The sequence below is a fragment of the Onychostruthus taczanowskii genome, unplaced genomic scaffold (assembly GCF_017590055.1).
Source record: "Onychostruthus taczanowskii isolate IOZ18803 unplaced genomic scaffold, ASM1759005v1 scaffold5, whole genome shotgun sequence".
In the NCBI taxonomy this organism is placed as follows: domain Eukaryota; kingdom Metazoa; phylum Chordata; class Aves; order Passeriformes; family Passeridae; genus Onychostruthus; species Onychostruthus taczanowskii.
In genome coordinates, this window is record NW_024502568.1 from 2811327 (window position 1) to 2883415 (window position 72089).

Sequence of the window (72089 nt, forward strand, 5' to 3'; positions counted from 1 at the left end):
GGGTGCATCTTGTTCACCTTAAAAACAGTTTTTCCTGTAGCTCATCCTAGATTTTGGACTACTTAATGCCCTGAATTGTTTGCTGTGTAGTTCTGAGGACAAATAAAAATATGTGCCATGTAAATTTTCCAGGAAGTACAGGTAGCCCATCCTTTCCCATTCCTTTAAATCACATATCTGCAGTATTGAAGTCTCTCTCAATAGACTGATACCATGTTTCTGCCTGTCTGGCCTACTAATCATCCCCTTTGGACTGCTGGCTTTTTTATTTTCCACAAGTAAAACCTGCTATCTCAAATCTGAGCATGGAAGAGCACTCCAGTCCATGTGCCTGTAGATCTTTTTAACTTAGTCTTATGCTTGATGACACAAAAATATATTTGCATTTATGCTGACCGAAGGTGGAGTTCCCTCTTGCAGGTCACTGTGTTTTGCTGCTGTGGGAATTTCCAGAAAGAAAGAGATAACAATAAGGAAAGGCTGTGTGTGGACGTGGAGTCTGAACCACTCCAGCAATAAGAACCTGAGGGCTGAAACCATCTGTGCTCTGGTGGGAAGGATATATCAGTGCAACACTCCATCCATACCTGACAGCACTGCACGCTGCACCAAGGGACAGAAATAAAAGCACTTTCCCAGCCTCCTTTCTCCTCTTCCCCTGTGCACACCTATAGCCTTGGCCACAGCAACCCTTCCAGATTGGGAGACAAGGTGATTAGTAATCTCTTTGAGAAGAAAGCAGTTTGAAAAGAATGATTAGAAACTCAGCATCGTTTCCCACAGCTGAAGGGCCCCCTGCATTGGTTCTGTTCCCTTTAAAGCCTGGAATGCTTATGCTGGTTAGTTTGGGAGACAGTATGGGACTTTTTTCAGTAAACAACTTCAAATTTCCCTAAATTAGAAACACATTTAAATTTTGGAAAACAATTGTTTGGCAGTTGCTTTTACAAGAAAACCATGCTGCAAACACAGCTCCAGACTGCTACAAAGACCTTTCAGGTTGGATTGCACTGAGCAATGCAGGACCAGTGTCAATATTTGAGGATGCAAATCCAGGGCTTTGACGTGGTTTACATGTAAATGTGATGCTTGGTTCACACTCCAGTCAGTCCATCCCCCAGGGAAATCTGTGAATAGTTCCAGTGGGGGTTTCATGCTTTCAGAGAGTCCAAGGCAGATGATTTTTTCAGATACAGATCCATTACTAGTTCAAAAAGGGTTGCATGGATTTGGGCAGGTAATAGAGGAAGCTTAATACTTGTGCATGGAAGGAAGAATAAGTGAAGTGACTGCTGAAGCCACTAAGATAAAACCACATCAGAGTTATTAATTCCTTCTAATGATATTGAGAGGCAACAGATGTCAATTAAGTGATGTCATCACAAATTGCTTCAAAATTAATTTAGAGATAGCATTACCCAAAGAGATGCTACTTTTTCATATAATCCAGATAACACACTAGATCAGCCAAGTCACTAAGTCCATTATTGATACACATTGTTTTTCATAATAATAAATCACAAAAAAAAATCATAAGAAATCATAGTTATAGACCAGAACTGTGTAGGTTTTCTCCTGTGAAGTGCTTGCACTTGATCAACATGAGGGAGGACAAAGCCTTTTCCAGCACTGAATATTGACTGAGCGTGGCTCTAAGCATCCTATGCTCACTCCAAAGCACGTGAGGAGCCCACTTTACAGCAGCACTGAAAGCACTCCCAGCAAGTACAAACCTGTTCCTTTGCAAGGTTATGCCCTTTTCTCAAAATTGACAGACTGGGTATCATTTGAAACATTATCACCAAATTTCAAGAGAAGTGCAGGACTAAATTGCCAGTGAGAATTTGGGAACTCCTGCAATTCACAAGAACAGACAAAGAGTTCAATATTTAATGTGTGCCTAAGAGTTAAGATAGAGAAATGCATAAAATCTTCTTTCTCTGAGCTTTATTAAATTTTGAAGATATAAAGTAGATAATAGCAACACCAAAAACATTCATTTTACAGCTTCAAAGGTCTCTGCAAACATCCTCTATTTACTCACAAATGACCACAGTTCAGCTTTCAGCAGATTAGATAGGAAGCCTGTGTGGAACATCATGTCACATTATAAAGAGGAAGGAAGCTAGGAGAATTTTGGAACAGAAGAGAGAAAGTTTGGTTTGGTTTTCTTACATAAACCTTTACAAGCGAGTGTCATGCCCTTCCTTTTGTCTGGTAAAGATTTGTGGTAAAGACCATGGGGAAATGCAAATATAGGAAGTAACATCTATAAAATCCTGTTGTCAAATCTCACCACTATCAATACACAGAATTTACTGTTCTCTCACGCTCAGTGGCACAGTATATGCTGAGCTTTCAATGAAAACAGGAAAAAAACCAACCCTTATTTGCTTTATCTCCAGTATAGGTTTTGAGTGAATTGCAAAGGCCTGAAGTTATGTGTTTGTTTGGGTCTCCTGCTCATGAATTCTTCTCACATGCACAACTGAACTTAGACTAAAGTAAACTGCTACAGAAAGCACTTCCAAGTACACACAACACACAAATGGGTTCAATCCCTCAGAGTTTAGAACCTAAATTACCTTCAAAAGCATTGGAGAAATAGGGAACATGTATGCTAGGATTACGTCATGAGGATGACATACACATATTTCTAGTATGGGGTTCAAAAAAGCCATTCCAGACATGTATTAGTCAAATATTCATTTAACAACCTTTTTTTTTTTTTTTTGGAGTATTCCAAGTTCTTGCAATAATGAGCCTTTAAACTGAGGTTCCAGGTCTGATTGGCTACAGATTAAGTACTGATATAACCTGGGGGAAATTCCATAGTTGAGGAAACACATTCTTGGTGTGTGTCTGAAGTAATGCAAATGTTGAGGATGTGAGGAATAGGCAGGACCATTATGCAGCACATTGCCTCCTTCCTTGGCCAGTTTGATCATCCTCAGTAGCTGTCAGGCTCCACTGTCAGTGCCAAATCAAACAATCATCTCACCTGACTTAACAGCAAGCACAGTTTTGCCTGCAGCTGACTAGAATTCTTCTAGTACTATATAAAGTACTACATCAACTCTTAAACTTCATACAAAAAGCAGAATAATCTCCATGAGTTTAGTTACAACCTTTCCTGTGGGTTTTGCTCACACAAAGGTTTCCTACAGCAACATATGTAAGTACCAGTTAGCCTTACCCTTGCTTACTCAGAGAGCCAATAGTACATGAAACAGACTGCTACAGTGTACAGTTACAAAATATACTGTAAGGTATAATTCATTAAAACCACAGATTATCCTTGCCAGATGCTCAGAATTTGCCAAGCTGAATTAAGTGGGATTTCTAGAACAGAAAGGATAAGTTTGGGGCATCTCAAAATGCTAAACAGCTCCAAGAAATCAGAAAATGGACATCTCAAAATGGCTAAACACCACCAAGAAATCAGAAAATGGTTTTTTCCTCCTGCATTCGGCAGAAAAGAAAGAATACTTCCCTCTGTTTCAAGAACACACCAGAATACCTAAGATTACAACCATCACAAAGACTGAGGGTTCTTCCTCACAGCTTATTAGATTAATGACAGATTCCAGTATTATTTTAAACCTCAATTTTTGCTCTCAGTATGCATCATGTTCTTAACAAGGAAGAGGAGGGTTGCTCTTCTATGATATCCAGAGAGCAGAGAGAGTATTTGAGTAGTAAGATTGCAGCATTTTGTATTGTTTATGAAGACGTTTATGAACATTATTTCCTGTCATCAAAAAGACACAGTGTCTCAAATGTCTTCACTTTGCTGGAAGTACTAAGGGTTCTCTTTTCCACTGGACAAACAGCCTCTGTAAGGTCACACGACCCTCTAGACATAACATAAGGACAAAGACATTTTTGGATGATGATGTTTAAGTGCTCTTTCCACACTTTCTACATTATTTGTGCTTTCTCTGTTTCCATCATCGTCCTGGGAAGTTTATTAGTAATACAGGATAGGATGATAACAAGCATTAAAATGTTTTGTAGGAGACATTAGACACCCGTGTGGATCTCTGCTGAATGAGACATCAAAGACTTGCTTATCTCTTCATGCCTAATTTTTTCAGTGTGACTTCTGTGATACATTTTGATCTTCTGTATGAAACTGTTCTAGCAATGCATAGCCATTTTGTCCTGTCTTAGGATCCTGAAAGGTTTGTTTCTATTCCCCTGAAATCTGCTTGAAAGAACTATCTACTTTGTAGAAACCCTGTTTATATTCCTTGACAGGATTTTGCATGCAAGTAACAATTGATATGGTTCTGAAGGACCAATGCTTCCATTTAAAGGGCTGCTTAGTAAAAGTTATTCAAGAGTCTCAGAAATAGAATAATAACATTTCACTGGCTTTTTAAACCGCATTCTTTAATATTACGTTTCTACAAAATTGAAAACTATTTTAAAATAACATATGACTCAGGAGTAAAAGTAAACTACTCACTTCTGAAATAATATTAAAAACCTCTGCAACTCTGAAATTAAAGTGGATGTCAGTCTCTTTTCCCAGTTAACAAGAGAAAAGACAAGAGAAAATGGCCTCAAGTTGGGGCAGGGCAGGTTTAGATTGGATATTAAGAAAAGTTTCTTCACTGAGGGTTGTCAAGCACAGGATAAGGCTGCCCAGGGAAGTGGCTGACTCACCATCCCTGGAGGTATTTAAAAGATGTTTAAATGTGGCACTCAGGGACAGGGTATAGTGGTGGACTTGGCAGTATTAGGGTAATGGTTGGACTCTATCTTAGAAGTCTTTTCCAACCTAAACTATTATATGATTTTATAATTCAAATAAATTACACCCATGCGCAAGGAACCATACCTGTTCCTAATCTAAACAGAGGAATTAATAAAATGAAACACAATATGATTTTAAAAGAATGAACATATTTATTCTCTATTAAAAAGAAACAGTACATCAAGGTAAAAAATATAAATATCAAAATCATTTAACAGTTAGCCAGCCACCATGACTTGGCAGCAATATTTTGCAAAATCATTGCATAACAATTTTTTCTGGCAGATTAAACTCCACAAAATCTATGATGTGTACCTTTTCTGTTTACATCATAAATCATCCTACAACAGTAAGATAATGTTCTGGCGTATGTATAAAATATCATACAGTAACATGATACATGCTTTATGAAAGCTGGAAAGAAGGAAAGGAGAGAGAATGTCTCTTAATGCTTCCCTTAAACCTTAGACTCAAATTTAAGCAACAGATATTCACTTTTCCATTTGCAGTCCCTTAACACAGGCAGTTCCAAGTACACACAAAAATACACAAATATATTAAGAGGATTTGTTATAAATAGCTATTGCTTTTGTAGGCAGCTTCAAATATACAATCTTCTGTATCTCTTTAAAAAAATAATGTCCCAGTTTAGTCTATAAAAAATAAGAGTTCATCCACAGGTAAATATTCTTAATTAGAATGTGACTCCGTGAATGTCCCAAAGAGTTTATCCCAGTGTGTGAAATAGGGAGCATAGTTTGATTTGAATTTCAGATGGTGGAGATCATGATGTGGTGCTCCTCCGTACAATCCAAAAGGCACAAGTCTGTGAGTTGACCATGGGAGGTCATATCCAGAATGGTCCTCCACTGACAAACCAATGTTTACAAGGAAGAAAATCATTTCTGTCAAAGGATGGCATCCCAGGAGCAGCGGGTTTATAGCAGCAAAAAATCCCAGTGAGAGCAACTCCCATACGCTGGAATACTGTGTAGTAAGGGCGAACGTCGACACGTGCTTGTGATGCACCTTGTGGAAGGTCTTGTAGAGCCAAGGCACCTTGTGATGAAGCAAATGCCACAGGAAGTACTCAAAATCAAACAGCAGCAGACAAACTGCGACTTGCAGCAGGACTTCAGGCAGCTCTGGAGCTTTCACTGGTAGATTCATGGGTCTCCAGTACCAGTGCAGAAACGTCACCGGGAAGATCAAAACAACATGGTGATATACACTTTGAATAATGCAAGGCACCATCATTCCAAGACTTGGATAGTTCTGTGGCTGGATTTTGTATTTTCTCAAGTCTGGTAGTCTAATGCTTAAAAAGTCCAGTGCAATATATGGAAGACAGAAAGCCATGTATGCTGTAAAAGAAAACAGCACTGGAAAAAACGGTGACTTGATCAATGGCTCCTTTGCGGTGACAAAGTCCCAGAGAGGCTGCAGGCACAACCTGTCCCGCTGTCCCTCCATCGGGGGGCTGAGCAGTACCCGCTGCGGCAGGCTGCAGTTCATGCTGGTTGCAGTCTGAGGCAGCTGGAAATCCTGCAGGCTTTTATGCAGCCTGCTGAAGCAGTGACTCCACCCCCGAAATTCTCACATAGCAGTGTGTATACTTAAAGGGAAAGCTCCCTTTCCTGTCATACAGAATGCAATATAATGCATTACAATCTCAGAACAGAAATAGCTGGCCAAGGTTATCAGCAGAGCTCTACCAGAGACTTGCACAGTAGGAAAAAGAAGCAGAAGTGCAGAACTCTAGTGCTGGAATTCAGAGAAAGAGTTGGAACATCTTCCATTCCACTTACTGCAGACACTTCAAAAGTTGCTGTTTCTTATGAAGTTTGAAATGTGCCATCCTTTGTTATCCTTTTGTCTTTATAGATAAGGCAATAAAAAATACCATTGATTTTTTTTTTTTTTAATGTGACTGCTACCTAAATTCCAGGTCAGACCTGTGGCTATCTGGTGGGTAATGGCTGTGTGCAAACACACATTTCCGTAATGATCCCTTGGTTATAAAAGGGCCTTAGTTAAAAACTTAAGGAGACCTACAATACACTTCTAGTGTGGATGTGGTGGCTGTGACTTATCTCTAACATGATATTTGAGGTCACGTTCTCCTTTATGTACCTATATCTACCTGACATGGAAAAATTCATCTGACCTGACTAGATGCAAAATTGAGCCAACCACTTTTGAAGAACATAAGATCCCCAAGTTGCAGAGAAGAATAGAGGGTAAAGTCTCATTATACCTCCACACAGATGCTTAGTGACCAGTATTATCACATTATTACAATATTCACTCCATATCTCAATGGCTCTATTAGCAAGTTGATATGAAAATCCTCCTTTACCCATGTATCAAACTAACATGTGCACTTAAAAGATCCACCCGTTAGTCCCATGTCCTTTAAAGGATCTTCCTCTGGCCACAGGCAAGCACACCACAGGCAGAAGCCAGCAGGCTTGACTCCAACATTCCTAATTTGCTAAAAGCTTTTAGAGGTAATTGATGGAAGTTTTGATTTAACCACTAAGACATCACTTCTTTTGTGCTTTTAGAAAAAGAAAAACAAAGCTTTGAACATTTAGGGAAACAAAGCTTGCCATAAGCTTCCTATGAACTCACCTCTTTTGTCAGTAAAGCATTTATTCTAATATTGGGAATGAGGTCAACTTCCTGGATGACTTTATTAGCTTGTTCAGATGATTTTACTTCTTTGCTAATCAGAAAATAAATCTGATGGGGCAAATGTGAGACTGTATTTCCTTGCTCTTGAATAATTAGGTATTATTAATTAGCAGCGACCTTTTCTGAATACGCATTAAGTTTGCTTTTGGTTTCAACTGTTTTCAATAGATTCTGTTCCCTCCTTAGGCTCCAAGAATTTTACTTAAGTAGTAACATTATCTGTGCTATTATTCAGGCAATCAGTAGGTCCTTGTTGGAGACAGGTTTCTACCTGTTCCACATATATTTTGGAATTCAGATTCCATGCTGTTATGAGATTATTTGTTGAATTAATTTATTTAAACCATTATCTGTTGTGAATTAAAACCTGGTGCAAGACATTAATCTAACAGGTGAGGATCTATATCCAAATGCTTGTGGCTGCATTTTATCCTAACCTGTACTTCACAATAAGGCATTTATAACACGATCACCAGCTGGGTCAAAGAATATTAATGTGATTTCTGTTGATTTATACAGTCACAATCAGAAATTAAGCATCCCAGATGGGATAAGTGATCCTCTCTTATATTATCATTGTGCAGGGAATCAATTTATTTTATAAAGTATTCCAAATCTCACTGAAGGGAGATTGACATAAATTGCTCAGCCGCCTTGAAGACACTCCGACTAATCCCTACAGATTCGTGAAGTCCCAATAAGTTTTAGAGCCATTGCTGCCCACAAGTTATATTTTAAAGAATAGGCATTTTGCCTGCAGATTAGGTCATAGAAAAATATTCTTAAGTCCCTTAAGGAAAAATAACGGAATCCTGCAGCGCTGTTTCTGGGATATCCTGCAACACGAAGCCCAAGCTAGGCGCAACGAGCAGCACTTACCTGCGCGGCTGGCGCCGCCCCAGCCCGCTCGGCCGGGCTGCCCGCGGGAGAGCCAGAGCCCAGCCCCGCAGAGGGCAGACCCTCATCCTCCAGGATCCGGGTCCGAGCCGCCTGGCCCAGCCACCCCATAGCATTTATCGCGTATCTCCGCTCTGCTAGCGGAGTTTCCTTGTCAGCACAAGGTATGACACAAAAAAAGACAAAGTACACACAAACCCCTTCTGTACCTTACTCAGCGACACAACCCCAGCTTTTTTCACTTAGTTTACAACGCTGCCAAACTTTCCCATGTGTTGCAAGAATCTCTCAAAAACTCACTCCTGCTACAGAGTTTAGGTTGAAGGGCACATAGTTTGGAATGAGGCCCCACAAAGGGTCTTAAATAGATTCCACATGAGCGCTAGACGCAAGCACCTACCCCAGGCTGCACTGTTAGGTACGGGCTACAACGTAAACAGCACAGCCCTGCAGCGGGTAGCAGGAAAATGAGGGAAAGTTAGCGGGAGAGAAAACTAGAATCGACATACTGAAACTAATGCAGCATTAGAGGGGAAAATTCTTTTTCCATCCTCCTCTTCTCCCCCTCTGTATGGTAGTATTATTGTTGTACCAGAGATAAGGCAACATCCCAGAACACGCAGAGCCCTCTGCCGGGAAAAGCGTGCTGGGCAAGAGGGCTGGGACCAGCACCAGGGAGGCAGGGCAGGCACCAGGAGCAGCGGCACTGCCTGCTCTCGTTTTCAAGGAAGCTGTTACCATGCTGGCACAGCGCGGGGCTCACGCCCGGACTCACCTGCCCGCCGAACCAGTGCGGGCCGTCCCGCCCGCGACCCCGCCCGGTCCCGCCCTGTCCCGCCCGGTTCCGCCCTGTCCCGCCCGGTTCCGCCCTGTCCCGCCCGGTTCCGCCCACGGCCCCGCCCTGTCCCGCCCGCGGCCCCGCCCGGTCCCGCCCTGTCCCGCCCGGTCCCGCCCGGTTCCGCCCACGGCCCCGCCCGGTCCCGTCTCCCCGCGAGCGGCAGCGCCGCCCGGCGCCCATCCTTGGCCCCGCCGCCGGCTGGAGGATAAGGGAGCCGGGAAACGCTCCTCGGATCCAGGCTCCAGGGATAACCAACTACACACTGCTGTGCAGCTGCACGGAAAGTTGGTAGGCACGGGTCTGTCACAGGCTTTATAGGTGTAATGGGTTTGGAGGGAAGGAGGGCGCTTAGACTCCATCTTAGAGGTCTTTTCCAATCGCAAATGATTTTATGAATCTAACCTATAGTTCCCTTCTGTTTAGTTAATCTGCACATTAAAATGCAGGATCTGGATACAAATAAGTGAAATAAAACTCTCCTCGCATTCCTGGTAAGCAGCTTGAACCCTGAGCCCACAGGGATGCTGAGAATTTCAGGATGAACACCCATTCCTCTTCAGTTTTGATTAAAAACTTTAGCCTAAACACAAAATAGATTTCATAACAGAACCAACACATTTTCTTCTTCAAATTTTTAATCTCCACCTTCCCAGCCAAGCTTCACTGAAAACTTCTCCAGCCAGTATCAAACATAATCAAAGGTCACTCTTATATTAGTTTCCAACAATGGCTGATGATGGAAAACTGACGGTGAAGTAAATTGCTAATTCTCAAGCTTTACCTTAACAGAATCCTTTTTCAAAATAATAACCACTAGGAAAATATCCTACAATCCTTTCATTCAGGATTCTTAACTCAGGAATGAGAAATTGATTTGTATTCTCAGCAGCTTACAGACATAATTTCCAGAAGAGTCGGAATGCAATGCAGACACTTCCACTCAGAAAATAAGAATTAGGCAATCCTGTTGCAGATGTGGCTAGTGTCCCACCAACCTTGATAGTTTTTTATTTCATTGATGATTTCAATTATTTTGGTCATACAAAGTTTTATGAAAATAGGCTGACAGGAAGAAAGGCAAGCTCCTGATAGGCAGTGCTGCAGCATGAGTTTGTATTTTATAACACAACAGAGGGAGAAGACATTATAAATGCTTTCATTACAAGAAAATTTTAGACCAGGAGCCGTTTTAGTAAATATCCAAAAACCTATCCAGCCATCAATGTTTCTCTCTCACATCTTACAGAGTAAAGCCATTTGTAACTTTCAATGATATAAAGGCACTTCTGTTTCATTTGGAGGGGTTTTGTGGGGCTTTGGGGTTTTTGTTTGTTTGTTTGTTGGTATGGCACATTCACTAGAAATAATTTCTAGAAAAAATTGTTCCCGAGCTGACAAAACTGTTTCTCTTGCAGGGCCTGAGTAGGAGGTCTGTTTTACCACCTCTTCCTATGCTGAGGCACTTCTGTACTGCTTGAGTTGATGTATAAACTTTTACCAGTGCTATCACTAGCCATGGAATCACTAACCAGCGTAAAAATGCTCTGTGTGGAGCTAGTGCATCATTCAGTACACTGCACTAACAAACACACACTCCACCATCCTCAGGCCTTCTGCATGAAATGAACACTGTAAATATACTTGCAGATGACTGCAAAAAAATCCTTGTCAAGCTCCAAGCACAACATGAGGACAGAACCTTGTCTTTCTGTCCGTGTTATCCCTGATACGCCGCACTGTTGTATATCTCTCGTCAAAGTCATGGACCATGGATTCTCTTCAGCTGCACACAGGTCTGTGAGTCTGAGATCCATCAGCTGGGACTATTTTCTTCTGCCTTTCTAGAAGTTGCTAAATGCTGAGACCAAGCCAGCAGAAAGTGTCCCATGCCCTCTGTTAAGCCAGTGCACTTTTATACTGTCCAAAGCTGATGTTCAGCCAACCTTCAACAGCACATACATAAATACATACCTGTGACACAGAGGTCCATAGAACAGGCACTCAGTATTTAAGATCTGCTTAGAAAAATGTACTATTCATCACTGAACTCTTAATTCCTCACAGGTGATTCTAAATAGACCAAGCTTCTCACTCGTCTCCTCTGTGTTCAGGATGTCTTATTTTGCACAATTCTTTCCACTGGCACCTCTCCAAGTTTCTGTCACACAGGACCTGCAACTTCAGGGAGTCAGGAAGAACTAAAGCACCTCACCATTTCCATAACTATCCTTACTCCACTGAAGCAGAGAAGCTCCATAAGGGATTTTGTGTAAAGCTTCCAGTATTCTGCCTTTATTTCCAGGCACACAGGGTGTTCATCAGCTGACAATGGTGGCAACACGTAGGATTTAACACTCTCTACTGTCTCGACTGCACAACTACAGTATTCAGAATGTACAGAAACGTATAGCCTGAGCACATTTATCATTGAAGGTGACAAAGGTCAAAAGCTGGTTCATGTGTACTGTGGCAAAGATTAGCTCCCTGCCTTACTATGTGATTAAATGCCATTTATGAGATTACCAGACAGTCTGTTAAGCAATCCAATTACCCAGGGTTTAAGACTGTGATACAAGAAGCTTTCCACCACGTCAGTGGTTTAAAAGAAGCCTCACCTGAAGGCTTAGAAAATTACTCTGTCTTGTGAGTAATTATTTACAATTATTACCTTACTTAAAAGTCTCAGAGAAGTCCACCAAAATAGGAATGGACTTTTAAGCTTGGGAAAAGCTTCTTTCAGGGAAAAAGTAAAATGGAAGTTTACTTAGCTATTTTACTTTTTTCTATACTTGTTCTATGAATTAATGGTTGTGAAAAATAGACTTGGCTTTCTGAATTCTGTCCCAAAGACTCCCATGCATTCATGAAACAGGAAGCAAAACACCACACCACTCCAAACTCCAAGCAGGTCTCATGTTTATTGAAATAGCTCCAGCTTAATAAACATGATGCACATGGCTCTTGCCACACCACATACCCTCACAACTGTTAAATTAGCCACGCTGGATTCCTACAGAAGCTTCCCTTCAGCACAGCGAGTAAAGCACATCTGGCTGTGCTTTACAAAAGACTGAAGTCTCATAAACCAATGAACCAACCATTTCATCCCTAAACAACACCTGAGAATTCCCTGAGTCTGAATTAGGAATAATAAAAAAAAAACACCCAAAGAAACAAGTCCTAATTTACAACCTGTGTCTATTTCTGCAATTTTTTTTATTTTTTTATTTTTTTTTTTTACAAAATAAGTTTGCCTCAATTTAAAATGCATTATTTCCTATGACGTGTAGAAAGGCTCTTTATCCTGTTGGGATTACTGAAGAAATCTGAGTTGAATCCAACTATGGCACAGAAACTATCATCTGGACTGAGGCAACTGACTCTGGAGATTGTTCATTTGGCACAGAACTTTGATGCATCTCAGCGAAACCAAAGTCCTCTGCACAGTCAATGGAAAGAGCTCCAAAGTCAGCGCCCTGAGGCAGATGTGAAGCCTCTTCCTCATTAAATGGGTCTTAGCCCCAGTTTGAAGTAGACAAATTGAGCTGTTGCAATGCTGTCAGGCTTCTCCAGGCTGTTATTTAGTTCCTGAACACAATGGTGGGGAGCACTGTGTAAGTGGTTAAGAAGTAAACAGATCTCCAACGCAGCAGATGATTAAGGGGAAAAGTCCACAGAAATCAAGTCACTCAAGCTGTAGAATTAATGCTTTGGCTCTTCTCTCACCAGCAGTAGACTGGGGGAGCTTGTTTTCTAGTTAGTGGTCAGTGCAAAACACAAGCAGGTTACATCACTCTCCTTGAAAGCCAGAGCCTATTGACAAAGTTAACTGAAAGTGGTTTTGTTTGAACATTACTCTTGTTCCAGGAATCTGCCAGAGCAAATTGCGACCTATATCCACAGCTGGTATGTGAAACACTACAGGCTTCAGGGACACCATCAAAGCAAGAAAATGCAGCAATGAATCAGTTCCAAAACTGGAGATTTTAACTGACAGTGGTTTCTCTGGCTTCACCACAGTTCTTCTGGGCAATATTGAAAAGGGAAGTAATCTGATTTTATGTGACTGACTAAAGTAATACCACAGCAAAAAGTTACTAAGTGCTCTGTAAAGTGCCAGCACCAAATAGGTCACTGCAGTACAAGAAGTACTTCTCAAAGGTACTTAGAAATGGCCACATACTGAGAAAGGGCTGTGTTTTACGCACAGTGAAACACTTGTTTTAAGTGTCAAACACCTGAGGTGCTGAATGGACTAACTTGCCTAATTTGTCTTTCAGACAGGTGACTAAATTTATGTGCACATGACATACTCTTTTTGTGCTACTGCTGTGTTTTGAGTACCATGCCACTGTGTGCAAAATAAGCAAAATACTGTGAAGAGAGAGAAATAATACTGAGAAAAAGCAACCAAATATTAATCCAATTTAGGAGCCATTGCTGGCATTTTAAAAATGCAACATCCTAAGCAATGTAGCATTATTGCCTGAAAAGTGTATTTTCCAAAAACTGACAAATTCCTGGTGAACCAATACCCCTATCAGTTTGGAGATAACTTCCTAATCATTTTAATTATTTCATTATACATGCGGTAAGGTGCATCAAGGCCCCAGATGAAATCCAGATGTTCCCACTCTGGAATGTTTTTGTGGTAAACCAAATTAGAGATTTGAGTGAGCAGCATAGCAGCATCCTTTGGGTCTGCCAGCCAGTCTTGTCCACCAGTCCACACTGCAGTTGGTACAGTCATCTCTTTTATTTTGTAGAAAGGGGGAGTAGACTGAGGAGAGGGAAAATGAAAACAAAGCATTAGAAAAAAAAATCTTCAGTATGATCCTACACTGCCATCATAACATACTAACAACTGCAAGAATATGTCAGATACTAATTTTCTCTATTGGACAGCTAGAGATGGAGTCCTGGTTCAACCAAAAATGTAACTGCAAGAGTCCTGCAATATTATAGCATGTGAAGCAGTAAAGATGTGGTTTAAGGAGTTTACAAAGACAGCAGGGTAGCAGGACCTCAGAGAATGCAAAAGTGCATTCCATTCAAGATATTTCAACTCTAATCTAAGGCCCAAAGTGACTGCTACTCTCAAAGCATGACACTGAAGTATTTTGCAGTCACTAAGAGACAAGGGGCAAAATATTTTTGGCATTGTACACAGCAATTTAGAAACAAAAATTCATGGAGACTAAACAGACTAAAGATAAACAAAACACATGAACTGACAGCCTATGCCTTATGATGAGAAGTGCAGGGGGATCTCATGATCTAGACTGGCAGGACTTCCCCTCAAGGAAGTGTGTGCCACCACAGCTTCATAACCAAATGTGAGCCCCACACTGACTTAGGAGTACCTCTGAGCTCTACAGTCCCAGCTGGTTTCTATTTTTGTTGTTTTGGAAAAAGCAGATCTCCATTCTGGTTACTGGATAACACCAACAGCTCTTTAGCATGCAGCATAAATACAGCACCCAGAGAAGTGCCCAAGGACTGTTTTCTGTGACACTCTAGAATTATAAATGTAGGAGATGTGTACCTGGTTATAGTGAGCCATATTTGCAGCTTTGCTTCCCCAGTCATAAGCTTTGAGTTCCCCAGTCCTCACAGCCTAGAAATAAAAAAAAAAAAAACACATACAAAGAACTCCAACACTACTACCAGAAGAGCTAAAAAGTGTAATCATCTGGAGAACAGACAACCTACACAAGAAACAGTGGAATGCCAAATATTAACAAGAACAAATGTCACTGCTTTTCCCAGTGTCACAGGAATGGAAAACATTAACATTCAATACCATTAGACTTTGTCCCTTAAGATTTCACACTCTCTCATGGCAATGGTAGAAAAGATTAAGGAAAACAGCTTAATGTGTGCAAAGCCAGGATATGGAAGCTCCATGTTTACTTCTGAAATATTTACCTTGATATCTAAATGTGTATAAATAAAGCAGGGAGCTTTCTTAGCAAGCCTATTCTGCATAATTTACCATCTACTATTTTTTCAGAAACAGAAGTTTATATAACAGGGATCTGTAAAAAAAAGAATCTTCACAAGTTTCTGAGCCAACCTTTGAACAGCTGTGTACACTGCCTCTGATGAGGTGACCAAATCCAGCTATGAGATCACAAGTAGTACTGACCACCGATTCCATGGAAAATGTCTCACCTGTCAGCCTGCTGACCAAGCTTCAGGCACAACAGCATCACAGGCATGAAACTGTGCATTGAGACGAACATCAAAATATGCTAACAAAATATCAAATGAAGCCAAACAGAATAGAACAGAAAATCTGCTTTTCCCTGGCTAAAAATATAACCTGTAATCAAAACAGCATTTACTAAAAGGGAAACACATACTCCTTACAGCATCTCTCTGAGGGGAGTTATTCTGCTGTATATTTTTGTTGGTTTAAGTATTTCCAGTTCCAGTATTTTCAAAGAAATAGGGAAGAAGGATGAACCACCATAAATCCTTATCATGAAAGCAGCTGCAGTGAACAAGTGCCATTCTAACTTCTGACAGTTCCAAATTTCACTTGGGCTAGGCTGCAAATATATTTTGGCATTTTATTTCACTTAAATATCAGACACATCAATATTCTACAAACAAACCAGAGTCGTGGGCACTTTAGATTCTAGAAACCCTACCTGGCTCCAGTGGATCATGTTTTGTACAGATGTTCCTGCAGGGCAGTGTGTTGAATACACATCCACTCGGCTCTGCAACAAAATCATTAACATGGTTTACTCCTCGCTTCCTGAACAACTAACAAACTATTCCATTCCACTTAAAACTGTTATAAACAAAAGTTAACTGGAGTCATACATACAGATGAGATAAGAAGATAAAACATTTGGGGGATTAATTGCATTGAACAACAGAACTCTCAAGCTGAATTTTAAACTTAATAATGGTATTCCTTAAGCATTTTTAGTATATTCAGTCAATACTGCGTTAGAGTTCACAAGAACTTCATTATTAAAGAAAGTCACTAGAACACACCATATTCAAATTTCTCTCATTAAAACCACATAGAAGGAAGAACAGGTTTCCACAAAGGTCATCAAGTATTCTATGGGTGCAAACATGGGTAGCAAGCCACTTCAGCAAGAAATTCTGAGGGAGGAATTGCTTCTTTCCAAACATGTCCTACAAAATAATAAACACATAAGACAAACATGTAATTGCACAGAATGACCTATTTTCAGTTTTTATACTACAACACTCTTGAGGTAATTATTTGCATTTGCACTGGTGACAGGTGTGTCATATGAAAATCATTGATCTCCTTATCAGCATGTCATGGTTAGTGCTTCTGCTACAAATGGTGCAGTACATTAACCCCACAAAGAGTGCATGGAAACTGGGAAAATTTTGCAAGAATTTCAAACCTAACCTCAAATTCAAATAAATTTTAAATTCAATAATTTACCGTTATATTGTACAGCTTTTTGTCATCAGATTGTTTCAGGGTAAAGTATGTTAAGCTCTGCCTGCTGATTTTAAATGACTTTGTACTTGCAACTTCCTCTCTTCAAACCATGAGAGAAAAACAAGTTGCATGAGATGTGGTGACCTCTTCCTCTTGATGGGTATTTTTAAATTGTTCAAGGATTTTAAAATGTCCCACTGAATACTTCCTTAAAAGTGACACAGTTCTTTACAGATGTGACTGACCCAGGGGTTTGTCACTGTCAGGTTCTCCCTGCACTCCAGTTTTTGGCAAGTCACCATGAGAATCAAGTTCCTCAACACAACATGAACATCTGCACAAGGCACTGATCAGCTGCTAGTCTCATTAGACAAAGTCCATTATGCAAAGAACAGGAGATCACAATGATTAGTGTTGCTTTTATGTTAACTGCCTTTAGAGCAAGGAACTAGTATTACAGACAGACTTTAAATCAGTACAAGCTAGATCAGAAGGGGGTTTATGTCACAGAACAAACAGCTCTTGTGTGGGAATCTCCATGGGTGGTAGAAAGAAAAGTGATGGTTAAAAATGACACACAGCAGGGTGTTCACAATGTCTGACTTCAGGCACTTACTGCAGCCTGCCTCATTGCCCTTGATGTTAGAAGAAGAGGTAAACTCATCCAGAGGATGATTCACAGCATCTAAATAAAGCTGTTGCTCTTAATCACCCTCTGAAGGATCCTCTTCCAATACTAAATGGCTGATTGTGAAACAAATCTGTTAAAGTTCATGGACAATTCATGAACTGTATTCTATATAAAGATATCATACAACTCTTCTAAAACAGAGTGACTAGTTAATCATATGATTTTCCTAGCTTAAATTCTAGAAACATGTAAATGGAAAAACAATTTTATGCCACCTATTAAGCTGTAATTGTAAAATACTACTTTAAACTGACACAAATTGTCTCACTAGACAGTAATAAAGCTACAGAAGACACTGTTGACTTCAATAGCATCATTATGGAAAAACTGACCCAGAATCCTTATCATATGTTACTCTCTAATCCACAGCAATTAACATTCTTTCCTATGCTATTTTCACATAGAAAGGGACATACCTCATTTGGCTTGAAACATTTACACTAAAATACAAACCTTGAGCAGCATGTCAGGAAACAATCCCAATTTTACCAGAGGGCTAGTGGCAAACTTGACTGTAGCTACTGGTGCCAAGGCAAAGAACATTTTGATTTTCTTAGCCAGATGTGGCAAAGTTGAAAAAGCAACAAAAGCTGTAAATAATATAAGAACAATTAACAAACGTCACTGACACAAGTTAGGTAAGAATTTTACATGGTAAAATTCTACAAAAATCTATGAGAAATTGTGCAAAAGTATTTTTAAGATTAATAGTTTAACTATATTGCAGTATCTAGGATTAGGTTAAATAATGCAAATCAACCTAGTTACTACAAAGCCCAAATTAAACACAGTAATTCAGAAGATTTGCTTTCTTCCAGAAAGCAATTTAATGCTTACTAACCCTTCTTCTACAAGAAGGTCTAAAGCACATGAGCCAGGCCTTATGTGCAGCAGAATATTCTGGAAATGGGAATCTTTATTCACTGTGTCTATGAGTCTAATTTTTTTATGCACAATTCATGGAATTTTTTTAATAGAAGCTGTACTGCCAGCTACCTGTGACTTCAATTTATCAGACCAACTTTCAAATAAACACAGAAAGATTACATCTTTTCATTTTCATGCTGACTAATATTACAGAAAGCCACTAAAAACCAAAAGCAGTAGTTCTCAAGTGCCCTAGTTTTTAATCACTAAACCACACATGTGGAACTTGATGCAATTTCAAACACAATATATTCTAATGAATGCATCTTTCCACATACCCATTGTGGTGCCCTGTGAATGGCCAACGTAAAATACTTGTTCCTGGCCAGTTTTCTTCAAAATAAAGTCCACGGAGGCTGGAATGTCATACTTAGCCATTTCATCAAAGCTACAAAGCAAAGACAAAAAGTTAGTTGTGTAAGAAACCAGTAAGGAACAGCTGCACAGAACTTTCCTGCACAGATCTGTTGTGTGGACACAAAGAAAAGCTTCTTTAGGATGAAACAGAACTCTGATGATCAAATTTTCCATTTTCTACTGACCACCTATGAGTTTCAGCACACCAAACTGACCTCAAAACTCCCCCTTACTATCCCTCATCTGGTTATATGTGTGACACCACATTTAACCACAAAGAAATATCCTGCCAGTTCACAATGTGACTGGATAGCAAAACAAGGATACCTGAAAACCCAGAATTCTTCCTGCTTCACTGTGAAGTGTGTGTGTTTCCTGGACCAGGTGTTCCCTCTGCTGTTTCCCAGCCATACATCATAGCCAGCATCTGCCAGCATAAAGCCAAGGCTGTTGTAATCCAAATTTGTGATCCAGTTGCTGGCATCTGCAAGCAAACCATGCTGCAGAAACACAGCAGGCCTTGGACCTGAAAAAGAAATAGTTTATGACAGATTCCTGTTTGTTAGGCATTGCATACACAAGAATAACTCAAGTGAGCTATTGAAAGTCTGTTTTAGATTTGCACTTGAGTATTTAATCTACTTGACTTAATCTACTAAGAACAGCAATTTGTATAATGGTCATAGTGCCATGACATCGTATGCTTTTTCACCAAAATCTATTTTTTATCATTAAGAGTTTTAAACTAGCAACTTCTTAGTTTCGTAACTTGAAGCTCAAAACAGACAAGTGTGCAATAAATAAACACGAGACAAGCAGGAGCTACAAGAAAAATATAGGTAGCCCTTACAACTGTTTCAAGACTCAGAAAAGTGGCTCAAAGACAGTGGCAGTTTTAATACTTCTGAACTTTGCTCTGCCCCTACATGTGGGGAAGGCATTCCCACATACGTGCTACTGAGGTCTTTGTTTTCCAGTCAAAGCAGTGCCAAACTACTGTGCTGAGCTGTGGAAATCTCTGCAACTGGTACTGGTATTATCTCTGTGCAACACCCTTCCATCACCAAAGCTCTGGAAGAACCTGACGAGCAGTTCAATAGCCAACAAAGGAATCTGTGTTCCAGAGGACTTTCTCCCCTTAATTTAACTAGTTATAAGAACCACAGTTAAGACCCAGGGAGAATTTAAGAAGACTCTCTTGCCTTCCCCATCCTGAAAAGGGACATGGCACCTCTATGTGGAATACAGATTTAAAAATTGAAAGTTCCTGCTTCTACCTGAAGAAAATCAGTTAACATCTAATCCCTTAGGAGAAAAAAGGCCTCCAAAAACTACAAAGACCTGTCTCTGGTTCTCACAGTAGCACAGGTGTTTTGGCTTTTACTTCTGCTCTGAAAACTGAAAATAGGTGACGTGACAACTAGCTCAATGCCTGAGATTACTCAGGAATTTACCTCCTCCAGTGACATACAGACTCACACAGTACTTCCTCCATTGATAATTTAGACTTGGATCTTTCAGCAGAAACAGGTAAATCATAACTCCTAGTCACCTATATCATCCATCACAGGTCATGTCCATAAATGTTTGCTGCAAGTTTCACATTCCAAGTTAACAATACTCCCCTTTTCTGGAAATCTTTATACTTGTGGCAAGGAACCTTTTGAATGCCTGCTTTTCCCACTTTCTTAAAAAAACCACATGGCATACTGTCCAGGCAAGCAGAGCAAGTCTCCAGCAGTGCCCAGCAGTGCCCAGTGACAGTACAGTGCAACATAACTATTTACTGCGCTAATACTTTGTTGTCTTATAAACAGGACTGTCAAGCCTCACACTGAATTTCTTTCCAGTAATGTTCCACTTCCCATTGGCACCTTCTTCCCTTTTACTAAACCCAGATCAACCAACTTCTGAATTTTTGAAGAACAGGCTCTCCTCAAGCTGCTATTGCTTGTTTCATAACATTGGAAGGGGAAAACTGTTTAACTGCCTTAATTCTTTAATTCTGTTCTCATAACCTCCAATATCTGCCAGTTCCTTTTTCACTTTACCAAGCAGTCACCAGATCTCCACATGAACTGCACAATCATATGACAAACTGACTTGCATAATAATAATGACTTTCTATCACCTATGATCCTAAAAACCCCAGAAGGCAAATAAAAAAGGTGGGTCCTTAAACTACCCTGCATAGAACATTTTGTCCTCTTCACTACTCAAGACCCAAGAAGCTGAAGACAGATTTATTTCCATGCCCTTCTTATCCATGCTATGCAGTTGTTTTAGGGTTTTTACAATTAAAAAAAAATCCTTGATGTTTTGCTTTTAGGTTCTCTGTACATTTCCCTTTTTTTTCCCCCTGAAGAATGGTGGGCTTTGTTCCAAAGCACCATGTGATACATAATTCCAAGGAATTCCATTCACATTTTGCAGGTATTGCAAAAGAAAAATACGGCATATATATGCTAAGTCAGCAGTAACACATCATTGGTATCTTTCTGAGGAAAGATACCAAGTCTATAAAAACTTAGGATCAACATGAACTTTGAAATCTTCATTCTCCCAGAAGCTCATACTTCCACAAATGCGGTCAGTAATCCTTGTTTTCTCAAATTAAAGCACTGCAAAACATGAACTTGGGGTCGAGGGCGTGGCAAGGGGTATGTGGAGAATTCCCAGAACTCAGGAAACTTCAGTTTACTTATGTCATCAATGAAGGATTCAACAAAACCACATGTACAAAGGCAGCCTTTTTCCTGTGGGCATCTCTGAAATTAAATACAAAGACACCTGACAGTTTTGAGGGGGCTCGTCCATGCACTGATCTTTACACACTCCTTGTGAAAGACAACAGACAGTGCAAACATCCTAACTCCTACAAATCCAACAGATAAGCTCAGGAAGGCTGTTGCTTGGCCTCTGACAGGGGAGAGGGTTTTTCCACAGGTCTCGTTCACACCCAAGGCTATAGGACAACCATAAATTTCTTTTGGGAGCTTCATGTTTTTACCTGTAATTCTAGGATTTTTTCAGTCCAAAGTATTCTGAGGCAATCCTTAGAACATATAACTTCTATGCAAATGGGCTGCTGTTATATGAATTTCTGTAGGAGCTTTTATAAGGGATAGTGGCAAGACTGATAACAAATTTAACCACTGCACAGACAATGTCAATTCCATACACAGTGTATGAGGACAGCAAGGCAAAACGTATGTGTCTCTCTTCTTCACATCTGTCTCATTTTTAAAGCATTCTATCATTCAGTCCTCACAAAAGCCTTTGCCCATATTGCTCCCTTGTAATGTTGAGATTACATTACCACTATTCTCTCTGTCCCCCACCTCCTCACCTGTACAACCCCTGCATCTCCTCCATGGTCTTAAACCACAGCAGTCCTTAATCTTCTTCTGGATAGTTACAGGAACAAAAGTTTTATCATGCACAGCATTTTCATTTTTTCTTTTCCCAAACAGACATAAATCTTACCTTCACTTCCTTCACGGCCTTTTCTTCCATAAGGTATTCTGTTAATGGAAAGAATATATCCATCTTCTGTTGTCACTTCATATTCCTCACTAGGGTAGCCTCTGAAGGTAATAATTTCGCTCTGAGGAGAGAAAAGAAACCATCTTGGAACCAGACTGTCAGGCTCCTCAGTCCACTAATACATGCAAAGTACCATGGGTTTCTTCTAAGCCTGGAATGTGGAATTAAAAGGTCTGGTAGTAATATGCCATCTGCCTATCAGGCAGATTTTCTTAGTAAGACATCCCAGTACAGACTCAGGAACTAGCCAGACTGAATCCTAGGAATCTGCAAGGATTCCCTACACTGTTCCAGCCACACGGGGCTTACAGCGAGAAAGAAAAGGAAGTGTTGAAAAGGAGACTATGGTAACAGGGCAAAACACCAAGAGCCAGATTTGTCGGACAAAAATTGAAACTGTCTGCTCTCAAGAAAACAAGTAACGTACAAGTGAAGACAGAAGAGAGTCGCTGGCACCACTGCAGCACACAGAAGGAGAAAAGGATATGCCATTTCTTACCTTTCTCCTCAAAACTTATACCCAGGGCAGAGCTTTTAAGTGACTTTGCTGTCAAAGCAAAAGGGAAAATAATACTAAAAATCCTCACACCTCTTAAATGCTCTGATTTCATTATTAGGTTTAATTTCTCGTCTCTTATGTCTTGGGCTTTATGTTATTTTACTTTGATGCAGCTCCACTAGGGCAATGAACTTGCTATGTCATTGGTTTTATACCAACCATGCCTTGAGAAAGTCTAAGAAATGTAGGACATGATCAGAGTTCTTCTCTTAGACTGTTGGGCAAGGAAGAGGGGAAGAATTTAATTAAGCATGCTATTTATTTTAAATACATCTTAAAAGTATTCACAGTGACATTAACATTCCAAAACTATTTTAAGGCTAAGTATTATTCCAATGCTATTAGCCTTAGACTAAATTATTATTTTCAGTCCTTTATACTGTATTTACACGATCCAAGCACTTCTATTCTTATACACCTTAAGCATTTCTATCTTGAAGCATCTTCTCATACACGTGAAAAACTGGCACAGTTTAGACAGGGCAGAGGAAAGAGCAACTAATACCGGCTATCAACAGGAAATATTTCAGGAGTCAGCTCCTGCAGCAGAAGAAGTTAAGAGAGTAAATCCCAAACGGGGAGAAAAGCAGTCGTGGGAAAGAACCCAGGAGCATGGTGCTCGAACTTCACCGTGCCCCACCAACATGCGCTTTTATAGCGGCTCCGAAAGACAGTGGCAAAGAGCCGCTAGCAAAAATCCATGGGTCTGCGTCAGAAGAAATGCGAGAGAAAGAACAATAAAGGCGACAGCGGACCAAGAGGACCTGGAAGGAGGAGCAGGGAAAGAGGACGTGTAACGCGTGGTGCGAGCGAACGCTGGCAGGTGTCCGCAGCCGCCGGGCTCCCCGCGCTGCCCAGCTCGCCCAGCCTCCCGCGCCGCACACAAGGCTCGGCTCTCCCCGCCGCGGCCGCGCCACTCACGATGTTCATGTTCGTTTCGGGGTCCACGTTCCTCCTCCCGGCGGCGAACGCGCCCGAGCCGCCGATGCTCTGCAGCAGGAGAGCGGCGAGCACCAGGCCCCGCATCCTAGTCCTACGAGAGGGAGCCGGGACACGGCGGCCAAGCAGAACGGCTGCGAGCGGGCCCGGTCGAGGCTTTTGTGCCACCGCTCGGTGACAGGGGCGGGAGCAGCGGCGCGGCCGGGCCGGGCCGGGCAGGGCCGGGCGTGCCCCGCGGGTCGCAGCGCGCAGGGAGCGGCGGGGGCGGCGCTGCCGGGCCGGGCCGCGCTCAGCCCACACGGCGCGGCCCTATCGCCGGTGCCGCGCCGCGGCCTTGGGCCCGGCGTGATTCAGCGTTTCCGCAGCAATACTGTGCGAATCCTCCCGCCCCCCGGGCTCCATTTCCAGAAACCTAGCAGCAGCCTCCGGAACGGCGCCCGTGAATTTGCTTCCCTGCCCTCCTCGTCTTCTGCATCTGCTCCGCCTCCGGAGCCCGCACAGTGCCGCCCTGCCAGGCTCTGTGCCGTGCTCCGCAGCGGGCTCCGGGCACAAAGCGGCGGCAGCAGCAGCGAGGAGGGCGGCGGCGCTCCCGTGTCCGGAGCGAGCATCCCCGGCGTGCCCCCGGGGCCGGACACCTGCGCCTGGGCACCGCCCGTCCTTCAAGGGCCCGACCGCCGCCGCTGCTGCTCGGACACACACACATCACCGTCCGTCACCTTCGAGCGTTGTCTAAACATACCCAGCCTCATAAAAACGGGCTTCATGCGTGCAGGGTTACCGTCACAGCTTCCTGCAAACCTGTGTCATCTGCATGCTCTGCGGCAACTGATTTGCAGGCACTGCATTGCACAGCTGTAATCTCCCAGAGAAGCGTGCCTGTGGTCAGGGGATGTGTGACCGGGCTTGCGAAAGCTTGGACCAAATTCAATCCTTTAAAATAAATATTCTGTTACTCTGCCCATTGAAGTAATATCCACAGAGTCGTACAGAAAGCTGATACTAAATACACAGTGATAGAGCAAGAGGATGTCCAGAACAGAAACGTTTCTGTTTATTTAGAAAGCATTAAGATTTTAATTGAAAAATCATAGAAGCTTTCATAGCATCCCTGTGTTTTGATATGTGGATATGTCACTAGATACAGAGATACTGTATGTTCCTTTGCATTCCTGGCTGTCATTTCTTAAAGCTGTTTGATTTAAAGAACTTGGGTGGGATAATTATTGCTCGGTGATTCACTTGAGGGGTTTTTTTGTCAAATTAATTACGGGTTACTCTTCCCTGCTAAGGGAAAACCCAAATTATAAAATGCCACAATTGCTGCTGTCAAACATAGTAATTATATGCTAACCTAGGCGAAATTGGAACCAGTGTAAAATAGGATATGTAAAGGGACCCTGTAATTTACTATGGTATAGTTAATTTACATTATTTTTAAAAAGGAAAACTGCATTTCAGGCAATTGTTTGGCTGACCTAATGCTTCCAGGGGGAATTCTTTGTCAGCATATATCCATTTCAGCTCCAAGGAAATATCCAGATTTGAATTTTCTTTCATAAAATGTGTAGATATGTTTGAAGACATTTCTTATTCTTCTGTATGTACAACCAAAGACTTTTTATTAAATATGAATGCATTTGTTGTTCCCAGCCCATTTCCGGACATGTTTTCCAAGAAGGTTCTGCATTTGCCGCTATGCAGTGCAGCTCTTCCTGAGAGCAGTCAGCCTAGCCACAGCTTGCTCTGAAGTGAAAGCAGCAGAGCTGTAGAAAGATTTCTGAATTTTCCTGTGCAGTGCCCAGCAAGCTACAGATGGTGCAGAAAGGCTTTGCATAAGTGTTCTCTTACTTATTCTAATTTAAGCACTTTTCTGCATGTACTTTATTTAATAGGCATTTGTGTCAAAGCATAGCATATAGATGCAACTAAATTAGTAAAAAATTAAGGAAACTAGGGCAAACTTCTGCACTTCAGAAGGAAGATGCCTGCATTTTCCCACATGTGCCAAGCAGTGTACCAGGGAAAACAGATGCCAAGGACAGAAGCAGAGGCAAGAAACCCATAGATACTTAGTACCATAATAAATCATTAGTCTACACATTTGGTTTTGGCATTGCAGCAACCTTTCAAACTTTTTTTCCCCTGTAACTACCTACAACCTTTATTTTCCATTAAATACATGGATTTGTGTAGATACCTTTATCTTTTTCCTTCTCAATCCACTGTGTCTTTTTATCACCTATCAAATATCTGGTTGCTAGAATCTTGAATGATACTCCGAGTAGTAGCTGTACTAACCTTTGTCTTGAGCTCTGAAACATCAGCTCCATCAGTCCCTCCACAGACTCGCACACAAACACACAAGCACACAAACAGACACTTAAATGAGACACAAGGGGGGTGGGTGTGGGTGTGTTACTAAGGCTCTCCATTTTTTTGTAGAAACCAGAAGTTCTAATATGTAAGACTGGTTTGTTGGGTTTTTTTAAAGGAGGGAAAGGGTGGAAAAGGGAAAGGAGAGAAAAGAAGGGAAGAAGAAATTTAGGGAAAGGAACAGTTATCATGTACTTATATCTCTGCCGTCATGCTGAGGGTTGTGGTTTCTTTTTCCTCTCACCACCAGATCTAGTTTGAGTAATTTTTACAAGTTTGGTAACACACTTTTAGACCTTCCTTTTTCTTCCCTGATCTGCAGCTTTAGGTTACATCTGAATTTACTATATATACTGCCATTTATTTATGTTATGATCTATTTCTTGGTTCTTTTTGTTACTCCCAAAGTCAAGTTTACAGAGCCAGGTCTGCATTTTAAATTTTTTTAAACTAAGCACCAATGAGTTGTTTGTTCATAGATGCTCCAGTCTCCAGGCCATTCCCATCTCTGTTGCTGTGTGTATAGCCTGTAGCAGGCATTGCTCTTGCCAGCATCAGGCTGTAAGCTTTGCAATGGCTTTGCATGGCCTGGGGACCATGCAGGTCTGCTCAGTTTGACCTTGCCCCAACCTGTCTTCAGCTTTGTTTTGCTTGGCACACCTGTGACAGCAGTTTCTCAAACTGACTGCCTCTGTCTAATGTGACTTGTGAAAGGATAGTAGTTGTTCTGGTTTTTTTAAGATTTTCTAAGCCTTCTGATGTTTACATTCTTGTAGCAAACTTTCTTACACACTTTCTGTAAATAACTTATTGTTTTGCATTCTTTTATGGAAGAGGAGAAATTTGATGGACTGTTGGTTTGTCCAGTGTCATTGGAGAAGTGGCACTTTCACCCTCCAGTCCACTATCACCTTTGGAAATCTGTAAATGTTAGAATCAGAAAATAACCTCCCCCTTTTTACCTTGAGAACAGCAGCATGTTCGCGTTGTGTTTTTTCATGTCTTATAGTAACAGAGAGTCATGGGTTTATGGAGAGAGCAGCAACAAACATTTCCTGTAGATGGGATACTCAGTACTCTTAGACGATGGCATAGTGCAGAAAAACACAGGCCTGTGACACAAAAACACAGCAGCAGAGACCTCGTGGTGTGGAGGCACAGGATGAAGGAGTGCAGGCAGGGGAGGTAAGGGTTTGTTAATATGTGTGTTACGTGGGTGACACAACATCAATAAAACAGAAGCCCACAGCATGGCACAGAATTGTGCAAAGTGTATCACCAGAGGCACGAGGGGCAAATGACCCTTGCCTAGCCTATGCAGGATAACCAGGTCAGCCCCCACTAGCCTGAAATATTCTCTTTATCATGGATGTCTCTGCCTTTGAACATAGTAAACGCTGGGAACATTAGGAGCTGCTGCCACATTCTCCACAACAAATAATAATACATGGCACAGAGCCAGGCACAAACAGCGCAGCTTAGTTACTCAGTTTCAGTTCCTCAGCTGCAGGCTGCTTTCGGAAAGTTTCACTTTCTTTTTCCAGTAGTTTCATCACAGAGCATGTGAGGGCTGGACCAAATAAATCGAAGGCACAACAGCAGTAGGCAGCACTCCTCTGGCTTTGGGGCTACCTGAAGACAAGCGAGCAGAGAAGGAAAACCATGAGGTAAGAAAGCAATCCAGTCTCTGAAAGATACTTTTTTTTCTCTATGCCACGGGAAAATAATGCTTATTATTTACATAGATGTAAGCAGTGAGGGACTTTGAGCATCTAAAAACAGAAAATATTTTACAGAATATTTAGAGAAGAACCAAAATAAAATAAGGATGTTCTTGAATGTTGTCATGTTACTGCTTCTCTAATGAGGTTAAGTCTCTGTGAGTAGAACAGAAAGTGAGAGAAATTTTGTGCATGCCATGTGGGGATGAAATCCAGGCTATAGCAGGTGCAGCTGGTGCCCAGCCAAAGAGGTATAATCTGTCTCTCTCAGACTTATGGTGGTGATTCCTCCTTGATTTGCCTCCTCATAATTCTGCAGTCTTTCCACTCAGTCCTTTTTTTACCCAAAAGATTTGATTGTGCAGTTGAGAAGCAGCACATGCTCTGCCCCACAGGCTCTTAGACCTGCTAGGATTTACAGGAGGGAGAGCAAGGAAGTGTTTCTGATAAAGATTTGACTGAAGCCTCAGTAATAGAATTGTGTGTCAATCCTTCTTTAATTAAGGGAAAGGACAGTGTGGACTAAAATGTCATCTCTGTGTTGTAAAAATGTCCCTTTGATTGTGTGACAAAGGCCAGTTTGTGCACCCACACAAGGACACAGGCAGGCAATGGCAGCAGGGGAAACCCAAATAACATTCTGCTCTGGTGGCTCCCAGACCCCATTTAGGAAGAAAAAGCTCTTGAATGATGGAGAGGGATTGTCCTGATTTCATCTGGTATAGAGTTCATTTCTTCTCAGCAGCTGGTACAGTGTTTTTGATTTCATTATGCCAGTTATAACACACTCACAATTTGTTTGTAGTTGTGCTTATCCTAGTCAAGGACTTTTTTGTGTCTCGTGCTTTGCCAGTGAGGAGGTGCACAAAAAAGCTGGAGAGAGCACTCCTGGGGCAGGTGAACTGAACTGGCCAAAGGAATATTCCACACTAGAGAACATCATGCCTAGTATATAAACTGAGGGAGCCACCTGGAAGGGGGCTGATTGTGGTGCAGAGACAGAGTCTGGCATCAGGCAGCAGGTAGTAAGCAATTGTGCTGTGCACCACTTGTTTTTCTTTGAGTTTTATTTTTTTCTTTTTTCCTTTTATCATAATTATTAATATTTACTATGACTATATTTAATTTTGTTTCAGTTATTAAAAATTATTAAATTCTGATCTTAACCTACAATTTTTACTTTTGATTCTTCTCCATGTTCCACCAGTGGGGGACAGGAGGACATAAGTGAGCAGCAGCATCATGCTTAGCTGCCAGCTGGGCTTAAACTACACCAGGGACACTGTATTAAGGACCAGTAGTATGTCACCAAGGTCTGCTTAATAAGGGTGTGTGAGTGTGTGTGTCTAGGGATGAGGCACCTGGGGAGAGAGAAAAGCTCCCTAACAGCCACTGGACATCCAGAGGCAGCATCTAAGGAGCCACAGGGTTAGTGGGTGAGTGTGTGGTTTGTACCAGCAAGTGGAATGGGGCTGTACATTCAAGTGTCAGCAACTGGAGAGGCTGGTGAGATCTGCGACCCAATTCCTGGATACATTACCCATATAATCAGTATAACCATTACATAAGAATGGTGCTATGATCTAACATACAAGGATTTAAAAATGCAGGAAATGCAAAATTAAATTTATAATACCAACCATAACATGTACAAAGGTTTAAGAAATTGATCAAATCACATTATTTATAACTTAAGGGAATTTTAAGTGATTACATCTTTTGGGTAGGCTTCAACAATTGTTCCCAGCACAGGAAATATGTTCCTGAGGCCCAAGGGTGTGCTAGCTTTACTACAGAGACCAGCCCTTCATGTTATCATCCATAGTAACATCTGTTTCTGTGTAAGAGGCACCATCATAGACTGGCAATAAGAATTACTAAAATCACTATTCAGCACTTTGGACCTAGGGCTCCCTACAGCTTTGGCTTGTTTAAAGTATTGTGGACTAAGGGCACCAAGTGAGGTATTGCCTGCCTTTAAAGTACATAATGCCTGGCTTAAAAACAAGAATAGCAAAAAGTAAATGGGGTATAAACAACTTTTTCTTTGATTTCTTCTAGTGCCATTTCCAAGGATTCCTTGAAGACTTCCCTGTTGCAGTTAGAATGTCATTTTACATGGACTTTGCTGAAGACGCATGTAAGTCTTGAGGCCCTAGAGGAAACAATACTTAATCATATCAAGTTTTTGGCAGAATATGAGATTAGAGATTATAATTTACTCTCCTATGTAAATCACCTAAAGAATTCAAATGAGGAAGCCCTGAGAAATCTCAGAAAAGCTGAAGAAGCTATTCAAAAACGTTATCCAGATGAAATTGCCAGGAGAAGTCTTGTTACCTGGGGGAACTATGCCTGGATCTATTACCACATGCAGAGATATGAAGAAGCTCAAACTTATGTAAGCAAAGTGCAAAACAGCTGCAAAAAGCTTTCAAGTACTGCTCATGGGCAGATTCAGCTTCCAGAGATCTACGCTGAGCAAGGATGGACATTATTACGGTTTGGGAGGAATTACTTTGAGAGGGCAAAGAATTGCTTTGAAAATGCTCTGCAGAGCGAGCCAAATAACTCAGATTTTAGTGCTGGCTATGCAACAGCAATGTATCGCTTGGAAGGTAACGCTCAGTGGTACGGTGGAGAGGTAAGGCCATGCCTGGAGGCCCTGAAGCGGGCAGTGGAACTGAATCCAAAGGACACCACCGTCATGGCATTGCTTGCTTTAGAACTTCAGCGATTAAATCGAGCTGATGAAGGAGAGAGGTACATTGAAGAAGGACTGCAGAAAACCCCTGACTTTCCTATTTTCCTGCGACATGCTGCTAATTTTTACAGAAAGAAAAAGAACGTGAACACGGCAATGGAGATTTTGAAGAAGGCCCTAGCACTGACACCAAAGTCTGCCACTCTGCATCACCAACTAGGACTCTGCTACAGATCCAAGGTACTTCAGTTGAAAAAGACAAGATACCCACCTCAAGAGGAAATGGAGAATCTCATCCAGCTTGCCATTTTTCATTTTAAAACAGCGATTGACAAAAAGCCAGTATTTTTTTCTGCCTATAGTGACCTAGCAGGCATATATGCAATAGGCAAGAGGTATGAAGAAGCAGAAGAGATATATCAGAAAGTGCTTCAGAGAAATGGTCTAGCCTGTGATGAAAAACAAGAAATCTACTTCAATTATGGTCATTTTCAGCAATTTCACATGAAGTCAGAATCAAAAGCCATAAAATATTACATAGAATGTCTGAAACTGGAAACAGATTCCTATCCAAGAAAAAGGTCCAGTGAAGCTGTGGAGACATTATTGAAACAGAAAATTGAGAGTGGTTTAGGCGATGCCACCGATATTGGTACACTTGGATTCGTTCATAAACTAAATGGTAAGAAACAAGAAGCAATTGAATGCTATGAGGAAGCCATTGCTTTGGATCCCAACAATGAAGAATATCTGAACGCATTAGCTGAGCTACGACTTTCCATCTCAAGCTAAAGCTCACAAAAATCCTATGTACCAAAAAGTCCCCCAAACCAAGGAGGTTTCAACAGACTTTCGAAACTTTTGTTGTTGTTTGTTTTTCTTTTGAAGATAGATATTATGACAAAATGGAACATAGGTGGCATCACTTTCCGCTCATAATGTAGAAACTGCAGACAACAATTGATTTGTTCATTCACTAACAGAGAGCATGCTTGGCTAACTATATATTTGTAGCTAATCTAGCTTAGTCTTCAATGCTAACACGGGTATAAATGTTGTATTCAAGTGATGGTCTGTAGAACACAGAACTTCCACGCCGAAATCAGATATTACTTTCTACTGAGAAAAAGATAAGGGAATCATATTGTAGTATTTTGTTTGTATACTTGAAGGGCATGCTTATACACAAATAAAATTTCTGAAGCTTAAGTATTTCAAAAATATCTTTCATAGAAGAAACTTTTTGTTGAAGGCTTGTTCAGTTTACTACCTTGTATGCTGTTTAATTATGAAAAATAAACGTTGTTTAGCTCGTCCACTGGAAAGCTTACAAAATGTCTATTATTGTTGTGAACTACTAGAGCCTGTTGAATCTATAAACTGTTGCTTCTGGGTATCTCTCTGATGACCAGCCTTCATGTTAGTATATTAAGTAAAGTGAAATAACCATTCCAAAAAGTAAGAAGGATAAAGTTTTGGTAGGATATGAAAGGCTGAGCAGACAGCCTCATTTATTTTCCCTGAGCTCTTAGCAAAGCTGGCTCCAGAAGCATTGCACCAAAGAATTAAACTGTGCACAAAACATCTGTCTAGTTTACCCAAAATACCCTATCAGGAACCACAACAGCAAACATCTGCAGAGGAAGGAAGGACATTCTTTTAGATGCCAAAGAGATGGCTACCACCATGCTTGTTAAAAAAGCCAGGGATAGCAAACACACACAAGAAATGACCTGAACTAGACATGGAGGGGAGTGCACAACCAGAGCAGAGCAGGGCAGGGGAGCACAAGGGGCATGTGGAAAAAGGGGTGGGTGCCTGAGGCAGCACACTTCAACAGGTCCCAGAGAGCAACCCACACTTTCGGAGCCTGGAGCACACTTGCATAAAAGCTAACAAAGGCAAAGGACAGGTCTTTTTTTTGGAGATCCAAAGGCTGCCCATTGTTTCCAAGAAGGTCCAGAGATAGAGACAGAAAAGGGTGGAGTGTACAGGATTAAATATGGGGAAAAAAGGGGTGGCTCTGAGGGATGAGGACCAATGGGAACAGGGAAAAGTGGTGCAGGGGAGGGGCAGCAAACTAGGAGAACCAATGGGATAATGGGCAGAACACTGCAGCAAACTGGGGCCAGTAGGATTGAGAAAGGGAAGAACAATTTAGGAGATATGCATATATGGTAAACAGGGGCTGAATGGGGGCGGAACAACTGGGAGAGCCAATGAAACTCAAACGATTAACATGTGCCTGCAGAGGCCCATGGGAGGCAGGCTTTTCTCAGCCTGACCTGGCGTTTCTCCTAGCTTGTTTCTGCTCCTCCTGCATGCTTGTGCTGTCATTTCAGTGGCAGGACTTTGAGCCTCGGCAGGTGCCCATAGGATCTACATGGTTGGAAGAAAATGCTGAAATGCCAGAAGCTGTACAACTAAATTTCAATATTGTTTGTAGTGTCCCGTTACAATTTCCCAGTGCTGTCCTTGTGTTTGATAGAGCATAGTACTCAGGGAAAACTAATGCTTTACTTCCAAAACACTTAGGAATCCTAGCCAGTAGTGTAGCATGAAGCAAACTGGCGACAGAGCCCATCAGGAAGGATGTGCACTTTAGTTTCTAGCCGTCCTGGAGTGTTCCTTCACCCACAGCAGCACCACCCCTGTTCAGTCAGGATGACAAGCTATGAAGGAGTGCAAAACACCAATGCCAGATCACAAAATACCAACAAACCTTTTTCTTCTCAGCTCTCCTTCAGAGAATCTTTCATAACACAAGCAAAAGCAATCAAGTGTATATAATTGCAAACACCCTCTTCCTAAGAAACAGGAGTAAAATCCCCCCTTGTTTCCCAGCCACCAGCCAGCTTCTCTCTTACATACAAAGGCAACCCTGCCTAGGGAGTGAGTGGTGAGGAGGGAGAGCAGGAAGGACTGGAAACAGTTCTGACAGACCACTCCTGAAAGCTGGCTGCAACAGCAGTGGGGGCAAAGTCAGGAACTGGTGACATGACATTGGTGTGCCCAGCTGTGGGGACAAAAGGGTCTGTTAGGTGATCCCACTGCCTTTGTGAATCTTGAGGGCTTCTAAGCTCACCATCAGTGCTATGTAAACTCCACTGAGGGCATGGAGGGTGGGCGGCAGCATGGAAGAATTTGAGGAAGAGGTGGTGCAAGCCATGATGACACATCCATTCTCCCCTCTACACTGCCACCAGGATATCTCCTAAAAAAAGGACCTTGAAGAAATAAGGATAAGATATAAATTATTTTTGAGGGAAAAAAAAATATGAGCCTGAATTTTTATGAAGTCATAGCAGCTCGATCTGCACAGTGAAGAAACTGTGAGACATAGTAATGGCAATAGTGTATTTGTTGTGCCTCACCTCCTTTGTACTCTGCAGGACTGCTCTGGACCACAGATGCCTGGGGATGCTCCCAGGTATCCATCCAGCCTTCTGGATTTTGCCTGTCTTGTAAATGAGGAAAAAACGTTATTTCCCACAGGGTGGTGCTGCTGCATTGCCTACTATGCCGACATGGGGAGTAGGTTGAGTTGGAGCTTCGGGAGTTACAGAAAATGCAACACACATTTTTGAGAAATATATGGTTTTTTTCAGGCAAAACTAGGACTGCACAGAGGGTGAACACACCGGTCAATTAATTCACACCCAACTATGAATACATCACTGAAGCAGATGCTAGCAGTGTAGGGGGAAAATGACTGAAAATAACAATTCAGGAAGTATCCATTTATGACTCAAAAGCACCTTCTAAAGTATATAGAAAATATTACTGAAATACACCAGAATAATCACTAAGAAGAAGGTATTATTTATTGAGGCAAACCCCACTAAGGACTTTGCTATGCTGACCATGAAGTAGTGTTACAGTTTAAGTTAAAAAAGCTCTTCTCACATAAATTTGTAACACTTTACAAAGCAATAATGTTTGGCAATATAAAATACATTCACCATATAGTAACACAGCCTTCGTCTTTCAGGAGTTAAATTATTATCCAAGCTGATAGGAATGTTGCAGGAATACTTTTTCTGAAAAAAGAGTCATTTTTCAACAGAAGGTACTTGACTTTTCCAATGTTGTTTTCACACAACTTTCCAAGGTACAATTTATTAAATGTTCCAGATTATCACAACAATATAAGTAATTTCAAAATAATTATTATTTCCCCATTTCAAACCTCATGGAATGGAGACACATGGGATAACTTCAGCCGCAGTAAGCAGTTTCACTTACTTACACTGAACTTCCATCCACTGCACAGAACAGAGCATAATCCCAGGTAGGATCCATCTGAGGTAGAATGAGATGTTACCCCAAGCCAAGTCCCACCACGCTGTCCTGGGGAGCCAGACAGCAGTGCAGTGCTCCAGCCGAGCTCATATCCATCAATGCTTGTGTCCATCAGGGCTGGTGGGAACATAGAATTACAGGATTGTTAAGGGTGGAAAAGACCCCTAAATCCTCAAACATGCAGCGTTCATCTGGCAGATTGTTCACAGCTAGCTCAGGTGTCTTGATTTATTCCCATACTAAGCCATGCCAGGAAATGTCCTCCATGGAGGACAGCCTGAATATTATGATCTCTGAAAAAAAAAAAAAATTGCCAGTACCATAAATCATTCTTTAAAACTATTGTGAGCCAGAGATTTCTGTAATGCATTGCCTGAAATATTTCACATGGCAGGATGAAGGTGATCTGTTCAGCCTGGGTTCCGCGGAGCAGGAGCTAGAAGTTTGGCCTGAGGCTTCACCAGCCTGGATTGTATTCCCATTTCTTCCACTTGCAGGTCATTTCCTGCTATGCTTCTTTCCTTCTGTTTCTTAGTGGGAGCATTCATGACAGGGCCGATATTTCACAGTGTGCTTTATACACAGAAGTCTTTATTGCAGTATATAAGCTTTTCTCCATTGACTTAAGTCAGAGCAGAAACAATACTGGAAAGCCCTGAAAGAATTTTACCATATTCTATAAAAGGTCTGTGGATAAAACCAGTTGAATGTTTGCTACTAAATAAGATATTTAAAACAATAGGTAGTGCTTAAAAACATAAAGGGAAAAGCATATGAAAAAAAATCTTGAAATAATAAGAAAATGCTAATAATGTATTACACAGTATAATTTACTATGATAAAAATGCATATAGCATTATTCCAACAGACTTTTACAATATGCAGTTCCATGATGTGTTGTGATGTAACAACAAAGTAATTTTTGTAAATTTATTTACAGTAGTAATTTATAACTTGTCCAAAAAATTGTATTTTTGATTGACCACACTATTCCCTACCTTTTAAAATATTAAAAGATTGTATTAAGATCTCAAACATTATCTTCATCAGTACTAAATAATAAAACCAATTAATTTTTTTCCAAATGTGCATATTTTTCCTAACTCATTAAGAAACACCCATGGATATTTTTTTTTCTTTTTTTACGAATATATGTTAAAAACTCTGGGGCCCAAGAGTCAATTTTCATGCTGAACTGAAGAAAAGTTATGTCATTGGCTTTAAGAAGATTTTGCACTGCTCTTGCTTATTCTGTAGTCTATGCACATAGATCATGCTACTGGCTCTGACTACATTCCTGAAGCAGAACAGCAAGAAAGGCTTCATTTAAACACAAACAATTTTAATATGTTATATTTGAAATACACTTGGATAATAAAATGATTTGATACACATGCTATTCATATATATGTGTGTGTGTATATATATAAATACATTATACTCCTATAGCTGTACTCTTGATCAAATTGATAAACATCAGTCTATGTTGCTTTCACTTCCAAGGCACAGAGTGGAAAAGGACAGCATGAGAAGCCATTGACTAACAAAACTACTAGTTCAGTGTAAATTAACATTATTTGAACTCTGATCAATTTGTTAATGAACAGAATACGGCTTGATACAGCATTAAAACACTGAAACTATTTGCATTGTGGAATGTGAAGTTTTCCATTGCTAAAAATGTTTTCACTGTGGAAATGTAGAAAATCACAGTATTTATTGGACCATCACAACAGTAAGTTACTCCATGAGCTACATTCACTCCCTAGCTCCTGTGAAGCAGCCAACTGGAGTACATTCCTCACACAAGCAGCAGGAAACTGTCAGCAAGTCACAGCTCTTGTGTTCTGGCCTTCAAGGAAAAGTGACCTGGCAGCTCTTCAGATGGTACAAATGAGCAATTGGCACTACCTGAAGATGCAGCTTCTGGGTCTGAAAAAAGACAGACTTGCCACTGCAATACACAGAAACAATTCTGCCAGCATCCTCTCCATTATCAGCCCGTGGGGTGGGCAATCTCTCAGCTATCTGGTTGCATGGACTCTAAAATTCTCTAACGGGTGCTGATTTTACAAGAGGAAGAGGTTCTGTGTTTGAAAACACAAGAGCCTCTCTGGTCTCTTGGGCTGCCTTTGGGCTTCTTCCAACCAATGCAGTTAAAGCACATTTGTCTATCAGCATGCCTGTTCCCATGGCACAAATTTACTCCTCTTCACATAAGTAGAGCCACCACAGCACATTTTACACCCTCCAAGACAAGGATCAACTGAAAAATCATAAACAGAATGTCAGTGTTTAGAAGTTCAAATTTTAAAGGTATCCAGAAAAAAAAGAAGAGTAAAATTTGCTACAGAGTGTGTGGGAAAGCAGGTCTAAAATGGTATTTGAAATTAAATTGCAATGTATGTACAAAGTTCAGGCACACTGTAAAAATTAAAGCTGCTCCAGAGATACTTTCAGCATAAATCAGTTTCCTGCCAGATTTTCTTAAAAAAAATAAGAAAAAAACCAAACCAAAACAAAAGCAAAACAAACATGATTTTGGCATTGGAAACACTCATTTGCAAAGAGTTTCATGCAAACTGATAAATGCAGAGTTTTTTCATGGTGTGTGTAATTAGTCCATTGAAACATACTAGACCACAAAATGAAAACGTTTGGGTCATTAATAATATTGTTAAATGTAAATGTTATTGTTCAGTTTTGGTGACTGATCCCTGTGGAGTCAACACTGCATTTCAAATAAATCTGTGAACACTTTTATCTACACACTCTATTTTCAGTCTAGCTTTCTTCTATTACTGCATTAACTTGGTATTACTGTTGCTCTATGTAGATTTAAGCCAACTAAAACACAACAGAACAATCTAATTGAGAGAGGTCTTGTTTCACATGAGAAGTATCTTCAACAGTGTAACACCACTGAGCCACGTCTGTCTCAGGCTGTGCCCTACTGAATCTCAACAGCACTTGTCACCTGTTGCTGGAGCTGTTTTTATCCACAGCCAAAAATTCAACATCCCTTTGGTCTAATTCTGCTGTGACAGAATAAGCTATTGCTCCATTTGTCCAGATGTGCTGTTTCAAGGCTGTGTTACCAGTAAGGGATGGCAAATGTGTTCTTTTGATTTTCTTTGCTAGTCTTGCAAAGCACAATAGTGCTGAGCTAAATATCATAGAAAATCCACACAGGAGAAATGATGCAGTATAGCTGCCAGTTGTGTCCACAAGCCAACCTGTAGGGGAAAAAAAAAAAAGATTTTTAGAGGTCCACCAGTACTCTTGTGGATAATTTACAAATCCTGTTACCCAGTTATAAGCTTCTGGAGTTATCACATATAAATACAATCAAATAATACAGATTTACATCACCATCACTAAACTTTTACATTCTGGGGCAGAGAGGGATTTATTCTCAGCAGGCAAATAATATCTTTATGGCCTTTTGTTTGGAGGTCAAATCCACAAGAAAAGGCAGAGTAGTCATCACCACACTACTAAATAAACATCTTCCAATGGCCTGGATTTAACTGGCAGTCTTTAGAAGGCTTAGAGAGCTCTAAGATCTTCATGCAGAAACATTTATTAAGCTCTGGCCACACTCATGCTTCACTCAAAACAATTTTATTTGGCAATAATTGTTGCTATGGAAAACTAAATTAAAAGCTTAATGAGCAGTGATTAATTGGGAACTGATGTAAACATCAGACAAAATATGCAATATATATATATATACTTTGTTGTTTGAAAAGTTCTCAGACCTTCCACAGTATTAAAAACTGTGTCAAGTGCTTTCTAAAGATTAATAAGGGTACAGTTCTCATCCTTACTTCACTGTAATGGTATGGATGGGATAAATGATGGTTAGATATTACAGGGATGAGTTTATGACCAAACAGGAGTGGAGCTGACTCACCCACCTGTTCAAAGCAATGTAGAGACTAAATACAAAAAGAAAACATAAAAAAAAATACAAACTTGGAATTAAACTCTCTTTAGAGAGTTTTAGATTTTACAAAATCATGTAATTTCACAGTGAAATCTTTTACTCCTTCTACTTGCACAGTTTCTAAACTACATGAGGTGGTGATGTAACAGCTCTTAGAAGCCCATTTCATAGTGGTGTGTTTTCTAAATTTCAACTCACTCTATATGTAGAAATCATCCCACTGAGACCAGGATGGGAGATCTAAAGACTTATGAACATCCAGGTGTGTTATTCCTTTACCTGGAGGCTGCCTTCACATTCACTGTGCATTTGCTATCCTTCCTCCCCCTTTACATCATAGCAATAGGAAAATATGAAGTACTGATAAGGTTATAGGAAAGTCATTTGGCAAAACTGACCTGCCACAGGTGGGCTCACTAGGTATGGTATGGCATGAAGAAAATACACAACGCCCAGTGCTGATGACAACAAAGCAGTTCCCACTACATCTGCTGTCACAACAGGGATCAGCGTTACATAGGCTCCATCAAAGTAGCCAAAGGTAAATGAGAAAGGCACAAGCAAGGGGAAGCTCTGGAGAACTGGCAGAAAAAGACAAGAGAGGCCATCCATTCCCACAGCAAAGAGGTAGCAAAAGTACCGATGTTTCTTCAGGCACCTGCAAATTTCAAAGCAGAAAAGAAAAATATTATCACTGAAACCAGCATTTCAGCTTCTATGCCCTGGCATGCAGTGGTTCAGTCTCTCTCTCTCTCTCTCTCTCGTTTCTACAGCTCAAATTTAAGTCAATTGCCTTACACAAGTCTTCACTCAGCAGATGAGCCCAGTTTGGGAAAGTTGCCCACCTACATCTGCAGAAACATCTGGCCAGCAGCAGCCGTGCTGCCTGCAGTGTTCTTCAGGATGTTCCTAGTGACAGAACACTGCTGCCAGGATTTTGCAGTCCCCTAAAGTTTCAGTGCTCAAAGCAGTATTTCATCGAGCTTTACATCCCATCTCAGCAAGGTGCTCCCAGTGCTATGCATAAAATATTGCAGTATACCTCTCTTAGCTGTCACCTTTCCAGTCAGCCCTTAAATGTGAGTTAGTGTGAGTTGAGATGGCAATTCCCTTCCTTCCTGCTCCACAAAATCAATAACTGATTTCTCCCAGAAACTAAATAAGTGTAAAGAATGCATCCTTTAGAATCAAAATCCTTGCTAATTTGGCCAGTATCTACTGATGTTACAGATGCTGTACACTGACGTTTGGAGTGAGCTGAGTTCACAAAGTATGGTGAGTTCTTATATACTGGAAAATGCATAACAATTTTCAGTCAGTCCTTCCTAGCATGTGCCTAACAATATTGGACCAGACCCTGGACCCCCTTCCATAACTTCTGTGCCTCCCCAGCAGCACAAAAGAGATGGAAAGGCAGAGGAAGCAGGGTGAAATCCCCTTGGAAATAGATACGGAGAATCACACTCAACGTACCTCAGGCAAGGGGTTACATTTCCACTGTCAAACATATAAACACATAATTTTTTTCAGGAAAAAGGATATTAAACCAGCAGAATTGAATAAACTCAGAAAAGACAAAACAGCAAGCATTCCTGAAAGTTAGACTGTGTTGTTGAGGTTTTTAAAGTTGCACATGCCACAGAAAGAGTACATAATGTTAATTTTTATATGTATTATACCTTGCTTGCATACAGCCTCCCACCACCTAAAGATTACACTTGATCAGCCAGAAGCCCTTACCTTCTGTCTGTGAGCCATCCAAAGGTGATATTACCAATGATGTCTATGACACCAAGAATGGACATGAGGAAGGCAGCCTGGTGATGGCTCACTCCAACACTCAAAGCATAAGGCACTAGGTAGACAAAAAGAGGGCTGCAGCCATATGCCATAAATAAAATTGACACTGCCAGCACCATGAATCCTGGCATCAGCAAAAAGTCATATTCCTTCCATGAACATTCATGAGGCCATAATTTGATTAAAGGTGAACAGATGGACATTCGCTTTAAGTCTTGTTTCTCTGTTTCCAGGACATTATTCTGTTCAAGCAACTCAGGAGCAGTTTTACAATCCTCCTTAAGAGAAATAGGCCGCATCAAGGCACCACAGACACAGAGGTTTAAAACAAAACCTCCCAGGATGAGCAAAGCTCCTCGCCAGGAAAACTGCTCAATTAAGAGCTGGACAACAGGGGCCAGGATGAAGGTACCAATTCCACTTCCTGACATGGCTATTCCATATGCCAGCGCTTTCCTTCTGTTGAAGTATTTGCCCACCATCGCAATGGCTGGAGAATAACAAAGTGCAAACCCAAGTCCTAGAAGAGAAAGCAAAGTGCAGATGGCTTAATACTAAGCATGACATATGGAACATATTAAAGCAAACCACATAATGTATTTTCATTAGTACAAATGAATAGAAAGCTTTTTCTGATTCTGTATCACGCAGCCCAGTCTGAATGTGATGAGAAACTAGGATGACATCTTTCTTCCACTGGCAGGGTCCCTGACTTGACAAACCTAACTGATGACCATTAATCCACAGTAATAAGACCCAGACAGAAGTGATGGGGTTTACTTCACAGCAAGAACAAGGATGATCACTAAACATGAGAGAACTGGTGTACCAGCCTCTCCTGCATACAAGATGAGGTCTTGCCCCAGGGCCTGCTCCAATGCTGGCACTGGACACGCTGTCCTGATGAGGCACCGCTTTGTGTTTTGGTCTGTTGCAACCCTGAACATTAATTTTCAGGTCTCTGAAACACAGTACAAAGAGCCTGTCTCTGTTACTAATATTCTACAAAAAACCTGTCTTGGTCTGCTAAACAAACTCCTTGCAACAGCTGCTTGGAGTCCTGACCATTTTAAATCCCTGCCTACAAGTAAAGAGGGGAGGAAAGCCTCAGAAAGCCAGATCCAGTTGAGTAAACAAATAAGATTCATCTCTTGGATGGAGAAAAAGATTGTGGACTCTGCTGCAGAATCAGAGAGCAGGTTTTAATCATCAAGTGGTTGCCCTAACACTAAAATATGTATTTCTGAAGCAGTAATAGAAATTAGTTCCTGACTAGGGTTTTGGAGCATGTCCTACATTGAGGGTAAAACAGTCCCCAGTGCCTTTGGCAGAACTTGCTGACAGAGGATAAAACAGTCCCCAGTGCTGTAACCAGCTTGCCACATCCTCCTCAAAGGCCACACTGTGTGGGGCAGGCACTAAACCTGCCAGGATGGAATAAGAGGATTAGAGGGACTCTGGGCGGCGGGTGCCCAGTCTGGCACGACTCAGGTGGCGAGGGGACAAGCAGGGCACAGAGCTGGGCTTGGACCTGTACAGGCAGCAGAGCCAGCAGAGCAGCCCTGAGCTAGACATCATCACTCAAGAGCTATGAAAATCATATTTTATTAGGCATACACACCATTTATTTTTCAGTGAGTTGGCAGGGGGAAATAGGGCTCAAAAAAGCCAACAAATGTCCTGTTTAAAGTGGAAAGTTTAGGACTGAAAACATTTTCCTACCTCTTAGAACTCTGCTACTTATTGACACTCCTCAGTCTCACCTCTGCTTCACTCTTTGGTTTCAAGTCCTGCTGCTTTTATGGATTTAGACATTCACTTGTTGTGGTCCCATCTGCTCTCTGGGTTGGGGGCACCACATCTAGCCTTTACCAACAGTTCACCTCTCTGTTAATCAGTCCCTACAGGCTAAAAGTTCGCTGCTTGTAATGAGCTTGGCTCTTTACTACTCCATGTACAAGTTGTATCTGCTTTTCCACCTCAGTATTCACAGCAGCTCCCACTAAAGAAGCCTCAGAGGTATTAGCATGGTTTGTAGCACAGCCCCTCAAGTTACAAGAAGCCTTTTTATTTGTTATGAACACATTTTGTCAAAGATTAACATTGTAATACAGGAGCAACATGTGCTAAAATAAGGAATTTTTTTTTTAAACAAATAAGCTGTTGGCAGCATGTGAACTGCAGTAATTCCACCAACTCGTTACTAAACTCCAGGGGACCAAGTACAAGGTCTTATATCACCGTGGCTACCAGGTCAGTATTAATGAGGAAGGAATGTCAGTGTGACCACGGGCCTCTCTCAAGTTCCTCTGTGCACAACAAACACAGGCAGACAGGACAGAGCAAAGATTTGTTTTCAGCATACCTGAGCAAAAATGGAGGAGCTGCTACAGCAAGACTACCAACCATCAATTTTTTTTGCTGTTCAACTGGAATGTAATGCAGAGAAAAGTAAGGCATACAGCTGAGGTGCCTGGTATTCACCAAGAGCTCCTCTATTCTTACTTACATTTATGTTTTGGTTTAAACTTTTTTCCCAAATATGCAAATATATTAGGGCAATCTAGAACCTCTGCTGTAACAAACTCCTCCCAATTCCCAGACAAAACAGGGAAGCCTTTTCATGTATACCAACTGCAACAGCAGTCCTTCCTGACCTCCCATAATTTCAGAACTTTATCAACAATCCTCTCTCCAACAGAAGGTAAGAGTTGCTTTTGTATTTGTGTGATATGAGATCAGTCAATGCTGAAGCTCTTGCTGGCTCAGCATTTCGTCTACAATCATGGGAACACGTCTGAGCATCTCTGTTTGACCAGTGCAGTGTCAATATGACATGGAGAAGAGATCACCCATCATTTTAGCGTTCCTGTCTTGTGTTCTGGCAGAAACAAAGGGGCTGAATGCATCCTACCTGTGAGGACTCCTAATGATAAGTAGAGATGTTCCAGACTGGTGGCGAATGAACTCAAAATTAGTCCAGTAGATGCAAGCAGCCCTCCTAGCATGATACCAACTTGGCAGGATACATGATTACTGATTAAACTCCCAAGCGGGGCTTCAAAGAAACAAATAAAGCTGGTAGTTAATGGCAGGCCCTCAAACACAGTTCACTGCAACAGTTATATATGAAAAGGCAGCAGGAGGAAGCAGGAGAAAATGGTATTTGCAGCTACAGAGTGATCTTCCAACATAACCCTACCACAATGGCATGAGCACCAAATATAAAGAAAAAAATCTTCTAAAAGTAATTTTCCTGAAAGTCAGGATAAACCTGAAACTCACAGTAGCTTTCTCAGCAGCCATTTCTGTAGATCAAAGTCATTATGGAACACAGCTAATGTGCAGTGTCAAGGGGTCAAGACAGGCCACAGGAACAGCCCAAACTGTTCATTACTCTGTGCTTACAACACTCAGACTTTTCTCCACCTGGAATTTGCACTTCAGCCCTCAGTAACTTTAAGTGTCCTTCCTCACAACTCCCTGGCCTTGTGGGCTCTGGGTTAGACCCAAACAGGAGAGGTCTCATATCTTTTGGGCAATCTCCAGGGCTGCTACCCTTCTCCTGCATTTCTCCCATATCACCCTGCTTCTACCATGGGATGTCATCACCAACCCTCTCCCCTTCTACTACCTGCAATGCCAGAGCAAGGTTACCCTTATTTCTGTCTTTTCCCCAAGATATAACCTGGCTGTCACAGGTGAGTGGTTGCATCTCATTCTGGCTGTGCCATTCTGCCTTTCTAGCAATTCTTATGGATTAACCTCTTCTACAGGACTAGGGCATGGATTTTCACCAAGCTGTACAGCTTTAAATCAAACCCATGAGAAAGTCAGTACAACTGCAACATTGATGCACATGATTTTTAATAATAGCAAATTTTCTTTTAATAGAGAAGACTATTTGTAAATATACACTGTTGATAAAAGGAGGGTGGTTGTGACTTGGTCTGGAGGCAAGATGTACATCCTGTGTTAAATCTCAAATATGACTCCAATCAAAAGGCAAAAGAAACAATTGCTCAGTTAATAGCTCTCAAACATGAGGTGTCCCAATAGACCTCAACAAAAGTACATTTCTGAAAAATTAGATCATTTCACAAAACAAAGTTCTGCTTTTCTTTAGTATGAAGACACTCCCTTGCACAACTGTGTTGGGGGAAGCAGCTTGGATATACCATACCCCAGAGATCCCACAGTATCACTCTTTCCCAGCTGACTCCACCAACTTGTAAGCAGGCTAAGAACAGATGGAGCCAATGCAAAAGTAGCCACATTACTCTTAAAAGGGTAATACACACCACAAAGCATCGTAGCACAGTCGACAATGGAGTGGATCCAAGCAGTTCTGGCATAATCCTGCCCAAAGTATGCCTGAAACTCCACAAAAAAAATGGAGATGCACCTAGGACAGAAAACATGAACACCAGTCTGATAAACATGGAAATTTGCCTCAAGAAAAACACTGTGCTCACCCTTCAGGTATAAAAAGTACCCACTTGAAGGTTCTCTCCAGCTCCTGGGAAAATCAAAATTGTGGCTGTGAACATTATAATATCACATGTTTCTTGCTGGAGTATCTGCTGCTAGAGATTTTATGACTCATAGTATTTTGAACTAAAAGGAAATTGAAAGGCTAGTTCTCCCCAGCAACTTATAGCCCATAAGATGATGTTGCTTCCCTGGCACACAAAGCCCTGGTTTCACAGTTCTTCACTGACCTTGTTGCTCACTATCCCACACCCACGCAGAGCACGAGGAGGGTAGGTCAATATAATACCTGCAGAGCAAACCCCACCTGCAGCTGTGTGCTCATGGATGGACAAGCGCAAAGTAACTCCTCTCAAGCAGAGGATCAAAACACAGCAGGAGCCTGTGGACCTTCCAGCAGTTTAATGAAATGTTTCCGGGGGGGTTACTTTGCTCAACTTGACAAGTGTTACTGTTCAGCACGTCCCTGCAGCGCAACAGATTAAAAGGCTGCATCATTTCATTCTCTTTTCTGGATCAACAAGAGATGCCTTTTCCCCCTCTCTTTTTCCCAAGTGAGTGAATGACCACTTTCTTCAGCTTTTTTCCTTGTGCATATTTCACTCTTCTGTGTAGTCTAATGTGTGCCAGCCATTAGATGACTTCCTGGACATAACACATTGCACACATGAACACAGAATTAAATCCACTAGGAACTCTCTGCTGTTATTATGGAATTAGTACATTTGTATGCATTAACTAACACTGTATAAGTGTTTCTATCCCCTTCTGTGCTGATGACTCCAAGACCCTACGTCCCTAAAAACTTAAGATCTCTAAACCTGGGAGCTTTATTTTAAAAGAAATAAGAAATTTAGGTAGGAAACACTTAATTTACATTATACTGACTGCCCAACAAGACATTCTTTCAGTTTTCTCACTTACTAGGGTGCTTAACTCTCTGCTTAATATAGCTAAATTGTCCATGTTCACACACACCAGGCTCCTCTATCTCCAGTCAACATCAAAGTCACTGTGAAAGCAATCTCATCCCAGATTGCGCTACATTTATGCGAGGCAGCAGTCTAGTCCTGTCCTTTCTATTTCGAGAAAATATTTTCTGCATATTTTGGATACCAGAAGGGTGCAGAGAGGGGTCTCTTCTCTAGGGCTTGGACCTTCTCAGGCAGGACAGTACCTGAAATGCTCACAGTAGGAGAAGGGGGTATTTACACGATTTTCACATTGACTCAGGTGTCACATCAATTCACTGGGACTGGCAAAAATGAACACGGCTGTGGGGTCAGAGGGACACAGTGAACCCAAAGAGACCCTACATGATTCCTCCCTCCCCAGCCAAACCACCACAGCCTGAAATAGCTCTACCTGCCCCTGGCCTTGCTTCTGTAAGAAATCAAGGAGCGAGTGCTGAAAGCTAGAGCAGCTGTCAGAGGAGGCGAGACTAAAGCCAGAAGTTTCATAATCCCTTGGTTGCCCCCACAGCCTTAGGGATTTTAGGAGATAACAAACCCCCTTCCTGAGGTGGGGGAAAAAAAAAAAAAAGAAAAAAAAAAGCTAATGCCACAAAGAGGCCAGCAAGACAAGCAGCAGTGCCTTTACCTTGTCACGGCCCTGGTGCAGATGGTGACGAGGAAGCAGCCAGCGACAATCATCCATCCCCAGCCGCCGTCGGGAGGGCCGGCGGGCCGGGCCCGGCGGGCCGAGGCCATGGCGATGGCCGCGCTCCTTGCCTCAGCAGCAGCGCCTGGCTCCGGCCCTCAGGCCCGGCGCGGGCCGGTGCCGCTCGGCACATGGGGCTGCGGCCATCTGCGGAGAGAAACAGCCAGAGTCAGGACACGCTGCAGGCGCTGTAACCTGCGCGGCTGGGCAGACATCCTGCCTCAGCTCTCCCTGCCACAGAAAAGGGAGCGCTTTCTTCCACGTGCACTTTATGAAAATTTGTTGGAACCAAGAGGGCCATCAGAATTTGAGCCAGCGTCTGGTGTCATGCTTTTCATGATAACTTGGGTGGTTTGTCCAGCACTTGCAGCCTGGCACACAGTACCCTCTTCCCCCTGCGTGCAAGTCACTTACTGCTGCCACTCCTCATTCACCTAGGCGGGCTCCCCCCTCATGCCATCCCTGGCCTGAACTGTATTTTCAACTGCAATCTCTACTCAAACTAGCTATTTTTCCTGGTACACAATTTAGTGCAAAAGTTTTGTTTGAGAGAATACAGTTTTCACCTTTGTACGAGAAGGGAATATTTACTCCACAACCAGAGCAGATCTGGTGATAAAATGACCTCTGTATTCTTGCAAGCTAAACCCCAGATGAAAGCTGTAATCAGCAGGACACAGCAACTTAAATTTGTGAGCATGGACACTTCACAGAAGGTTAGAGCTAGCCTGTCCCCCTCTTCCAACCACTCAAATCAAAACTGTGTCTGCATCCAGGCCATCAAATTGTCTCTAAATGCACACTGGGTGCTGCAGGAGACCCACTGACACCACTGGATGGACCCTAGGTGAGTAACTGAGTCATGTGCTTTGCTAAGGGGAACAACAAAAAGCCCCCAGTCCTTTTGCATTGGTGACTGAATGGCAGGGCTCAGCTGGGGGACCTGAAGTGCCCCAATTTTCTCAGTGCAGGAACACACAGTGCTGGCTGTCAGTGCCAGATTTCAGCCCATGTTTCTGCCATCACCAGCAAGCCCTTAACCTCTGGATGGATCAAAGACTTATAAGACATAAGCAGAATATCTGGGATGCCTTTCAGTTTTGCTTGAAGAGCAAAACTTCTATCTCACATAGAAGTTCAAATACCTTCTATCTCACCTAGCTACAACAGATGCTGAGTATGCAAGATTCCCACTGACAAGAACCACAGGCTTCCCAGGAAGTGTTACCTGTTATGGCAGGTCAGAGGGCTACAGAGCCACTTACAATGGCAATTCAAGAAAGCAGCTACATGGTTAACAGTGTGCATCCTCAGTCCTTGAAGCTGCTCAGACTAGTGATGCTCAAGGTTTGACTCTGCAAAGCCCAGAGCTTCCTGACGCAAAACAGCAAGACACTCTAGAACTAGCCCTAAACACCCCTACATCTGAACCTTTGAGAAGTGTCCATCAGTGACCTCCTTGAGATATGCAGGGTTGCAGCTCAAAACCAAAAGCAGTTATTTTAAGAAAATATATACACACTGCCAAACTCAAAGGTGAGCAAAACAGGGGAAAACAGGTATGACAAACAAAAAGCACAACATGTTGAAAGCTTAGTGATGTAGTTAGGTGGAGTTTGCATAAGCACATGATCCATCACAGGAAGATCCTGGGCACTTCTACAGAGTCTCCGCAAGGAGAAGCTCCTTATTGTGGGTCTGAGCAGTATCTTTCATTGACCCTTCTACAGGATTGAAGGGGGTGGTTTTTTGGGTTTTTTTGGTTGTTTTTTTTTTTTTTTTTTTTTTGTGGGTCTTGTTGGCTTTTTTTGTTGTTGTTGTTGTTGGGGGGTTTGTTTGTTTGTTTGGGGTTTTTTTTTTGTTTTTGTTTTTGTTTTGTTTTTTTTTAAATTTTGATTATTTAGGGTGGAGGAGGAACTTCCAGGAATGCAGGAATGCCAGAATGGAAAAAAATAACCCTTCAATATGAAGAAATACATACAAAAATTTTCAGAGGAGTCAACATACAGAGCCCTAACTAATGTTAATGCACAAACAGTAGTAGGTGGGTGGCATGGCCTCAGGCTAGATCTCTGGCCCAACTTCCGAGGCAAGCTTCAGCTCAGGGTTGAGTTCACATTTTTAGCTGTACATTAACGTACTTGGGAAGAATTTGATGACATATCAGGCTAAGTAAACAGAGATTAGGTGTTTGGTTACATGGTTACTTGCTGTTATTTTCCCAGAACCCTGCCAGCAAACATTTAATGAGATTGCAAGCAACTGAAAACAGCCATATTATAAAAAATGCCTGGCCAACAGGAAAATGCCACCCAGCCTCCCTATAGCAGGTTAGTGCAGACCTCATCTCCTTGTCTCCCCACTTGCTTCAAGGAGTGCTGTGCCTTTCACAGCCACTGAACTAATAGGCAAGTTAAATAATTACCTTTCTTGTTGCTGCACAAGTCTAAAAGCACTTATTGTGTCAACCTGACAATTTCATTCAGAGGGTAGGAAACTTCATTTGCTTACACTCCAGCGCTGTGTTCTAATTACCTGTATGGTGGATAGTACAGACTGTGGACTCTGAAAATGACGTTGAACAGCAAGGAGGTACACTTTATCTGAGCAATCATGTCCTCCCCTTTCCCAAACGCCAGTTTGCTCTCATGTTGAATCTTTTTCTCAACCTTTATGGTATAGGATAAGACTATTTTGAATATTTGCTCCACTGTAAGGCTTGGCAGCATTGGCTGCTATTACAACATATCTCAGATGTACATGAAAGACAGCTGAAGGAAAGCAGAGTTAAAATATAATCTCATGAAGCAGCTCTATACTTTGCTAGATAATTTTCAGCCAAGCACTAAGTAAATGTGTTTTGCTGTGAGTTCAAAGAAAATGCAAGTGGGGTGAAGATGGTACAAATTTTGCTGATCCTTTAGAGAGCCTCAGTTACCCAATGTGCCCTGGCAGCTCACTAAACAGTGACTCTGTTCCCCCAAGTTAAAACATTAGGTTTAATTTGGGAGGATAAATATCCTATCAGTTACTTCAGCAGCTGTTTTTGAAAAGCCTAGAAAGAAAGCAAGTGCTCCTGAGAGCACCTCCCTTACTCAGTCACTCAGCAAGCAGAAAGGAGGGGATGAGGTTACTAAAAAGGCACTGCCATAACCTTGTACCTCATCACAAGGTCCCTTTTGCCAGGAAAAGGAGCACAAAAATCCACGGCAGCTTAGCAACCAGCCAGCACAGCGACAGGAACCACTGACCTTTTAAACAGCTCACGGCCAGCAAAGCACTCGCTGCTCCCTCTGCCCACCTCTCCTGCCTCCCTAAAGGTTTCCTTCTTTGAAGTAATTTGTTCAATAATGATATCACAACAATGTGAAGATGCAAAGGATTCATATGACAAAGGACAGAGGAACAGCAGGTACAGTCACTGTGGCCTGCCTGGGGACCAGGGCTGGTGTTTTTCCTACCTTGTTCACCTGCTCCATTTACAGCGCTGGCAACTCCCTCATCTCAAGAAATACCACCTCCAGTGCCTGACAGCTTATGTGCTTTTTGAAAATGCTCCATTTGTAGAGGGATACAGCTTCAGCCAGAGGAACAGGCATAGGGTGAGGTTAGTATCACAGCTGCCCCGCAGCAGGAACACACAGATCCCAGACCATAGTGGGGGTCCCACTCCACTACTTTCTTATTCTTCACCCTATCCTGATTATACAAAATCAAAATGGCTCTGTGTGTTTGGATGCCTTTGCAATTTCTTTCAGAACTGCATGGAAGGATTCTGTGCAGTTTATCCCAACGGAGCTGACCCAAATATGTATCAGCAGCATAAATAAGCACAGAATCCAACATTTCCTTTACCTGTTCCATAATGCAGAGATGTACATGTCAGAAAAATGAGAAAGAGACTTATCTAGAATTTTCTTTCTGGACCAGCATGAGACACATCCAAAAGGTTAAACTGTATGTGCCATTTGCTGCCTTTACCATGAAGATGGGGTGGGAGAGGCCTGAGAAGCCTGTGACAGTCTCTGTGCCCAGAATGCCAGGACATGCTTCCAGAACAGGCTCATACACACCCATGAATTTAAACTGTACTTCTCTGGTGAATAACAACACACACAGCTTTCAAAGTCACTCTAAGAACATTTGTGCAGATGAATTTTATGAAGAACAAGTATAAAGCAGTTTGAGCATAGATGGAGAAGATTCATTAATGCATGAAAGGTAACAGAATTGCATATATTTACTACATTTGATCTACACACTTAACTCTAGGGCTGTTTACTATCTCTTTGTATTTACCCTATTCACATAGCTCTAGGCCAGATCTTCTGACTTTCTTTTTCTTCAGATTGCACCAAATATTATTTCTAGGCACTTGCTACATTCATGTTGACCTCCTGTTTTAATACTCTCTCGCTTTCTTTTCCCTTTGACTGCTGCATCTTCAATGAAATGAAAATGAAACAAACTAAAGAACTATGAACAAAAGAAAAAACAAAAAAGGTGTGGTAAGACACAAAGACAGAAGAGGAAGAGAGAAGAAGGAAAAAGCTAGCTAACAAAAATATGTGTGTTCTGTGGGACAGTGGGACATAAGATTAAATATTTTACAGGTTTTGAAAGAGTTCATTTCTTTTGCATGTCTTGAAGGATCAAGGATGACCACATCTGACCACTGACCAGAGTCCTTCCCAGAAGTTGGCTAGCTACATTAACTTATACAGTGGAGCACATTTAAATGGGACATGGTATTTGATATGAGCACAGATGATGCAGACAGCTGCAAACCCTCTATTGACTGGTCTAGTTAGGAAGAAAAGAAGGTACTCTTTTTGGGTTTTTTTCCTGTTTGGAAAAAAACAAGACATTGTTTCAGCCTCTTTTGCTTCCCCCTATTTCCACACTAGCAATTGCATATCATGGTAGGCACTACAGTCAGCATTCTGGCAGGCAGCTAAATTCTAAATTGTTCTTAAATATATGGAAAATAAAGACTGCAATTCTGTACAGCTCTTAGGATGCAAGCACTATTTCTAATCTAATCTATTTTCTCCAGTCAACAGCTGTCCCCTTCTGCACCCTGAGTTAGCTATTTAACTCAAAAAGAACAGCTTGTTTTGATTTGAGCAGAGTCTATTTATCAAGAACTATATGATTATGACTTTGACTTGTTTAAAAACAACTCAAGAGGTTCTCTGCAACCCTATGTTCCTAAATAAAAATAACTCCATTGAGCATCTTAAGGCTGTCACTCTATACTGTCAGCTTTTTTCTGTTTAAATATGTGTCTGTCCAGTCTCTAGACAAAAACAAAGTTTATGTTTTTCTGAAAAGAATGGCTCATAAATCCATGGAAATATTCCTTGTGTGAGCAAGTAATCTTGCAGACTATGCACGTCTTTACAAGCAGGGTACACATTCTGCTTCTCTGACCTCCATAACATCAATATCTCTCCAGCACTGTTACAAAGAATTAAAAAAAGAACTTACCTTGAAGTTACTTACCTGAACTTACCTTGCTTACCTGAAAGTTCATTTAGGGAATTGTACTAGAAGCAAAGTAAACAAACAAATATCTAAAAAAATCCCAAAACAAAACCAAAATCCAGCCTGACTTTTAATTGTTGCCATAACACTAAGACAAGAAGCACATTAAGACAGATTGTAGTCAGTGCTTTATATTTTTTCCAGTTTTTTATCCATATTATTCCTGAATAAATCTGGATGTTTTATTTTGAAAATATGTAACCACTTTTATACGTTTAAGGAGGGATTTCCCTATGATACCAAATAAAAGCAACATTAATAATCTGTTTGTATTGCAGTAGGATTTTGGGGCTTCTAATCATGAGCAGTGTCACAGGACTGGGCATCATACATACATCTGATAAAACCTGCCCTCCATCCAAAATGTATCCAGATAGAGAAGAGGAAATGTGTAACAGCCCTGCTTATTAACTCCCATCACTATGCTGAACAGCAAATGTTCTTTGTTTGCTTCAGTTAATACATTTGAGGGAGATGGTTGCTGGAGACAGATTGAACAGGAAAAGCGTCTGGAAAGCAAAGGGATGCTAAGCAGCTGGTAGATAATGAAGGTGCCAGAGAGGGGCACAGGTGAGTGGGGTGACAAAAGAAGGCCAAGAGTTTAGAAGACTCTCATTTACCCAAAAAGTAAAAATACTAAGAGCTGAAACATGAATAAGATGGCAAAAGGAAGGGCTGTTTAGCTAATGTTCATTAGCTGCTCCTGTACCAAGCAGTCACTGGGAAAGGAAGGGCCATACTTGCCTCCCACAGTGATCACTTTGCCACACTGGCTCCTTAATTCATCAAAGTTGCCAGAAATTGCTGTATCAAATGGTGTAGCTGGAGCCACAGCAGGAGTAGTTATGAGAAATGCAAGGTGAACATCCCTTTTCTCTTAAAACCATTGTGTAGGGCTTACAGAAAACCAACAGCCTGACAGAAGGGATCTACAGAAAAAAGTTCAGCAAATGTTAATGGAACCCTCTTGACTCTTTTCTTAGCTTCTGGCTAGGTTAGTCCTTAAAGAATGCAGTTTAACTACAAAGGGTAAAAAATGCGAAGGAATATTTTCGTAGGAAAACACCTTTGCAGAGAAAGCTTGACTTGAACTTAACTCCACCTGAAAATGTGCTTTTTTGATTGACGCTCTTATGGGCTTTTAAACAGGCATTTCATTTTTCACTGTGATGAAAAGAAGAGAGAGCCAGACAATCTTCCTTGAGTACATGGCTGTTACTGAAATCTGAGCTGAGACTGTCAATGAGCACACCCTTAGCAAGGCTGTGGTCACACATGTTCCATCTTATGATGTCAACATACATATGTGTCAGAAATCTCTGATGTTTGCTATTTTACCAATATCTCTCAATTTTTCAATATTCCTACATTTTCCTAATGTAGAAATAGATGGTGGGTAGACAATGGTTTTTGGAATATTTTTTATTTACTTACAATTACATTACATTTATCTGTTAATTTTGAGCTTCATAATATATCATTAATGATAATTAAACATTTCTTCAAACACTTCTCATTTAAGCTGTTAAGCTTAAATATGTGATAGTACAATAATTTTTCTGAGTCACTCCTATCTGTTCAAGCATCTTTGCACTTCTCTGGATCAGGAACTTATTAGTGTCCTCTTATATCCTTAAAGAAATGTTAACATCTGACCATAATGGTTTGGAAATTCTTAATAAAAGTGGTCTTCAAGTGACAGCTTTCTCACAACTGGTATGAAAATATTTCCATCTTCAGGACAATCTTGCCCTAAGAAAGAATGCTATTGCAAAGTTGCAATGGAACGTGTGCAAATAGCACATTTTTTTTCAGACCATTACATAGTAGGTCTGTGGAAATCAGATTCCCCCCTTTCTTCACTGATTCTGCACCCCAGATTCTACTTTGGTGATAAGGATCCAAAAATTGACCTCTCTTAGATTAGCTGGAGGTGACCTGGTGAATCATAAGCAAATGCTGTTCTGATCCCTCCAGAGAAAATTAGGGCGTCCGCAGGCAGGCCAGGAGTGCTCAGGCACCAACAGTGCAGCTGTGCCTGGGTAAAACTGAGGGGCTGACAACATGGAGACACATCTCCCTGAACACACCTGGAAGTGCCAAAGGCCACCCAAAAGCTGTGGCTGCTGCCAGCTTTTGTGTCTCATCTCTGAAAAGAAATGAGTGCTGAGGAACACCAGTTCCAGCAAACATCGTCAGTGGGGAGTCCCAGCCTGAGGAAGCACTGACAACTTTTCTGCAGTGTCCTGGGAGAGCTGACACCCAGTCCAAGCTCCTGCTCAGCAGAGGAGATCCAGGAAAGCAGGAGGCAAGGCCAAGGGACACTTGTATGCCCTCACCTAGAAGTCTCAGTGATATGCTTAGAGAACTTGTACCTGTACTTGGAGCTCTTTCACAGTTATCACCTTTTCAGCCTTTCTGTTTATGGAAAAACCTTGTTCAAGCCGTGGGAAACTAATTTGGTTTATGATGTCCTTGATGTGCCTGGCTGGGTTTTAGTAAGATTCACTTAAACAAAGACATATCTTCCCCATGTTCTTGAGAGCCCAAGTGGCATTGTTGGATTTTTAACAATTCACACAGAAAAAATACTTTTCACAGTTAATTTCAAGATGTGAATCCTACACAAGTGCTTTTTAAAAGGAAAGGAGATAGATGACTGTCTTAGAAAACACATTCTGTACCTACAGAACAAGTTATCCAGGAGCTTGTCTCTATTTATCTGATGGTTTAGGGCTGCTGATAGCGTCAATTCATCATCATCTTCAATGTGCAGTATTTGCCAAAGCTAATCAGGCATGGAAAGGCAAGGCAGGTTATTTCCTTTGCACACAAGCTTATGTTCTGAAACAAAGCTATTAGGATCCTTGATGCCATGCTGGCCCTTCTAATGGACAATATGCACCATATGATAGCAAACTGTCACCATGACTGTTATTTGTCTTAGGGGGTTTTCAGCTGAAATCTTTAACTCTGTAAAAAAGTCAGATAGCCCTACTATTATGTCAGAGCTACAAAGTATTTTTCCTTTAATAATGTTAATATATAATCATTGTATACTGTAATTGTGCACTAAGATAATCCCCAGCAGGAATGGTAGAAAAATCTCTAAGTACTGGACAGACAACTGTTCAAGACAAAAAAACAGGATGCCTGTCATTTCCTGAAACAGACTTTCAAAAGCAACTACTGATGAATGTGGCTTTACAGCGTTAGGTATCTCTGAGAAGCCGTTCCACAAATCACATTTACCTTATTAAAAAAGCATAATATATTATAATAGATCCATAGATACATTCCAATGAACACATCTCTGCTCAAGTTGGCTCACGTGTGTCCCTGCACAAACCCTTCAGAAAGTAACAAAAGGGAAGCTACTAAGTTGGGAAGGAAACATTGAATACTAACATGAAAGACAAGGAAACAGACAGAAGTGAAGAGAACTCTTAGCATGCCATACAAAATACACCTCTGACCAGGAAAAATGCATTTGAAAGCATGACCACAGTGAAATATGCACATGGAGAATATCTACTCACAAGCAACTGTTTTGGTGAAATCACATGCTGGAAGTTAACAAACAACCAAAGTGTCTTGGGCAGATCAGCACATTCTTCATGCTCAGTCTTCCATTCAGCCTCACTGAGCCATCCATGTTTCAACCAGATCCTTGCTTAATACTGTATCTTAGTTTTTAGGAAAACTTTAAAGCCTTGAGAGGAGTGCCCCAGGTTTTTGCTGAGTGAATACTGGTGCAGCTGCTCGATTACATCATTTTCAGAAATGATCGGCAGGAACTTTCCATGATACTTAAGGGTGTGCTCCTGCTAGTCAGCATTGCAGCTCAGAAATACAATTTATCAATTTTAAGTTAAAGAACATTTCTCTTCACCGAATGGTTTTGCTTTGGTAAGTGAAACACAGAAAAAAATCACCCTGTTATACCTTAAGGATGTTTTACCATTTCTCTCCTGATTTCTATTTTAATGTCTTTAAAAGTTAGTCTCCATTTTCATTTTCTCTGATGTTCTCATACATATCCTAAGCTTGTATCCTCTCAGCTCCACAGATACACAGAACTGTCAGCAAGCAGAATGTTACAATAAGTGTTCAAACAAGGCTGTGATGGAGATGTGATTGGAAAGAATATTTGTAAAAATATCTGACCAAAAGAAGCACAGGATTATCTTAACTCATAAAAAGCATAAGACCAAGGGCTTTGCACCAAGGGACCCAAGGGTGCCTCTGGCAGGAATACAAACCTGTAAGTAGTGAGGGTTTTACAGAACTTTTACAGAACAGAACTCTGAGTTACTGTAACAGTAAATGAGACAGTATGTAGAAAAACAGGAAACCACTTTCTCCAGATTGTATCACATTTGTCTTTTCACCATCTACACTGTAAAGCCAGATAGTTATAAAAGAAAGAGGAAAAGAGCGCATCTGGAGGAGCAAGACATCAGGGAGTCATCTTGTTAAATGTTAGAAAGAAATTATAAGAGAGCCCATAAAAGGTGAAATTTGAAAGCACTTGAAAAGGGAAAGAAAGAAAGAGACTGATGCTATCTAAGGAAAATAACCTAGAAATTTATGTAAGAACTGGTTATAAAAACATTGCTAAAAATTCTCTATTTCTTCTTCCTATTAAACCCAGTCCTAATTACAGCAGTTGAATATTTACAACACCAGAACCAGCACAGCCTGCCAAATCTCCCATAAAACACCCAAAGGCTCCTATGAGCAAACCCTCAAATGGAAACACTTTAGAATCAAACTATGCAGCCTCTGCTTTTTCATCTGATCCTACAGGCCAGCTTGCTGGCCATTTATCATAGCTCTTGAACCACTGAATTGGAAAGTTTATAAAAACAAAAACCTGGCTAAAAAAATCAATAATAGATTGCAGAACTACCTATAGGCTTTCAACCTGGTACCGTGTTCCAGGATGTACTCCATACAACTTATAAGAAAGTTTAAAAAAAACCAAACAAAGTAGTCCTGGCTTTTCACTCTCAGCTTAGTTATTCACATTACTGGTGAAGAAATGCATTTGCTGTCTGTTTAGACTGGACAGTCATATGAGTATCATTTGGTCAAAGTGTCACCACATGTCAGCTTGGGAATGAAAGAACAAGATTTCAAAGGACGACCCAACAGTTATCCTCTTATCTGTTATTCCAGCCAACCTTGTAATTGTCTCTTACCTAGATCTTGTTATCAATAATCCTTTTAGTGGGATCAGTTTCACTTTAAACAGCTTATTACATGGATGAAAATGGAGCAAAAATAACTCAAGAATTATCAGAAAGCAAAAATAATTTCTAAAACCAATGTTCATATATTGATACACAGAGGATGATATTCCTTAAAATCTTCTCACTGTGAAGTTAATTTTTTCTGTAAAAATGAATAGGTCCTTGTGATTTTTTCAAGAACATCTTCTATTTACAATGAAAATTCACCACCTATAGGGAATAAACTATAACTATCAAGACAGTATTATTTAAATTGCATCTTCTGAATTACCTGAAAGAGTAACTGGGAGCATCCCAAAGAAGAGTTGTTACAGGGAGTTGTTGGTTTACCCATAAATTCATTGCCACCATAATAACAAAAATATAATCTTGATCTCACACTAAAACTGATAAACAAAAACTAAAGTCCAATTAAATTATTATCTTGTTTTTTTACCAATGAGTTCTCTCACTGAATTAAGTTTCCATTTCCAATGAAGTACCACTGGTGTATCTTGGTACCCTGAAAAACATCAGAAAAATGTTGGCAGCAACAATTGCCTATGAACCTACCTAAAAAAAGCTCTGTTGCATGCTCCAAATCCTTTGTCATTAGATGATTTTTCTTCTTGAGTGGGCATTTCATATTGGGGCAGGTTGCATTTAATAAATTTGAAATTGCTACAGAGTTCTAAATTCACCTGAAGCAAAAATAGAATCCCAACAACCTTTTAACGAGTCCACAAGCATCAGAAGATTTCCTTTTCCACCTCCACTGCCACTCTAAAACACACTCCACTGGTTTAACACACTGTCCTGTCTGTCACCACCTTCACATCCTCTGGTTTTTACCCAGTCAGATTTTATTTGGTGCATTGGTGCCTTTCCTGTCAGGAGGCATTGATACACTGACAACAGCATTTACACGCTTGCCATACTCTCTAGAAGCAATAAAACTGGGGGATTTTTTTATTTTCTAGGAGTTGCTTTGTGTACCAAGTTTTCACAGCTGTCACCCAAGATTTACTTTCTAATTTGGGTAAAACTGAAAATTGCCTGCTAAAGGAGTGCTGTGCAAAGTACCTCTGCTGATACACCCAAGGTGCCCATGCAAGACCTTTCATCTGAAATACTTTGTTAACCCATGCTTTCTGGCCAACAGACAAAGCTTGCAAACTGACAAGTGTCATTTTACCATCAGTCATGTGTGGGCTGATTTTATGTAGCTTGCACCATAAACCAAATGCAGAATTACATCATACGGGTTGCAGCCCCTTCGAGATTACTCTCCACTCCATTAACTTCATTAAAAATAGACCAGATGTGTGGGATAATTCTATTTATTCTTTCCAACTTGCTACTCCATCAGGCTAAATTAAATGGGCACTGATAGAAAGAACTCTGACCACAAAGAAGAGATGAAACACAGGCTTCATGAAGAGCAGAGGATGGTGGAGCAGGCAGGGAATGAGTCACAGCTCATCCTAAATTTCCCATCCTCACTTGCATGGCTTTGCTCTACTGCCCTGCCTACTCTGCATCTGGATCCCTAAGCTAACCAGAAGGGGAACTGCTCAAAGATTTGGATGTGTGCTGTGCCCCACAGTGCTAAACAGGGTACAGAAATAACAGTGTTTGCTTCTGCAGGAAGCTGGCTCTGGCTGGGATTCACAGGGATGTCTCTGCTAACAAAGCGTTTTTGCCTTGCCAATTTGCATCACAGCCACGTGCCAGCCTGCAAAAATGAAAATTAAATTTGACCAATTTAATTGTTCTCCAATTCCATCCTGGTTTGACTGCTTAGATTTTCATGTATTTAGGGTGGAAGCTAGGTCCTTCAATACACTATGACAGAAACTGCATATTTTTGCTGAGAGTTTCAGGGTCCTTGGTGATCAGCTGTGATGCTGCAATCAACACATTGTTCATCCAATATTAATTTTTCTGCTGTCATCAAATTGTATTTTATGGCAGCTGCATTTCCCAAATTAAATATCTGGGCCACTTTCAATGCAAAATACCAGATGCACAGAGAAATAGTCTGAGCTGATTTAGACGAGGAAACAAAAAATTGTTAATTCTATACTTAACAATGAAAACATATTTCATACAAAAAACTCCAGCTGCTATTGGACCACAGTATTGATACTGGTCAAGTGGAGAAACTACCTGGTCTTTGCAGCCACTCAGTCCTTTCAAGAGGGAATGTGCTGCTCCTCTCAGCTGCCTTTTCTTGCTCAGCTGATTTCCATTCCAATATTCTCTCTGCCCACAGGAGAGAATTTTTTTCACTCCCTTTAAAAATGCACTTTGGATTTCTGCTGGTGTTATCCCACTATATCTGCCCCGAAGACCATTCAGACTAAATAAAGAAAGAAAAATTATTACAAAAGTTTAGGAAGAGAGCAAAAGGGAGTCAGCAGGCTGAGGGCACTTTGTGGAGAAGCTTCACAAATGGTCTTTAGTCAAAACAACTAATGTTGGCTTGTTAGATGAAGCAGGTCAGTGTATCTTTCAAGCTTTTATAGAAGAAAGTGTAATTTAAGGAGATGTTTGCATGAAAGCAGGGTTGCTGAGAGACAGTCAACAGGGAGAGAACTCTCCAGGAACATGTGGCAGCAAGGGCATGAATAATGTTCAACACTGATAGGCAGTGGTTTGTTATCCAAACTGACAGGATTGCATCTGGAAGGCTGCAATGTTTAAAAACAAACAAACAAAAGCTAACTACCAGAAATGTTTGTTTCTTTAAAAAACTGAAAAATAGCTGCCTATGAGAAGTGTAACTACATCAACATATTCAAATGGCAATAGCACACCAATTCTTCAAGGGCCAATTCAGACCAGATCCCATATGATGAAAAGGGAAGCCTTTATCCCACCAAGTTCAGGGCAGTAACTAATTTTAAAACCAGCTGGGGATATTTATTGAACACTGACACTGAGGTACACTCGTATAGCTGAGTGTGATGCGGCTGGCCCAGGAAATTTCAAGCTCAATAGCTGAGAGACTGGATTCAGCATTTCAGTGACAGAAGGATGAAGCTGGCACTTGAATGTGGAAATATTTTGGGTTTGACTCTCCTTATTTCAGGCCTTCCTTTTCCTCTTAGTGACTTTTATGGGAAATAAAGGTGATGAGCTTGAAGGGCTGATAACAGGGGCCTCTGGAGGAGGGGGATAAACACAAAGTCAAGAAATTACCAATCCAAATACTCTGGTACTTTTGGGAATGCATAGGAGTAAGATGAACATGGAACCCATCTCCATTGTAGTATCAGCCAAAGAGGACAGAGCAGAGAGGAGCTGGGAAGGTGACCCAGAGTAGCAGCACAGCCCTGCACTGCCCCTTCTCAACTGTGCCCCACCAGCAGGTTGCCTGAGCAAGCTCCAGGCACAGCTCTGCCAAAGGAGCTTGATATTGTCAAACACAACAGCTTGATAAGGCCTAAAACAGACAAGAGGAGGCATTTGGCTGTGTCTGCAGACTAAATTGAGAACTTTTGTGAGGTCCTCAAGAAGCTCTCAAAGCCAACCCAGTTTAAGATGTGTTTATAATGAACGCTCTATGACTTATTAGGAGTACTGAAACAGCCTCCAAAACACTGCGGCCAGCAGGAAAACCATTTCAATCAGGAGAGATGTTAACTATGAAATCCAACTGCACCACAGACTACAAACCCCTAGAGAGGCAGGGGAAAGATCCCACTTCCTACATTTGCATTTCACATCTGGGAAATGTGAATCATTACATCAACATTTAGAGAAATCCAGAAATAGCAGAAAGGAAGGAAACTTTGCATTTAATAAAAAAAGTGAAAGACAGGAGACCGTTTCCATCTTGAACAAAGGGAGAGAAAAATGTCAGCACTGTCCTGCTGAGGACTGAGGATGAGGAGCTGAATTCCCAACTCCAAAAATACTTCCAGGTCCTGTTCAAAAAGGGGGATGCAGGAATTTTGTGGTTTCTAGCTAAAACATCATCTCTCTTTTGATACTCAAAACCTGCCTCTAGGACCTTCTGCAATAGTTGGGAAACAGCTTTCATTTTTTAAATATCCAAAGAAAATGTTTTCTTCTTTTATTTGTTTTCTATCAGGCATTTTGCTTCTGACATTGCAACCAAGAACTGAAATTTCTTTTACCACATTTTCATCTGCACTCTCACCTAATGCTTCAAATGGATTTGAGAAAAGATTTCAATCATCAGGTACACAGTTACCCCAGAAGAAATGGAGTATAAATGGTGTATGTAGGCAAGTACACTGGCAGTCTGTGACAAAAGTTGAGGAATCCCTAAAGTTTGGTCGCATCTCTTGGCAAGATGTGGCAATAATTTTGATGGTATCCCAGTCGCTCACAGATTGCACAAGAAACTTGGAGAGCTGGAAAGAAAAGGGTGGCAAATGGGTTCTCTATAATTTACCTACCAGTAGGTTAAAAGAACAAATATGTACATTATAAATAAATATTCACGTATGGTCTAGGGCTTCCCATGTTCATTATTTCTGGACAATTATGACAACCCTCTGGTAGCAACTAATGTATTTACCATTCAAAAAGCATTCAAGGACAGTATTCCCCAGAAACTGAATAGATGCTACTGACAACGACAAGTTAAAGAAAATAATGTTTAATAGTAGAAGGAGTCCAGATTATTTTCCATGTCTTGTTTTTGCGTTAGTTTTTAATCCTATCTACTAAAATAGCATGACCCAACTTGCAAGTTGATGCAGAATGTAAGCCTGATTCCTGGTGCATATAAGCAGGGATGTACATCCCTTACACAGACTAGACATACAACACACATTAAAAAATACACTTGCTTCATTTTTCTCTTATTTGCATAATGCTCTGAGACAGCATTCACACTAAAGCCCAGAAAATCATGTTACAATAAAATACCAAAAAAAGGAAAAAGACCAACAGTTTTCAGTGCAAACCGGTAACGTTGTCTAAAAGCAAACACAAAAAAACTCTTAATTTACTGCTTTCTCACTTCATTATCTCATGAAACAAAACCAGCAAAAACTAATAAATATGAGACATTAACCACATAAGAATAAAAAAAAGAAAAACTGTTCCTTTTTTAAGTCAAGTAAAAGCAGCAAAATATCTTGGTATGTGGATAACTTGTAGTTGTCTAACAGTGAACTGCAGCTGAGAAATAACTACTCAGCAGCATTTGCATTGTATGCAAAGTAACTGATAGAGTTTCACTAATGAAGACTAAATTCATCCCAACTCACAGAATTTATTGTTGCATGCTCTCAAGCCAGTTCTACAATTCCCAGCTGCTGCAGGCTCTGGGGAAGAAATCTGCCACAAATTGCTGCCTAATCTTACCAATGAATAGCTCATCTCACTGCTGAAGTGATTATCTGCTGCCTCAGGGGCCTGCACAGTTTAAACTGCTGCAGAGACCAAAGTGATGGATTTTGATCTCACAGTGTAAGGAAAGATAAGTGCCTCCTGGCTGTGCCTGAGTTCTGTGGGCTCCTCTCTACTGTCACATGTCCCAGACAAGCGTCATCTGAGCAACAACCACCCTGGTGTGCTGAAAAATGCCTCTTCCAAAAACAGGAGGAAGGGGGACCTGAACACCAAAGAATTCCTATCTTAGAAGATCACAGCTTTCCCATATATATATGGATATAACTGCATGCAGTTATATGCAGCATCCTACAAGCTGCAGAGAGACAAGGATCCAGTCCAGGAGAAGAGAGTCTCCACCTGGGTGTCTTCACCCAGAGCAGCTGACTCATTGCCCCACAGCTCTCCCACTTCCCAGCAAGTGCAGAACGCTTCCAGAGAGAACAAAACTATCAGTTCAATAAGCTCCATAGGAAGCACCTACATTTCCAGTGAAGAAAAACAGAGTGATTCACTTGGACAACTTCAGTTTTGGTTTTTAAAAATTGCACCTTTCCAAATGTCCCCATCCCACAGGCTGGGAGCCCACCTCCTGCAGGCAAGCTTATCTTGTCATTCTACTGCTCACAGTCACATCAATGTGTGCCAATTACCACAGGCAACAATACAGCTCATAAAATAGGTATTTTGCTCTCGTAAGGCTGCTGTAAAGAATACCCACTTAGCAAAAAATTGATAAAATTAAGATTTTAATTTCTTTTATTCTGCTTTTTAAATCTACATGAGACTACAAAGATAATCCAAACTGCAGCTGTAGTGACCCACCACAGGACATTTTTCTTCAATGCCATGAAGTTTCTTGTTTCAGGTTGGAAGGAAAAGGTTATTTTTCTCTGTTGAATAAAGACATTAATAGCATGTCATTTCTCCTTCAAATTCTATGAACAGGAACGTGTTCATACCATCATCCTCTAAATATGCACTCCTGCTAAATGGACAAGGTACTGTGTTTTCTTACTGGTTACAATAGGATCATGACAGAGAAAAAAAATGTGTAAAGTAGGAACGAAAACAAGTCCTAAAACAAGGCACAGAAGCATCAGTGCTTTCCAGATTAAAATAAATGGTAGGAGATTATGGAAATATTACATTAAACTGACTTCTTAGTCTCACCATATCAATTTAAAATAGTGGTATTTGTCGAATTTCTTCCGACATTTATAATTTAACAGCAGGTCTACACTACATTCAAAAGTATATTTAACAATTTAGGTAAATGTAAAACAGAGTACAGTGCATGCATGTAACAATTATGCTCTCTAGGATTAGAGGCACCTTCTTAGGGGTGGTTTAATCTTCCCTTTTAGAATTTTGGGCATTCACCTATTCCAGCTAAATATAATCTGATTAATAAAACTCATACTCTTATGATGCCTAGGTCTATTTTCCAGAAAAGAGAGAATATATTCCAAGAGAGAATAGTATAGGCAATGTATCCTTAAGTTGCACACATGGCTATACACCATGAAAGTGAAATCATTGGGTGAAAACTCAGAGTTACAACAGACACAGAGAATCATATCTTCGTGTATACAGTTAACTAACTGCACGTGCACACAACTGCATTAAGATATCTGAGCATTCAGCTACATTTTTCAGGCAACTGCCATAACCATATGTCATCATCCCCCTCTGACCACAGTTTGATAAGCAATTACTTCTTTCAGCAGCAGCGATACGAGCAGAAACAGCCCTTACCTCCTGCTCCCTGCCATGTGTTCCTTCCTTTCAGGCCACCTTCTCAGCCCTTGACACAGCAGCCACACAGTCAGACAGATCAGGGTAAAAAGTTATGAATGAAAAAGAAGAAAAGGTGCTTTTGAACCCAGTGCAGGCCCCCAGTGCCGCTCCCCAAGAGCCCCAGAAATGGTTGTGCTAGCCCAGCTCAGAGGGTGGCAGGGGGCGGCTTACGCAAGCACGGTTCTCTCAGGAAACACATGCCAAATCTCTCCCTCAGGAAGCAATTGTGTTTGCACCAAAGCATCTGAAAAATCTTCCCCCCCTGTGCCCAGTCTGTTGGACCTTGGCCTGGGAATATGGATCCGGAAGGGATCCCTGGGGGTGTCCTCGTCCCCTTCCTCACAGCTGCGGACAAGAACCAGCTCAGCAAATCCGATCAGTGCCGAGCCTGTGCTGCAGCGAGGCAGCTGGCAGGTGAACGGTGCACAGCTTGAAGCTGGAGTGAATGTGCAAGCTGGGGCAAAAAGAAAGTTCCTGAGTTTTCCCCTGTTTACATATCAGCTGAATCAATTCTGATAAAGCTTTGTAAAATCAAATTACACACTGCGCTATATTGTTTTTCATCATCACTTTCCACCTTCAGGTGAAGGCGAAAGTTAATGATTGAATTTTAAAGGCATTAATGTGGAAACCCCTTAGGGAAGCCCAGAGAAACCTTCCATTAATATACAGCTTCTGTTACACTGCTGCAAAAAATGGAAAAGTAAACATTAAATACAAAGCAACTGAAAAAAAAATAAAAAACAAGAACAAATTATGAGCTACGTAGCACTAAAAACAAAAATACAAAAAGAGTGTAACAGCTAATGATTTGAGGTGAGCAATAACATGGCCCTAAATCAGGCATAATAGAATCACTCTGAGGAAAATGCAATCCTGTTTCACTTCATTAAGTTTCATATTATGGTCCAATTTCCCAGCACTAACAGAAACGTTTCCTCATTGCCATTGTAGGAGTGGACTTAAAACAACAAACAAATTCAGCTGTCCCAACCAGCTTGTTAACTTAATGAAATCATTTCAGTCAGAATGCTATCACAAAAACCCAAATTCATCCCAAATACTTAATTAATAACTTACCTGTGGAGATATTAAACAGAACAGGTCAATACATGAGTGGCAAACTATGGGAAAGTTCAAAATAAGGATAATACTCACTGTTATCTTTTAGCTTCTTTTTTTCATTGAATAGACTGCCTGAATTTAGTCAGCCTGTACGAACACACAATTCCCTACAAGACACTTAGCCTGAGTCCATTACTGCACACCTGGTTGTCCCACAAGAGACTAAGGATTCTCTTGGAAATACACTGTGTTAATGTCCCAGAAGAAACAACCATGCTGTTCAGGACAGGGATCGCTGTGATTTAGCTGCTCCCACAGCTAACAGGCTCTGCGGAAGGCCAGAGGGCAGCCCTGCAGCCCGCCGTGGAGCAGCCTGTGCCTCGGGTTTTGGAGCCCTTTGGGGAGCCGCTCACACACACACACACACACACACACACAAACACACACACAAACACACACATACACACAAGCACAGTTACACACAAACACAAACACACACACAGACACAAACACAAACACACACGCAGAGCCGTGCGCGGGCACCCATCCCGGTGACAGCCGCGCGTCCGCGGCAAGGCGCAGCCCTGCCTCTCGCACCGGCCTCGGAACAGGTACATTCGTTCTGCTTATTCCACAGAAATAAAAGATACCTGAGCTTCCTCATGCCATCTAGCAACTTGAAACGCTGTTTAGCCTTAAACGCTGTTTACCTGACCAGCATCTTACCTAACCAGCACCATATATATATATATATATATATATATATATATATACACACACGTATCAACAGTTCCGTCATTAAATACTGGCATTTACATTCATTTTTATTGATTTTTCAATCTCTCCGCAGTTCTAAGGCTCCACGACACAGGCAGGGCACGAAAGCGACTCGGCTGCAGCCGCACCGCCGGGAGCCGCGCAGCTCGCCCCGCTCCGCGCCCCGGCCGGAGCCCCGCTGTGTGCCCGCTGTGTCCCCGCTGTGTCCCCGCTGTGTGCCCGCTGTGTCCCCGCTGTGTGCCCGCTGTGTCCCCGCTGTGTGCCCGCTGTGTGCCCCCGGCCGCTGCCGGGCCCCGCAGCCCCACACGCACGGCAGGCTGCGGCCCGGGAGGAGCCCCGTGCGCGCTGCCCCGCGGGGCGGTGGCTCCGCGGGCCCGGGTACCGCTGCGCCGCCCCCAGCGCGGCCGTGAGCGCGGCCCCGGCGCAGCCGGCAGGGAAGGGCTCGGTTCGGCTCAGCCCCCTCCCCGCCCGAGTTTGCCCGGTCGCCCACCTGGCCGACTGGGTGCCCCTCCCCGCAGCGGGGCTCGGCCGAGCGCTGCCCCTCGCCCGGCTCCGTCAAGCTGTCATCGCAGGCAGCCGGAGTCCCTCCTTCGTGCTACCTTCACCAACGCGGAAAAGTGCGTCTCAGCAGTGCCGCGGGAGCTTTCATCGCATTAAGAGGGATTTTTTTTTTTTTTTCTTCCCATCGAGGCGAAGTCAGTACTGCGATTTGTGGATCAGTGCTCTCAGGCTTTTTGTAAGTTATTCTAAGCCGTTCCAAAGTCAGGAAACGCTCAAGAGTGGAAATAACACCAGAACTTGTGCATAAGGATGGTCCTCTGCCACACACACCAGCCCTTTCTGCCCATTAGGAATCATGCTGCTGTTTGGTAGTTTTTAAATTTTCAAACGTGGTTCAAAACCCCAGAGCAGGGGAAGGACTCACACAGATTTGGACCCTAGACTCTTGGAACAAGTTTCAAATTCCAGCAGCCTTCTGTTTATCCAAGAAAGATAAACTAAGTGGCCTGCTGAAAACTGCATGTGTTTTTGGGCAAGATCTGGAAAGCAGCAGGTCTTTGCTCAGAAAGGACATTAAACATCCTGTGACACTTTCCATGAGAACAAAGATAAAATGGGATCTTTTCTTACCCTTCTTGTTGCCAGACAAGAGCTGCTTGGTCCTTGTCTTTCCCCTGGACCTTGCCTTTCAGTGCTGCTATGAAGAGCAAGGGCAAAGCTGCCAGGAGTGTGCAAGCAGAGCCCTGGGAGGGTGGCAGGGAGCTGTTTGCTCTGCTGGTCTTCAGGATAAGTTCAAGCATACGTGATTTGGGTAAGCATGGCAGCTTCAGGGCAGATTATGAATTGGAAAAGACTTCCATTTCTAGGTGACTCTGGAGCCACTCTGTGCCATACAGCAGCACAAGAGAGCCAGGAGAGACTGATCTTTCCCCTCCTTCTGCACACTGTGGCACGAAGCTGCACACCACCTATGCACATCTTCACCAGCACAGCCCCTCCTGTGGCATGTGGCCCACAGCAGTCCAAGAGAAAAGGGGCTAGGTTTTCCCCACCATGCACGTGCATGATAAAAACTTGTCCTTAAACAAAAAAAAGTGCAGCTCTCTTACTTTCTTATTGATTTTTTGATTTTCCTCCCCTGCCACACCCACCAAAAAAAAAAAATAAATAAACGAAAAGAAAAAAAAAGATTGATTCTTTATGGGTCTTTAATATTTTGGAAAGATTTTTAATCTTACCTGTATTAAACTGTGCTTCATGTTGGAAGATTTCCTTTGCCAAAATACCCTGGTAACATAATTGCAGCAGACTTTATTTGAACTGCTTAACACTGCAAGACAAAATTCTGAACAGGAAGGTCTGGGCATAAGCTGCTGGTCGAGAGCCTGGGGATCTCAACATTGCAGCAAACTTCCTCTGCAAGTCTGGTTGGCAGCACCTCTATGACAACTCCCCATCAGCAGTGGGAACAACAGTGGTTATCTGTATTGGCTACTGACATTTTGACATCTGGCTCAACAACAGATAATGCTTCTCTGTGGTGTGGAAAGGATATTGTCAGAGCACTACAACACACTGTGCATTGTACATGCCAGGGAAACGAACGCAGGCAGAAAAACCACTCACACTCTGCTGACCTGCCCTCGGCGCTACAACAACAACTTTAAAACACTTCTGTGCTAATTAATTTTTATATAAATTAATCTTAAGCACTGAAGTGTCAGAAGCTAGATATCACCAAATCAAAATGCATGACTTCATTTGGTTCTTGGATCAAGACTCTGACACTAATAGAAATACCAGGGTTTGGGTTACACGCATGTTTACACATTCACAACAGGCTTCCTTTTGTCACTAATTTTTCTCATGCAAGTTTCAACTGCTGACACCACATAAATTAGCAGGCAACACAAAAGAAGTCACAAAAAATGGCCCTAATCCTTCCAAAATTGCAAGACTATGAATGTAGCTTTCTCTAGAACTGCAATCGAGATAGGAAAGGAGCACACGCCCTCACCTGGAGTGCCTGACCAGGCAAAGACAACACAACCGGGCAAGGGCTTGTTTTGGTTTGGTTCCTGTGCAAACAAGAGTAATTCCTTTACACTCTTTCACGCTTTGCAAACCACAAAAATAAATTATAATACTATAGAATTCAACAGGTATAATAAAAGCTTTTGAAGTTTGGAGAATGGTTAGGTGTCATGGAACAGTGGATGAATATCCTTCCTACACAATGAATGTTCTTAATTTGCACCTTTATATACAAATACCTGTTGGAAACTGAAAACCTCACTGCCCTCCTTCCACTGCCTTCCTCTCTCATCTCCCTGGGAGCCAATCAGCCCTGCACTTGCAGCCAGTCAGCTGTACAGGGACATGCTGCAACAGTGTGCTCAGAGGAACATTTCCAGATCTGTTCACTCACATTTGGATCTACAACCTTTGGCATTCTATAGACAAAGGAACCCAGCTTCCCTGGCATCTCTAAAAAAATAATCCAAAGACTGGGGAAACTACAAGTTCCTACGGTTCCTTCAGCCCCCTCTCTGTGTCTACAGTCCAAATTTTGCCAACTCCAAGGCAAGAAGGTAAAGTACCCACCATTAGAGAGCTGAGGCTCCTTTCTGGAGGTGAAGCCAAGCTCTGTTTCTTACTGACACACAAGATTTTAGCAAAGGATCAAAAGATTCTGATGCATTCCTAAAAATATGTGGCTGTGTAAGTCACATATTTTAGCCTGGGATAGAAAAAAGAGGGTATGTAATGTTCTCCTCACTTTTCATGGACACTGGCAATTCCTGGAACACAAGACCATCCCTCGGCATCAGACCAAAAGTTGCATTTGGAACCAGGCAGTTTCTAATGACACTAACTTAGATGAAGGTAGTCTTGCTACCTACAGAGTGCATCATCTTCAGAATATTGGGAAATTTTGGCAGAAGCCTCCTCTCTTTCTCGATATGAAATAAGCATAGGCAGATCAATACTGAATATTGGTTGAACAAGAGGATGATTCATCTCCTTTTACTGATTACAAACTTCCACATTTCAAATCTTCTGCCTTGCTACTCTTCATCCACATGTCACGAAGTCCTCGCTCCAAGCACACACTGTAAGATTTCTGGACACATTTATATGCACGTATTTTACAAAGATCTGCATTCCAGCTAGCAAGTGCAATAATTTTTTCACTGGAAAACACAGATTCATCACTAAAAATGTCCTATGGAAATATAATTTAACAAAATTTGGCTGTAGAAATGCAGAAGCTTTTAAAAAACCCTTCTATTTCAAATAACTTGTTTTTGGCAGCCTGCTCAGTTTCCTTGCTAGCAGGCTTTATTTTGGTGGAGAAAGTGAAATGAAATGTAGACATTTTGAAATTTCCCATCAGAAGAAAAACTTAATTAGACATTGGAATTTTTCACAGCATGGGAGTAATAAATTTGAATTAGTCTTGCTTGGAAGCAAGCCTTTGCTCAGCTATTCCAGTTTTTCTTCCATATTTACCAGAAGCTTGGGCTACTTCAACCCATGCAGGAATCTGACTCCAAATATAGGCTGTAATGTCTCCAGTCTGAGGAGACCTAACCATTTCCTTCGTTCTACAGCTTTTCAGAGCATTATGTTTTTGTTGTTCTGGGTGACAAGTATGGCTTGCTGTGCTCTCAGAAGAAATGGTGTTGGCAGCTTGTCCTGCTCATCATCAACACCTTTGCCTGCAGCAGCTCTCAGGGAAATGCACAAGCTAAAGAAGGGTGAACTGGGGAGCAAGGCCTGAAGGCAGTGCAGGTGGTCTTGACCCTGTTCACCAAATCAGCACACAAAACAAAGTAAAAGAAGAGGATACACCACTACCAATTCTTCACACCTCCACAACACAGCAAACGAGTCCTTTGGCAAGAATTTTCTGCACCTCTGACAAAACTCTGGCTGGTGTTTGCTGCTGCTGGGGCTTTCGGAGAGAGTTTCTCATACACCCAGCCTGGGGTATACTGTGCCTCTGGACAGGTTTTTGCTCAGTTCACCTGTAAAATACACAGCTTAACACCTAGGACTATTTTCAATTCAGTCTTTACTACCTATTTGTTGTATTTGTTGTGTTCACAGGCTAGGGGAGAAGTGTCTTAAGCTTTAATGCATTACTTTAAATAAAATATTCCCATTGATAGTATCTACAGCAAATATTTACAGAGTTAACAAACACAAACTATTGTCATTCCACACAGAAAGTTACAAGCATCAAAGATTTCTGTTTTATTTGGAGATGTACCAGATTAGTTCCAGGGGCACTTATGCAACACAGAATCCTAGAGATAATTTTTTTCCACCTGTACTTGGTACAACAATTTTTTCCTCCATTCATTTGCTATTTTCTTTGTGAGTTATGCATGTACAGACTAAAGAAACTAAAAGAACTAAAACTAAAAGAAGCTATCTGATCTGAGTAGGTATTTTGGTAAATATTGCACCATTGATTATCCATGGCCTTGCATTTCAGTATCGGCCACTGAAATCCATCCCAGCCCCAGGGCAGCAGCATTCCACACCACCTCCCTGCTCTCCAGCCAGGGCTGCTGACTTTGGAACTGCTGACACAAACTTCATCGACACATTTCTGATTCAAGCCTGAATCATATTTTAGTACAGTGTTTTCTTGTTTGTGTTTTAAAAAAGTTCTCTGCTGTTCTGCCTTTGTGTGCGTGTGTGTGTGTCCCAAATTTCCCTTTTTCTTTATTCCAGTCATACACCACTGCTTTCTAGCACAGCAGGGGAAGTGGAATGGTCAGGGACTGAAAGGGAACTGACTCTAAATTACCTTCTCTCCTCCAGTGGGTGTGTAAGGCAGTAGGCTAGAAAAGGAAGAGCCAGTTCTTACACTTTTGTGAATAAAGATATTTTAATTGCATAACAATCTCCACACACAGGACAAACTTCGACAGTGTCTCACACCCATAGTCAATGGCTCCAGAGCAGTATCAGGAAGAGTTCTTCTGCTCCCAGCCTGATCAAGAGCCTTATAGTGCCAGAGGTGGTGTCTTAGAACTTTACAGTAACCTACATAAAGTGAAACTTTAAGCAAATTCCCATAATGCTGGGAACCAGATGTTTACAACAACCTCACAAAGGCACTTT

General features: G+C 41.5%; 4 protein-coding genes across 4 annotated transcripts; 1 reads left to right on the forward strand and 3 right to left on the reverse strand.

Annotated features, from left to right (window-relative positions):
• Positions 1–4905: 4905 nt before the first annotated feature.
• Positions 4906–6396, reverse strand: CH25H (cholesterol 25-hydroxylase). The gene has a single exon (XM_041415732.1). It carries the CDS (start codon positions 6275–6277, stop codon positions 5453–5455), a length of 825 nt encoding a protein of 274 aa, XP_041271666.1. The 5' UTR covers positions 6278–6396; the 3' UTR covers positions 4906–5452.
• Positions 6397–12093: 5697 nt separating this feature from the next.
• Positions 12094–24296, reverse strand: LIPA (lipase A, lysosomal acid type). Its single transcript, XM_041415659.1, has 9 exons — positions 23637–24296; positions 22097–22217; positions 18938–19136; positions 18532–18641; positions 17780–17916; positions 16206–16352; positions 15851–15922; positions 14740–14811; positions 12094–13974 (listed from the first exon to the last, which is right to left on the reverse strand). Exons 1-9 carry the CDS (start codon positions 23739–23741, stop codon positions 13735–13737), a joined length of 1203 nt encoding a protein of 400 aa, XP_041271593.1. The 5' UTR covers positions 23742–24296; the 3' UTR covers positions 12094–13734.
• A 2687-nt stretch (positions 24297–26983) lies between these two features.
• LOC121341805 (interferon-induced protein with tetratricopeptide repeats 5-like) lies at positions 26984–31757 on the forward strand. Its single transcript, XM_041415641.1, has 3 exons — positions 26984–27212; positions 27572–27694; positions 29810–31757. The coding sequence occupies exons 2-3, from the start codon at positions 27690–27692 to the stop codon at positions 31242–31244; spliced, it is 1440 nt and encodes a 479-aa protein (XP_041271575.1). The 5' UTR covers positions 26984–27212; positions 27572–27689; the 3' UTR covers positions 31245–31757.
• A 5863-nt stretch (positions 31758–37620) lies between these two features.
• On the reverse strand, positions 37621–47023 carry SLC16A12 (solute carrier family 16 member 12). Its single transcript, XM_041415740.1, has 6 exons — positions 46594–47023; positions 44805–44908; positions 43418–43561; positions 40444–41023; positions 39102–39361; positions 37621–37990 (listed from the first exon to the last, which is right to left on the reverse strand). Exons 1-6 carry the CDS (start codon positions 46701–46703, stop codon positions 37728–37730), a joined length of 1461 nt encoding a protein of 486 aa, XP_041271674.1. The 5' UTR covers positions 46704–47023; the 3' UTR covers positions 37621–37727.
• Positions 47024–72089: the final 25066 nt, after the last annotated feature.

Bases quoted from the DNA above. Each gene is read 5' to 3' on its own strand.
- CH25H (XM_041415732.1), bottom strand. From the start codon at position 6,277: ATGAACTGCAGCCTGCCGCAGCGGGTACTGCTCAGCCCCCCGATGGAG.
- LIPA (XM_041415659.1), bottom strand. From the start codon at position 23,741: ATGCGGGGCCTGGTGCTCGCCGCTCTCCTGCTGCAGAGCATCGGCGGC. The intron at 18,642-18,937 runs GTATCCTTGTTT...TTTGCTTTGTAG, and splicing joins GAAGAATTCTGGGTTTTCAG to CTTTGATGAAATGGCTAAGT. The intron at 15,923-16,205 runs GTGTGTTCTAGT...ATTTTGTTGCAG, and splicing joins ATGAGAGAAATTTGAATATG to AGCCGAGTGGATGTGTATTC.
- SLC16A12 (XM_041415740.1), bottom strand. From the start codon at position 46,703: ATGGCCTCGGCCCGCCGGGCCCGGCCCGCCGGCCCTCCCGACGGCGGC. The intron at 43,562-44,804 runs GTGTGTATTACC...GTTTCTTTGAAG, and splicing joins CTGTGCTACGATGCTTTGTG to CCCCGCTTGGGAGTTTAATC. The intron at 41,024-43,417 runs GTAGGATGCATT...TTTCTCTTCTAG, and splicing joins ATCATTAGGAGTCCTCACAG to GACTTGGGTTTGCACTTTGT.